At 46.5% G+C, this 60,948-nt stretch overlaps 1 protein-coding gene across 1 annotated transcript; it reads right to left on the reverse strand.

Annotated features, from left to right (window-relative positions):
* Positions 1-3,383: 3,383 nt before the first annotated feature.
* Positions 3,384-60,521, reverse strand: LOC139225905 (putative protein MSS51 homolog, mitochondrial). Its single transcript, XM_070856768.1, has 7 exons — positions 60,219-60,521; positions 34,874-35,070; positions 30,808-30,963; positions 29,282-29,406; positions 27,343-27,906; positions 6,630-6,723; positions 3,384-5,257 (listed from the first exon to the last, which is right to left on the reverse strand). The coding sequence occupies exons 2-7, from the start codon at positions 35,044-35,046 to the stop codon at positions 5,020-5,022; spliced, it is 1,350 nt and encodes a 449-aa protein (XP_070712869.1). The 5' UTR covers positions 35,047-35,070; positions 60,219-60,521; the 3' UTR covers positions 3,384-5,019.
* Between the last annotated feature and the right edge of the window lie 427 nt (positions 60,522-60,948).

Raw genomic sequence — 60,948 nt, forward strand, 5'->3', positions numbered from 1 at the left:
AATTGTTGACACCACCCAAAATAGTACACCAAATTTGTAATTCATGACTAAGATGAAAGAAAATCAGCTTTGTAAAAATTCTATTCAATAATATAAGATAAAAAGATAAAATAAGACAAAATACTGCAGATGCTAGCAGTATTTTGATTTTGTATTCGTGTTTCATTCACGGCCACTTCTCTTCCAGGAATGTCCACTTTGAAGAAGTTCTGCTCTTCTCTCTGATGGGATTTCTGTTTGTCTCTTCCAGTTCCGATGAAGGGTCATTGAGTTGAAACGATAACTCTGTTTCTCGCTCCACAGATGCTGCCTGACCTGCTGAGTGTTTTCAGCATTTTCTGTTTTTATTTTATAGAATATAATAACATTTGTGCTGGTTATTGGGTAAAATTGTGGCAGGAAGTAATGAGTATAACGGGGGAGATTTTCTGCAGGGTGAGTTGTGCCCATTGCTGGTCCGGAGAGGTATTTACATGAGAATTTCCTATGTTTAGCTCATTTGCATATCCATTGGAGTAGTGATTGGTGTAAATCCAGTGTAAAATGAGTGTAATCTGCTGGGCTACATGGAAATTAGAGTGCAGCCTTTAAAAAGGGACAGCTGAAGATTGCAGCAGCTGAAGGGTGCTTAGTTGACTCACTGGATTGGCAACGAGCTTAACCGTATGTCTCATCAATGTTTTTGTGCTACTTTTCGAGAACATCTATTTTAGGAGCAGCTGGCACAGGTAGCCACACAAGGTAGCAGGGCACAGCCCACAGGCACCGAAGAAGATGCCCACAACTTCACAGAGTCTGACCTCTGCGGTGTCCGCGGCAGGAAACCAGTCCACACTCTTCAGGCTCACAGAATCCTCAATTACTGGCTTCAGCTGTGCCTTGTAAATCTCGGTCTCAATCACCTCGAGTGTTTCGCTAGTGTAAAGCAGGAAACTGAGCGCGGAGATGCCACTGGCCCTCATTATCATAAACACAGTGATTAGTTGCACAGAATTTTTGGCTCTCTGCGTAGGTGTGCCCGTTTGGTGGGGTCATGCGCACTCGATCCAGTCGCACATGTGCAGTATCCAACGGTGTGGCAGCTGCGGCCTGCACTGGCCAAGCTTTCCTCAGCTCCGTGCAGAGAAGGTCAGGGGACTCATTGGTGGCCATGGGTGGGGGAAGAGAGAGAGGGTCGGGGGGTTGGGAAAAGAGAGAGGATCGGGGGGGTGTGGGTGTGGAGAGAGGATCGGCGGAGGAAGAGAGAGGGAGGATCGGGGGGGGGGTGGGGGAAGAGAGAGGATCGGGGGTGGGGAGAGGAGTGGGGGGGGAGAGAATATGGGTGGGGGAGTGGGAGGATCAATGGAAGAGAGAGGAGAGAGGATTGGGGAGGTGAGGAGAGGATCGTGGGGTTGGGGTGTGGGGAAAGAGAGGATGGGGGTTGCGACAGAGGATCGGGGGGGATGGAGAGAGGATCAAGGTGGGAGAGGAGGTCAGGAACTCGGGAGGAGCACAGTGGGGGATGCACATGATCCAGGTCGAAAGCGAGTAGATTGAGAGTGAGAATGTGATCCAGGTGGTAAGACGGATCACGTTCTTCCAACCCCACCCCCTTTACACCCACACCATGTTCTCCCTCTCCTCCCCCACACCTGGTTGATTTCTCAGAAAGCCCGACATGTGTGTGGCAAGTGACTTCATTGGACTGGATAAAATCTGGAAGTCATAACACTGTCACTATTCACTTCATACCTAATAAACCTGTTAACAATCTGTGACCCACACACAATGCCCCATCTATGGGGGCTTGGAGTGAAGTGGAGGTCAGGAACTTGTTTGGGGGGTGGGTGGGGCGGCGCTGAAGATCAGAAACTCAACGGGAGGATGGGGGGGAGAGAAGGTCAGAAACCCGGATGGAGGGGGGAGAAGGTCAAGAACTTGTTGGGGACAGAAGGTCAGGAACTCAGCGGTGGGGTGAGGGAGAAGGTCGTCAGGAACTTGTTGGGGGGGGGGGTGCGGGGAGAAGGTCAGGAGCTTGGGGGGAGTTTAGGAACTATGGGGTCGGGGGGGGGTGGTCAGGAACTTTTTGGGGAGGGAAAAGGTCAAGAATTTGTTGGGGGCAGGAGGGGGTGGAAATGTCAGGAAGTCAGCACTGGGGCAAGGTCAGGAACGTGTTAGGGGGTTGGTCAGGAATGTTGGGGAGGGGGAGAAGCTCCTAACCTGTGAGGGTAAGCCTTGCCTGCTCTCTGAAAGCAGCACTGTGAGCTCTGGAGCCTGGCAGTCAGGATGAATGGTTCAAATTACACATTGCAAAGTACAGGTACGTGATTGCGCAGGATCTAATTATACATTGCACACAAACTGCGGGGTGTGCCTTATCCACCAAGGGGACCAATCAGGAATCTGGTCTCGTCATCCAAGGGGACCAATCAGAACTTTGTTGCTGCAAATACACACTGTCACTCAGGACTTGGTGGATTGTGGAAAGGCCGAATTGTGATGGAATCCGGAGTTCGGTTTTAGGAAGGCAAAAAAACAGCACGTTGTTTCTGCGCCATTTTTCTATCAAATCGTCCCCTGCAAAGTGGGAAGCTTAGAATCAGTGGCCTAGAAATTGGACTCAAGCAGGCTCGGTGCTGCACGACGAGCCCATGTCCTATCCGAGAGGCCCAAAGAGCAATGGATCGATGGTCCCTTGTACCTCAACAACACACTTGGCGTGACAGGCCCACATTGGTCACCCCTCCAATGGCAGCGGCCCTCAGGTAAATCCTAGGAGAGGGGTGATTGGCGGTTCAGGGGCAGGGGGAGGTTGATTGATTGCGATTCCTGTGGACAGGAGGGCGTCACTCCTGCTCCTCCTGGCTCCACAGGATGGTGAAGATCTTGACTTTGCACAATTGTGTAATTGCCGGCCCGTTTTACATCTCTCCTGATCGCAATTTCCATAGAAACTGGAGGATGACCCCAGCCTGCACCTGAAGCACAGCCCACAAGGTAAATGATTGCAGTTTGGAGATTGGCGATTGGAGATGGATGAAACGGGAACTACCATCCTGAGACATGTTTAAAGCACTCACTTGCACATGAACCATTTATTACTTTGCACCATCTCATTTTGCTCTACACAACATAAAGCTGTTCTTACATTTGTTTTTTTTCCACTGCATAGATATTTTTATACACTTAATGATTTCTTCAATTAGTTATTAGCATTTAATTTACCCTGAACGGTCCTGTACACTGCAGGGACAGACCATAAAGGCAGTCCAGGCCGGTCTGGGATCGCATTTCTGGCTTGTCCCTGTTGGGGTCATTCAGGGTATATTAAACTCTGCTAATTCATGTGTGAAAGGGTGGCTCTCCATTTTAATGTGACTGGAAAAAATAATTAACTCCCAGTAAACAAGTAACACTTTATTGAAAACAATCAAAACCCATCCTATTTACCGTATCTTGTCCGAGTAACCAGTGGGATAACAGACAGTTTCAGTAAAACACATAATACAAGTCAAGGTCATTCCCCAGCTCATAACAGTTCAGCAAAATGAATGATTCGGTGTTTCCAACAATCCATATTTCAATCAGAAGTGTATTCTAATGTTTCTCCATGTGTTTACAATGTTACAAACAAGAACTCACACTGCAAAGTCAAACTGAAAATATATTTAGTTTTTGGTGACTTATAACATAAATAACATCGTCCCATAACACTATTAAACAGGTTATTAATCTAAATTGACACATAATCCAACAAATATGATATGGATGGAGAGTGAATTCTAGTCTATTTGTAGCATCACTGGTGGAACTTCATAATGTCACTCTAGGGGACAATCTACACAAGATGCCTGCTCCAGACTACCTCTGAGCCCTTTTAAAGTACCTATAATACAGGAGGACTGAATGACTACCAGTGTGTCGATAAATACATGGAAAATACAGCACAGAAACAGGCCATTCGGCCCAACTGGTCCACGCCGGTGTTTATGCTCCACACAAGCTCCTCCCACCCCTCTTCATCTAACCCTATCAACATATCCTTCTATTCCTTTCTTCCTCATGTACTTATCAAGCTTCCCCTTAAACGCATCTATGGTATTCGCCTCAGCTCCTTGTGGTAGCGAGTTCTAACCACTCTCTGGGCAAAGATTATAGGATTAGGGGGTCATTCAAATGGATGAAGATATCCTTTAAAGAAGATGCTGTCAACATGACCCCTTTGAGGACTGTTTTATCCTTTACAGCTTTCAGGATCATTTCCTTTTGCATGGTGTATGTCTGCGGTACATTAATACATTGTTTGGACATTCTTGTCCATTCCTGAAAGTAAACATTTGCCCAAACGATGTGTTTCTGATCTCAGCTTGGTTATTAGGCATAGAGATGGGAGATTACGTCACCCCAAAGTGTTTACATGCAGAAAGCAGTGTTTGCTTATTTTTGGGAGGGAGAGCTGGAAAAGAACTCATTCAACAGTGAATGTTATGCCTAACCACTACAATTTAACAAATAGAGTAATTTCCCCACACTAACAGTGAGCTGTAGGTCTGCAATGGGTTCACTCATTAGAGATGTTCAAAATCATGAGTAGTTTTGATAGAGTAAATGAGAAACTGTTTCCAGTGACAGATGACCATCCCGTGACCAGAGGACCCAGATTTAAAGTGATTAGCAAAAGAACCAGAGGAAAGACCTTTCTGCGCAGCAAGTTGTGATCTGGAGTGCACTGCCTGAGAAAGGGTGTGGAAGTAGATTCAATAGTAACATTCAATCGCAAATTGGATAAATACTTGAAGGAAATCATTTACAGGACTATGGAGAAAGAGCAGTGGAGTTGGACTAATTGGATAGCACTATCAAAGAGCTGGCACATGCACGATGGGCTGAATGGCCTCCTTCTGTGCTGTATCATTCTATGATTCCTGGAATAAAATGACAGTTGTTAGTTTCTCACACAATGGGGCTTAGTTTCAAACAAAACCAGATAATTTTCCATAGCAGCAAAAAGTCCTAATTTCTGTGCTACAAGTGCGGTTATCACCCAGATGGAGTTGAAAGGAAGTCCTCTTGCCCCAGGTCCTCCTCGCCCATTCCCTCCATGGACTCTGTGACTCCGTGGAACATAAGGTAGCTGGAGTTGCTGCTGACCAGCTGTTTGCTGGGATTGGACTGCACCTGTTCTAGTTTCAGGGAGGCAAAAGGATTTGTTCCGTAACTAATGATTCTGGTTTCTAGCTCCTGAAGGATCTGAAGGGAATACTTCAACTCCTGGTCACTGCAAACAGAAAAGGTTAACATTTTAATGTGCGAAGACAATTGAAACAAAGAGCATTCAGGGTTGTGGTGGTGAGCATGTGATTTTCTTCAGAGCGTGGCCACTCATCAAACTGAATATCTGACTTCCCATCCCCACAGCCAGCTCACTGGTCTCATTGGACCAGGGATCAAATGCAGACGTATCTCAGACGACATGATCAGGGAAACCAACATCTCGGCACCATTCAGGTTCAGTGTGTACTCAACAAAAAGTTCCTTTATTTAGTGCCTTTAATGTATTAAACTGTCCCAAGGCCCGTCACAAGAACGTTATCAAACAAAATTTGACACCGAGCCACATTGGGAGATACTAGGGCAGATGACCAAAAGCTTGGTCAAAAAAGAGCGTCTTAAAGGAGGAGAGGGGGTAGAGTGGCAGAAAGGTTTAGGGGAGAGAATTCCAGAGCTTAGGGCCTAGGAAGCTTAAGGCAATGCTGCCAAGCGTGGAATGATTAAAATTGGAGATGCGCAAAAGGCCATAATTGGAGGAATGCAGATATCTCGGAGGGTTGTAGGGCTGGAGGAGATTACAGAGATAACGTCCTGCATCTGCTCCGAGAGCCCAAAGCCGCCGGCACACTGTGAGGAGAAGGAACATATTTTGGATGGGTCTAAGGATGGGGAAGGGTGAAATCTGCAAACACTGCAGAGCCAGCACCCAAGATGATGAACACAGCTGAGAAAAAACTTAGGGAGGAAGACACTTTGATTCAAGGAAGCAAAGTCCTTTCACAAATCGCAAGACTCAACTGATGAAAAGGGGGGCCCTTGGGCATATGTGGGATATCTACTCCAAAAAAATAATGAAATGCATTACAGAATATCAGAAATAGGAACAGGAGTAAGCCATTTGGCCCCTTGAGCCTGCTCCGCCATTCAATAAGATCATGGCTGATCTGATCTTGGGTTCAACTCCACTTCCCCGCTCACTCCCCATAACAGTTGTCTCCATTATCGTTCAAAAATCTGTCTAGCTCCACCTTAAATATATTCAATGACCCAGAATGGCGGAGAATTGGGGTTGAATGCTAGCATTTTGATTTGGCCAAGGAAGGAAGCAGGGATTGGTTTTGGAGGCACTAAAATGTTGGCACTGAGAAAGCTGAAGCCAACTGACAAGTGACTAAATATATGTGCCCTGGTAGTACCTCCACAGTGTGCCATAAATGGCTATTTTCCCACACTGAAGGGGAAAGATGTAATAATCCAATTTGACAAGCACATATCCCCAACCCTTAGGATTGTCCTTCACAGTTCTGAAGTACTGCCACACCAAAAGGAGGTGCAATAATGTTAGAACTACAGTCATACTCAAAATCTGAAGTGCCTACCTATACATTGTAAATAGCGATGGGATCCTGTAGTCCCTCAGCAGCAGCAGTGTTGGTAGCCAGCCCTCAGCCAGGCCCTGTGAAGCATGGAATCCTGAGAATGGAGAGAGCAAGCTCACAATTACACACTGAGATCACCACCCAGTAACGCATTCAATCAGGCTCTTGAAAATGTTAAACCATGGGCATTACTCAATGCAAGGAATGGAATTCTTTATTGGTTCAGTTTATTGGCTCTGTTGGCATCTCCCAGGCAATACTATCTATAACATCTTGGCTTTCTTTCTTCATATAGACAGCCTTCTTCATCCCTCCCTCTCCGTATGGCTCACTATCACACAATCTCCCCCACCCAGTCTGCCATAGGGATTTCTTCAGTTCATCTACATTTACTAATTATCAGACATTCCCTCCCCCTCCTTTTACATTTCATGCTCTCAAAATATTTTTTCTTCAATCAAGGAATTAGAGTGAGAATTTCTGACCTACAGTGCAGTGTTCAGTTGAGAACCTCAGTGAATCTGATGAACCTCACTCAATCAGAACATGGAGAAGAAATTGCTTTCTCCTCTCGGAAAGTTATAAGAAGGTCATCACATATTTACTTACAATAGATTTTCTTTCCTTGCATTTTATCTCCACCTTTTCTAATGCATTTTCTTACCACCTCCATGGACACTCCCATCATTCCTTGGCCAGGTGACTCCTAGGGTTGCTTCTGAGGTGACCACCATGTGATGCAAAGATCCAATGCAAGTTGCCCTCCAGAGGTCTTGTCTCTACCCCCTGACATCCTCCTCCTTCAACAACGACAATTTGCATTTATATAGCGACTTTAACATGGTAAAACATCCCAAGGCACTTCACAGGAGCGATTATCAGACAAAACTTGACACCGACCCACATAAGAAAATATTACAACAGGTAAGCTTGGTCAACTTAAAGCAGGAGAGAGGGGTGGAGAGATGGAGAGGTTTAAGGAGAGAATCCCAGAGCTTAGGGCGTAGGTGGCTGAAGGCACAGCCACCAATGATGGAGCAAAGGAAATCAGAGATGCGTAAGAGGCAAGAATTGGAGGAGCGCAGATATCTCGGAGGGTTGTAGGGCTGGAAGCGATTAAAGAGTTAGAGAGGGGAAGGCAATGGAGGGATTTGAATGCAAGGATGAGAATTTTAAGTGGGTAACTGCTTGTTCTCTACATGGTGGTTGTCCCTAATGGCATGGGTGGGATTGGGAGCTCCCTATATCAAGATTATCTCAACAGGTCCATGCCAAAGTGTGCTGATATGCCAGCTGTTAAACTACCATCAAAGGGATGGCATGTTGGGAACCCCAGCTGAGTGTTAAGCAGTGGGTTCACCCCACATTCCACCACAATGTGCATTACCAATATCAGCTGAGCCATTCTGGCCAAGACATAAGAATTAGGAGCAGGAGTAGGCCATTAGACCCCTCGAACCTGCTCTGCCATTCAATAAGATCATGGCTGATCTTCTACCCCAACTCCACTTTCCTGCACTGTCCCCATATCTCTTGATTGTCTTAATATTCAAAAATCTATCGATTTCTGTCTTGAATATACAAAAGAGATAGGACTAGCAGGAAATCTGGCAGGTGATAACATCCCACCAGTCTGACCTTTTACTCCATTGAGCTGCAAGTGGGAAGATGCAACTACCATACATCCCACCTCTCCTGGAGTGGAGTTCCTGCACACCCCAACTGTGCCAGCAGCTTGTCCCGATTCTCAATGAGATTAAGGGTCGATATTTATTACTGGAAGTTTGCTCGATTTGAATTATGTGGGCCTGAAGGTTTGGAAAGTGCTGTTCTTAGCACTGTTGTTTCAAATCAATTTTAATGAGTACACGGAGACCGTGGGGTGGGTCATTGGAGAGGAGCAGCTCTTGTGTACCACCTAGCAGGATTTACAGGGGCCGAAATTCAGGCCTGCCAGAAACCTGGTACATCTACTGTCGTTTAGCGGTGGCCACTCGGTCCATTTCCGGTGATTTGTTTTTTAAATGGCTTCCGCCGATAATGACTGGCGGGAATCGGGAGTTTGTAGTGGTGTGGATGGGTTGATTGGAGCGGGATAATCAGGGGGAAATTCACTCTTCTGGTCACGTGCAGCCAACGAGCCAGCTGCTCCCTGGCCTTCTTAAAAGCCGGGGTTTGTAGCTCGGCCCCGAGGAGGGAAGGAGTTGTGTTGAAGGACGGCTGGTGCTGCTGGACCAAGAAAGGTAAGCCGACTTTCCCACCCCGAGCTGGAGACCCTGATGCAGGGTGTGGAGGGAAGGAGGTGAGTCCTTTACCCAGACACGGGGAGACCCACTCGCGAGGTCTTTACAAATGCCTGGAGGGAGATCGCTGGGAAGGTCTCCGGGACCTCCATTCATAACTCAGGGATACACTTTTGCACTCATTTCTGATGCGTCATCACAGTGGTACTCACCAACCATTCTATGTTTTGCAGGCCAAAATTGCACACAACAGGATGGAGCAAAGGAGGACTGGTGGTGGCGAGGCCGAGCTCCAAATCTTCACACCCTTGGAGGAGAGGGTCGAGGCGCCCATTAGCAGACATGGTGCCTTCCCTGTGGCCACCGGTATTGGCAATGCCAATGTGGGTAGGGGAAGGCCCTCCTTTAGTGCTCTCTCTCCCTGAATGTGCCAGCGCCTACTGTGCCTTTCGAAAAGTGTGCTAGTTGCAGCCTTCATGCATCAATACCCACCTCCCCTTCACGGCAGCCCTTCTCCCATTTATGCTTGCAGATGAGATCGCCCCTATGATCTGCAGTACTGGCAATGCTGATGTGGGCAGCATGGGTAAGTGAGGCCCTCCTTTAATGCTCTCCCCTGAATGCGCCAGCGCCTACTGTGCCTTTCGAAAAGTGTGCTCATTGTAGCCTTCATGTGTCAATACCCTGCCTCCCCCTCACAGCAGCTCTTCTCCCATTTATGCTTGCAGATGAGAGGCCGAATGTCAGACGAGGATAGCGAGAGGCACCACCTGTCAGCCCAGTGCCAGGCCTCGATGACACCCTTGAGGACATAAGTTCCGATATGCCGAATGACTGCATAGAGAACATTGAGGGCTCCAGCCTTGCTGACACCCTGGAGCACACTCCAGCTTTTGGGGACCTCAGTGAAGAAGAAGAGGGAGGACACTACTGACAGCAACGCGTCACTGCTTCCACCCACACGCACCAGCTCAGACACTGGGAGTGCGCGTTCTGATCTAGTTCAGATAGTACAGGGTCTGTGCTGGGTGTTGCACCGGGGCCTAGCGGGCTGCAGCATGGTAACGGGGCTAGGCAACCTAAGGTGCCACCTCTCCGGGGGACGAGTCCGCACCGGAGTTCCGCTGAGAAGGACTCAGACGATTCCATCGATGTAGCAGCTTATGAGAGAAGGGTGGAGGCCATACATTCGCAGCTGTTGGGAGTCATTGACGTGTGCCAGAGATGCTGTCGGAAGCGATCAGGAGTGTGGAGGAATCCGCCTCCCACATAGTCGACAGCTCTGCGCACACCATGGAGCTCATTATTGCCAGTGTGTAGGCGATGGTGGACTCTCAGAGTGACCAATGGGGATCCAGCTGTGATGCCGCAACCTGCAGGTGATGTGGCAGCTGCCATTGCAGCACAGGCGCGTGGGAATGAGCATATCGGTGCTGGATTAGAGAGGATGGTCGTGGCCCTGGAAGCTCAGAATGCTCTTATGCACTCTGGGCAACAGGCCACGGACAGTCTTACTGCTGCCATTTCAGCTGGCTATGAGACTCTGGCTGCTGTCATGCAGTCTCAGCTCGATGCCACCCGACACCTCAGTGTTGCGCTCGCAACTGGGTCCACCACAGGCCACGGGGGACCTTCCGGTGTGGTGCCACAGCACTGACCTGACCTCCCTCAACTTGGTCGCAGCATCCCTGGCCCCAGACCTGTCACTCCGCCAAGGCCTCCATTCATGGCCTCGCCCAAGCCAAGCCAGACAGAACCCTCCCAGGAGGGTGGTGACCAGTCTCCAGCCGGGCCTCCCAGGCCCAAAGCTGGACAAGGGTGTCCTAGAAGGACATCTGCAGCTTCCACGCAGGGAACATAGCAGCCTTCCCAGACCCATGAGGCAGCCACAGGGGAGACACTGAGGCATAGCAGTAGATTAGGCACACGTTAGAGGGGTTATAAGGAGATGCACATGGGTGAGAAATGATGGTTTTGTGTAACACTGATATCAATCTTTATTTTTGCACCTATATCTGGGCAGGTGTATCATTTGAGAGTGGGAAACTATGTATGAAGGGGCTCATTGGGATGGCCATGGACAGTAGAAGCTGAAGGGTCCTGTGGGGTTGAAATTATGTGAATGGAGCTGGGTTGTGCAGACCACCATGAATATGGAGACCTGTTCAGGAGAGTACTGCAAAGCACCACCAGGCAATGGAACCTCTGCTTGAGGATCCCAATACAGTGCTCGATGATGCACCTGGTGCCAGAATGAGTGCCGTTGTAGGCATGCTTGGCCGCTGTCCTGGGGTTCTGTAGTGGAGTCAGCAGCCAGATGGACAGGAGATATCCCTTCTCGCCATGCAGCCGTGGTTTGGCCCGGTGAAGACGGCAGGCACACTGGTCTGACGCAGGATGAACAAATCGTGGCTGCTGCTTGGATATCTGGCATTGATTGCCAGGATCCTATGCTGGTGGGTCACACACCAACTGAACATTCAGGGAGTGGAATCCCTTTCTGTTCATAAAGAGTTCAGGATGGTGTTATGGCGCCCTCAGGCCAACGTGTGTGCAGTCGATGGCACCCTGCATCCTGGGAAACTCTGCAATCTGGACAAATCCGGCTTGCTGCTCCACCTGCTTCTCCCTGGTCATCGGGAAGGATATATATTGCACTTTTCTCTTATGCAGAACATCAGTCACCTACCGGATGGAGCGGTGGGCGGAGAATTGGGAGATGTTGGAGATGTCTGCAGTTGCAGACTGGAAAAACCATGTAGCATAAAAGTCGAGAGCTATGGTGACCATAGTCTCAATGGTGAGAGTTGGCCTCGGCCTTGTATGAGGCTGCAGATCTGGCCGCAGGATATTGCACAGCTCCCTCAGGATGTCCTTTCTAAATCGCAGCCTTCGCATTGCTCATCACTGAGCTCCAGAAAGGAGAATAAATCGGTAGACCTTTTGACGGTAGCGCCTCCTTCCCCCAGATATGAGCTGGACCCCTCCAATGGCACCTGGCTGACTGCCTTCTCCCTGTTCCTCCTCATGTTCTGGAGCCTCTGCTGGCAAGGCTTCGGCCCAGTATATGCTGCGGGGGTCAGTGTACCTGACCCTCCTCCTCACGCCACCTCCCTCCTGGCCATCCTCCCTATCCGGAGGTCTGCGGCCAGCTGCAGATCATTCTCCCTGTTGGGCAGCGATGGCTGCTGCCTCTGTACCCGTTGCTGACAGCACTGCCTTCTCCTGCATGCTGCCCTGTGTCTGACAAGGTAGACAAGGCGTTGCCCTGCCAACACTGAGCCCATTCTGTCTGAGGGCTCGACGTTCATAAGCAGGCCTGTGTTTAGCAGGAAATGAGGCCCAGAGAGAGGGAAAAAGTGTTATAAACTCTCAAAAAGTTCTCAAGTGTGCTGCAGGTTTACTAATCCCCACAGATAAATCCGAAAAAGTTTGTCCAAAAAATACTTGATCACACCAAACCTCCGTTCTCCTCAGGTGGTCTCGAGCAGCCCAGCAAAGTGCACCGACCCAAAAAGCTGGCTGGGGCACCGTCACAAAAATAGCAGCCTGTTTTATAGTGAAAATAGGTGGCATGGCAGCGGTGCACACTTTAATGATGTCATTATGGCCGCAGGACCCATACCGCAGCGCAAGTCTGGGGTTTGGGGCGGAAGTGGGCACTGTCCCAAAAACCCTGCGCTTAATATGGGTCGCGGCGGCCAATCGAGTGGAAGGCTGCGGCCACTCTATTCCGCTGCATGGCTGCCGCGGTAACGGCCCATAAACGGACCATGAATTTCGGCCCCACAAATGTCTGGAGCAAGGAGATCCAAGAAAGTGCGAGAAGGAAAGCACAAGGAAAAACTCAGCAGAAGCTTCACACTCAACAACCGACACAAAAGTAACGACTGCAAAAGTGGATCGGGATGGGATTAACCACAATTGACAGGATGTGTGGCCCTTCAGTTTTCATTCTCTCACCGAATATATTCCCTTCTAAAAGTGTGGACATCACCTTCACTGAATCCTACAACCGACCAGATTCTGCGTAAATACAGAATTTATAACAGAAGATCACATAAACAAAGTCACCATCAGTGCAGAGGAGAGTCAGATGTCACTAAAACACTTCCAGTTTTAATTTTAGACCAAGCAAAACCCTTTAAGAATGCCACATGATAGCGACCCTCCTCCTCACTTATTTATAGCGGTTTACCTTCGGTATTAAATCTTGCTTTATTGGTGTCAGCCAGACATGGCTCGCTCTGCACAAGAATCCCTGAAATCTCCCTCCCTGATGCCACGTGCCCTTTTGAAACCTACGTTTTAGGGTCCTGCACATCTTGCAGCCCCAGCTGACCTCACTCAGTGTCATGTGGTGTTAATAGGCAGGAAGGTCCGACATACTGAGCTGAATAGAGGAGCCGGAGTGACCCTCTCGACACCACTAAAAGAACCCGGACTGCACCCTCCTCCCCCCCGCCCCCCCCAGCCCGCCCCTGCCCCCTCCATCCCCCGCTGGCTACTGATCACCCCGACCAAGTTACCGATCACCCCCGCAGGTTACCGCTCACTCCCGCCGCAGTTATTGATTCCCTGACTCAGTTACCAATCACACCGATCCAGCTACCACCTCCCCCATTGTGGTTACTCATCCCCCCAACATTGCCACCGCTACCTAACCCATGGCTAATAATTGACCGACCCCACCCCCCCCCCCCCCCAGTTCTCCTGAACACTGACAATCAATAATCATCTAATGAAGTAAAGGGAGTCTATTCACTTTTGGCTGCGCAGATGGGTACAGGGTACAATCCCTGTGCCTGAATGGTGAGGCCAGAGGCATCCCCGATGTTAGGCCTCAGGCCTCAATAAAAGTTGTTGATATTAAAGGTCCAATAGAGCAGGCAAGTTCTCTCCAGTATTCTGGCCAATATTTATCCCTCAACCAACATCACTAAAACTGGTCATTAACACATTGCTGTTTGTGGGACCTTGCTACATACAAATTGGCTGCCATGTTTTCTACATTACGACAGTGACTACACTTCAAAAGTATTTCATTAGCTGTAAAGTGCTTTAGGACATCCAGAGGTCATGAAAGGTGCTATAAAAATGTACGTTTTTTTTCCTTTCCACCCGAGAGGGAAGACAGAACCTTGGTTTAATGTCTGATCCAAAAGATAGCACCTCCGACAGTGCAGTGCTCCCGCAGTACTGCAGTGAAATGTCAGCCTAGATTATGTGCCACAAACAGCAATGAGATAATCTGTATTTTTAGTGATGTTGGTTGAAGGATAAATATCGGCCAGGATACGGGGGAGAACTCCCCTGATCTTCTTTGAAATATTTCCATGGGATCTTTTACGTCCACCTGAGAGGGCAGACAGTTTCACGAAAGATGGCACCTCTGACAGTACAGCACTCCCTCAGAACTGCAGTGATGTACAGCCTAGATTTTGTGCTCAAGTCTCTGGAGTGGGACTTGAAACCAAAACCTTCTGACTCAGAGGCAAGAGTGCAACCAGTGAGGCACAGCTGACACTAGTGCTGACTGTGGTACCATTTCCAATTGATGATTTATGTTTTGGGGAAGGATTGTCCACGGTGAGGCCTTCAGTGAGACTATTATTACTAGCTGCAAGAAGTGGCTTGTTTCTATCTTGTTGCTGGAGTGCGAGGTTGTGCCGTAGTCTCGATCTACATTCATAGGTCTCACACACTCAAAACACAGAATTCAAGGGTGTGGGCAAATGGAAATGCATCCAAGGGGCACATCTACCCTTTCAGGTGGATGTAAAAGATCCTGTGGCACTATTTCAACAAAGAGCAGGAGAGTTATCCCCAGTGTCCTGGCCAATATTTATCCCTCGATCAACATCACTAAAAACAGATTATCTGGTCATTATCACATTGCTCTTTCAATGTGCACATATTGGGCTGCCGCATTTCCTACATTACAACAGTGACTACACTTCAAAACAACTTCATTGGCTGTAAAGTGCTTTGGGACGTGCTGAGGTGATGAAAGACGCTATTTAAATCCAAGTCTTTCTTTCATCTATAATGTTCAACAAGAGGGGTGGTTTGTTTTTTTACACTATTAAATGCTACATTTGAGTTGAAAACCTGCGCAGTCAGACTATGATGATTTAGTGCTCTGTTTAGTATCCATCATCAAGGGTCACTGCAGTACTTACAGAAGAATGCATTACTTCATGTTACAATTTTTCTCAGCGCTATAAAGTGATGACTTGTTAATCGTGCCAGAAATACTGATCTCTCTTGTCCTTTTCGGCACATTTCTGAACAGTTAAGGTCAATGAGAATATTAGACAGTCAGTGAAAACAAAGACTAGACATGCCCAGTTGTCACTTTGATATAAGTATGGAGATAAAATAAATTGACCAAATGCTACTCAGTAAAACTATATGAAATATTTCCAAGGACACCAGTGCAGAATGAGAATGTGTCAGCATGCAGCAGACATTTTAGAAGTAGGTCAGATACTTATAGAACAATGTTGATATTTTGAAATGGAATGATCTATTGCTTAATAAATAATTGAGTTTTCAGAAGAGCAAAGATTAATGAGGCCCTACTACAGCTGCCACTCTCAACTGAGTCCAAAACTGGACAAGCATCAAAGAGGATGTTCCAGCACATTCTGTGACCGGATATTCTCACTGTCAACCACCATCCCACAGCCCAATGCTCTCTCCGAAAGTTCTATACCTTAAAAACATGAAAGTGTTACAAAAGTCCCACTCCTTCTACCTATTCTGATTAATGTTTACTTATTTGAGTCAGCCGTGAGTGGGTTGCACTCTCGCCTCTGAGTCAGAAGGTTGTGGATTCAAACCCCACTCCAGAGACTTGTGCACACAAATCTAGGCTAATTCTCCAGTGCAGTACTGAGGGAGTGCTGCACTGTCGGACATGTCATCTCTTCCCTGCTCTCTCGGATGGATGTAACAGATCCCATGGTACTATTTTGAACAAGAGCAGGGAAGTTCTCCCCCAGTGTCCTAGCCAATAGTTATTGGGATTTAGGGATAGTGCAGGAAAGTGGAGTTGAGGTAGAAGATCAGCCATGATCCTGTTGAATGGCGGAGCAGGCCAGAGGGGCCAAATGGTCTACTCCTGCTCCTACTTCTTATGTTCTTATTTGGATCTGGAAAAGTTAGTTTAACGCAACAAAATTGCAATCCAAAATGTAATCAGAAATGAGGCGAATAGTGGGGACCATTCAGTTGAACAGTTAGCGGGACACCTGCAGGATGGGAACGGGGTCCTTCTTTCAATACACAGACCCGAGCCGAGGCCTGAGGGGAGCAGTCACCACTTCCCAGTCAGGCCAGACCTGCATGGAGGTGGTGCGTGGGCCAGAAGAGGCCCAGGCTGGTAAGTTATACAATGCCATTTTTGGTTTTCTTGTGGGCCCGGAGGAGTAGAACCCCTTGCCCCAGGGCTAACCCACCCCGCTTCCTGCTCCCGAGCCCCCCCCCCCCACAACTGAAGGCCATGGACTGTTCCCTCCAGACCTCGGCTGAAGCCTCCTGCTGCTGATTTCCCATCCCATCCACTAGCCAGGTAGTGCATCTACCCACGTTTGGGCGGAGCTCTGATGAAAGTTATGGTAATGAGGTCGGGCTGTGATGATCGTTGTACTTGGAACTGGGGGGGGGCTACCTTTTGGGGTAGCATGGAATTTGAAGTAAGGGTTTGGATACCATCATATTTTTCATTAGGATTCAGAGGACCCAAACTTTAGCCCACAGGCAGGGAGATGACGTCCATATCCTCGGAAACCCCCCCCCCCCCCATCTCCGGGTTTGCAGCCCCACACCCCTGTCCCCACCTTTAAAATCAGGACCCATTATCTCAGTGGACATGCAGACATTTTCCCTGTCAATTCTAATGCATCTCATTCATTGGGAATCTAGGACCAGGTGAAGATAAACTTCTTGAGTCAGAAGGTTGTGGGTTCAAGTCCCACTCCAGGGACTTGAGCACAGAAAAATCTAGGCTGACATCCAGTGCAGTGCTGAGGGAGTTCTGTACTGTCGGAAGTGCCGTCTTTCAGATGAGACGTTAAACCACGTTCTCTCAGGTGGACGCAAAGGATACCATGGCACTATTTCGAAGAGGAGCAGGGGAGTTATCCCCGCTGTCCTGGCCAATATTTATCCCTCAATCAACATCACAAAAATAGATTACTTGGTCATTATCACACTGCTGTTTGTGGGAGCTTGCTTGTGCTCAAATTGGCTGCCACGTTTCATGCACCATCATAGGCAGTCCCTCAGAATCGAGGAAGACTTGCTTCCACTCCTGAAATGAGTTCTCAGGTGACTGTACAGTCCAATATGGGAATTACAGTCTCTGTCACAGGTGGAACAGACAGTGGTTGAAGGAAAGGGTGGGTGGGGAGTCTGGTTTGCCACACGCTCCTTCCGCTGTTTGCACTTGATTTCTGCATGCTCTCGGTGACGAGACTCGAGGTGCTCAAAGCCCTCCTGGATGCTCTTCCTCCACTTAGGGCCAGGGATTCCCAGATGCTGGTGGGGATGTTGCATTTTATCAAGGAGGTTTTGAGGCTGTCCTTGAAGCATTTCTTCTGCCCACCTGGGGCTCGCTTGCCGTGTAGGAGTTCAGAGTAGAGCGCTTGCTTTGGGTGTCTGGTGTCAGGCATGCGGATAATGTGGCCTGCCCAAAGGAGCTGGTTGAGTGTGGTCAGTGCTTCGATGCTGGGGATGTTGGCATGAGCAAGAACACTGACATTGGTGCGTCTATCCTCCCAGTGGATTTGCAGGAACTTGCCGAGGCAGTGTTGGTAGTACTTCTCCAGGGCTTTGAGGTGTCTACTCTATATGTCCACATCTTGGAGCGATATAGGAGGGCGGGTATCACTACTGTCCTGTAGACCATAAGCTTGGTGCCAGATTTGGTCTTCAAACACTCTCTTCCTCAGGCAACCGAAGGCTGCGCTGGCACACTGGAGGCGATGTCTGCCCTTGCTGATAGCAGACTCCCGAGATATGGAAAATGGTCCACGTTGTCCAAGGCCATGCCGTGGATTTTGATGACCGGGGGACAGTGCTGTGTGGTGGGGTCAGGTTGGTGGAGGACCTTTGTCTTACGGATGTTTAGTGCAAGGCCTATGCTTTCATACGCCTCTGTGAAGATGTTGATGATAGCTTGGAGTTCGGCTTCTGAATGTGCAGAGATGCAAGCGTCATCCACGTACTGTAGTTCGATGACAGAGGATTGACGACCTTGGATCTAGCCTGGAGGCGACGAAGGCTGATCAGGTTCCCATTGGTTCTACAGTTTAATTCCACTCCAGTGAGGAGCTTGTTGAGATTGAGATGGAGCATTGCAGCAAGGAAGATCGAGAAGAGCGTTGGCGCAATGATCCAGCTCTGCTTGACCGCGGTCGGGACATGGATTGGGTCTGTGGTGAATCCGTTGGTCAGGATCATGGCTTGCATGTCGTCATGGAGCAGGCGGAGGATGGTGACAAACTTTTGAGGGCACCCGAAATGGAGGAGGACGCTCCATAGTCCCTCATGGTTGACAGTGTCAAAGGCCTTTGTGAGGTCAAAGGCGGCCATGTACAAGAGTTAGTGCTGCTCCCTGCATTTCTCTTGTAGTCGTCACGCGGTGAAGATCATGTCCGTTGTGCCCCTTACTGGACGGAATCCGCATTGTGACTCTGGGAGGAGGTCTTCAGCCACAGGGAGAAGACGATTGAGGAGGATTCTTGTGATGACTTTCCCAGTGGCCGACAGCAGGGAGATTCCTCTGTAGTTGCCGCAGTCGTACTTGTCTCTTTTTTTGAAGATGGTCACGATTACGGCATCTCGGAGGTCTCCCGGCATGCTCTCCTCCTCCCAGATAAGAGAGATGAGGTCATGCATTCAGGCCAATAATGCTCTCCGCCATACTTTAGTGCCTCAGCGGGGATTCCATCTGCTCCTGATTCCTTGTTCTTAAGCTGATGGATGGCTTTTTCTACCTCGGACAGGGCTGGGGTTTTGCTGAGATGGTGGTGGGTAGCATCCTGCGGGATGGTGTCGAGGACATGTGTGTCGAAGGCAGAGTTTCGGTTAAGGAGATCTTTGAAGTGTTCCTTCTAGCGGGCCCTGACTGCCTCGGTGTCCTTAATGAGTGTCTCCCCGTTCTTGGCCAGCAGTGGGGTGGGACCTTGGGTGCTTGAGCCAGAGGTGGACTTAACTGCGGTGAAGAATCCTCGCACATCATGGCTGTCGGCCAACTGCTAGATCTCCTGTGCTGTCTCCTTCCACCATCTTTAGGTTGCAGGCTTTTTTGTTGGACCTCGGCCTTCAGCCGCTTGTAGAGCTGCTTTGCTGCTCCCGAATTGGGTTGTTGCTTTAAGTTCAGAAATAACTTGCGCTTGCGGCTTATTAGCTCCTGGATCTCTTTGTCGTTCTTGTCAAACCAGTCTTGGAAGTGACTACACTTCAAAAGTACTTCATTGGCTGTAAAGCGCTTTGTGACATCCTGTGGTTGTGAAAATCGCTATATAAATCAAAGCCTTTCTTTCTTTCTGGTAATCTCCCTGCCTGTGGGCTAAAGTTTGGGACCTCTGAATCCCAATGAAAAATCTGATGGTATCCAAATCCACACTTCTAATTCCACACTATCCCAATAGGTCCTTCCCCAGTTCTAAGTACAATGCCCTAGCCACTAACCAACTTCCTAACAGACGTTCCAGCTTTCTTCAGTGATGCAACCACGAGCCGACAATTCCGTGCCAAATTTCAACAGCCCGTCTGGTCTGCGGCACGGAGAGATAATCTTAGCTGCGATTGCTGTTGCTCAAGAAAACAGAGGCAGTTCCTGTGGCAATGCTGCTGTTTCAATGTTTCCAGCCGTACTGTGTACTTAATGGCTCGATGTCTCATTTGTTTCCTTAGAGTTGTTTCATCGTCTTTGCTAGATGCTCATTGATGGCACAGATCTAAATGTTGGCCTAGAGCGAACGTGCAAATTTAAGTCCTTTTTACCATTTGCAAAGCTCTTGTGTGCTGCATACATAAGACCTTCAGTAAATTATGGCCTGTCAACTGGATATCTTTATTGCTCTACGTGAGCTATGGACCTGAATGGCATCTCATGTATAACTATACACTTCTGCATCTGTTGCAGCCATTCACAGATCAGAAGCACAAATGTAAGCTCATTTACTTGTGAAAGGAACACTTTCAAACATAAAATCTGATTGGGGTTAAAGGTGGGAGGAGGTTGTCCAGGGTTAATGCATCATGTAATCCAGGATCACAGATCCAGGACCTTCCTCATCGGAACCATTCCAATGAGGAAGGTCCTGGATCTGTGATCCTGGATTGAGGTAAGCTGCATTTACATTGGTTTTGTTGTGTTCCTAACACAGATGAGACTCCACACAGGGAGGTTAAAGTAACAGTGACCTCAGTCTTCATTAAGACACTCCAGCGTGAGGAACAAGCCTTAGAGCCCGGCTTATATACAGTGCTCCCAAGGGTTGCTGGGATCCCTTGGGACTTCAGAGGATGCACGCCCTGGTGGCGGAACATGGGAGTGCATGCTTTACAGATACACAACATCACTCCCCCCTGCCAAAGTCAAAGAGAAAACTATTTACAAGGTGAGGCGGTCGGGAGCCTTTCTTTCCCTGGTGGACCGCCTCGGTACAAATGTCTGTTCTGGTGTGTTGGCTGTGCCCTCGCTGGACTGGCATGTTGTTGGCCCTGCAGGGCTGCTGGGTGAGCCTGGTCTTGCTGGGCTGTTGGGTGTGATGGGTTTGATTTCCTGGTCCGGCGTGGTATCGTTGATCTTTTGGGTGTATGTTATGTGCTCGAAAAAAGTGATGTCTGCTGTGGGTTGTTCAGGGCAGTCTGTGAACCGCAGCCTCGTTTGGTCCAGGTGCTTTCTGCAAATTTGTCCATTGTCTAATTTGACTACAAACACCCTACTCCCTTCTTTAGCTATCACTATGCCCGCGATCCACTTGGGACCATGTCCATAGTTTAGCACATACACAGGGTCATTCAGATCAATTTCCCGTGACACAGTGGCGCGACCATCGTTTACATTTTGTTGCTGCCGCCTGCTCTCTACCTCATCAGGCAGGTTGGGGTGAACCAGCGAGAGTCTGGTTTTAAGTGTTCTTTTCATGAGTAGCTCAGCCGGGAGTACCCCTGTGAGCGAGTGGGGTCTTGTGCGGTAGCTGAGCAGTACTCGGGACAGGCGGGTTTGGAGTGAGCCTTCTGTGACTCATTTAAGGCTCTGTTTGATTGTTTGTACTGCCCACTCTGCCTGCCTATTGGAGGCTGGTTTAAACGGGGCCGAGGTGACATGTTTGATCCCATTGCGGGTCATGAATTCTTTAAATTCGGCACTGGTGAAACATGGCCCATTGTCACTGACCAGTATGTCAGGCAGGCTGTTGGTGGCAAACATGGCCCTCAGGCTTTCAATGGTGGTGGTGGCGGTGCTTCCCGACATTATTTCACATTCAATCCAATTTGAAAAAGCATCCACCACCAGCAGGAACATTTTATCGAGAAACGGGCCCGCATAGTCGACATGGATCCTCGACCATGGTCTGGAGGGCCAGGACCACAAACTTAGTGGTGTATCTCTGGGCGCATTGCTCAACTGAGCACAGACGCTGCATTGCCATACACAGGACTCTAAGTCAGAGTCGATACCGGGCCACCACACGTGGGATCTGGCTATCGCTTTCATCATTACTATACCCGGGTGTGTGTTGTGGAGATCCGAGATGAACATCTCCCTGCCCTTTTTGGGTAGCACTACGCGGTTACCCCACAACAGGCAGTCTGCCTGAATGGACAGCTCGTCCTTTCGCTGCTAGAATGGCTTGATTAGCTCTTGCATTTCAACTGGGATGCTGGCCCAGCTCCCATGCAGTACACAGTTTTTTACTAGGGACAGCAGAGGATCTTGGCTGGTCCAAATCCTAATCTGGCGGGCCGTGACAGGTGATTTATCATTTTCAAACGCTTCCATGACCATCAACAAGTTTGCAGGCTGCGCCATTTCCACCCCCATGGTGGGCAATGGTAGCCGACTGAGAGCATCCGCACAGTTCTCGGTGCCTGGCCTGTGGCGGATGGTATAGTTATACGCTGATAGCGCGAGTGCCCACCTTTGTATGCGGGTTGAGGCATTAGTATTTATCCCCTTGTTTTCAGCGAACAGGGATATGAAGGGCTTGTGATCGGTTTCCAGCTCAAATTTGAGGCCAAACAGGTACTGATGCATTTTCTTTACCGCGAACACACATGCTAATGCCTCTTTCTCAATCATGCTGTCGGCCCTCTCGGCCTTGGACAAGCTCCTGGAAGCATAGGCGACAGGTAGCAACTTCCCTGCAACGTTAGTTTGTTGTAATACACACCCGACTCCATACGACGATGCGTCACATGCTAGCACGAGTCTTTTACACGGGTTATACAATACAAGCAGCTTGTTGGAGCATAAAATGTTTCTGGCTTTCTCAAAAGCAATTACTTGTTTTTTTCCCCATACCCAGTTCTCACCTTTACACATTAACACATGTAGGGCTCTAAAAGGGTGCTTAACCCTGGTAAGAAGTTACCAAAATAGTTGAGCAGTCCCAGGAACGACCGCAGCTCCATGATGTTCTGTGGCCTGGGCGCGTTCATGATAGCCTCTGTCTTTGCGTCTGTGGACCGAATGCCGTCCGCCGCGATCTTTCTCCCCAAAAACTCTACTTCTGTTGCCATGAAGATGCATTTTGACCTCTTCAGCCGCAGCCCTACGCAATCAGTCGCTGGAGGATCTCCTCCAGGTTTTGTCGATGCTCGACGGTGTCCCGACCCGTGACCAATATGTCGTCCTGAAAAACCACCATGCATGGTACCGACTTGAGTAGGCTCTCCATGTTTCTCTGGAAGATCGCTGCAGCCGACCGAATTCCAAACGGGCATCTGTTGTAGATGAACAGTCCCTTATGCGTGTTGATGCAGGTGAGGCCCTTCGAGGACTCCTCCAGCTCCTGCGTCATGTAGGCCAAAGTCAGCTCGAGCTTGGTGAACGTCTTGCCTCCTGCCAGCGTCGCAAATAGGTCATCTGCTTTAGGTAGCGGGTATTGATCCTGTAGCGAGAAACGATTAATAGTTACATTAGAATCGCTGCAAATCCTGACCGTGCCATCACTTTTGAGTACTGGAATAATTGGGCTGGCCCACTCGCTGAATTCGAGATGATGCCCTCATGTTGCAGCCTGTCCAGCTCGATTTCCACTCTCTCCCTCATCATGTGAGGTACCGCTCGCGCCTTGTGGTGAATGGGTCGTGCCTCTGGGACCAAGTGGATCTGCACCTTCACCCCGCAAAAGTTTCCAATGCCTGGCTCAAACATGGAAGGAAATTTGTTAAAAACCTGGGTACATGAGGCCTCATCGACATGTGACAGCGCTCGGATGTCATCCCAGTTTCAGCGGATTTTGCCCAGCCAGCTCCTTCCAAGCAGCGTGGGGCCATCGCCCGGGACAATCCAGAGTGGCAGTTCTTGCACCGTGCCCTTGTAGGTGACCTTGACCATGGCGCTGCCCAGGACAGTGATAAGCTCTTGGTGTTAGTTCTCAGTTTCGTGTGGATGGGGCTCAGGGCTTGTCTGAGTGCCTTGTTGCACCACAGTCTCTCAAACATCTTTTTACTCATGATGGATTGGCTAGCGCCAGTGTCCAGTTCCATGGCTACAGGTAGGCCATTCAATTTTAATTTTAGCATTATAGGTGGACATTTCGTTGAAAATGTGTGCACCCTGTGTACTTCAACATCTGCCTCCTCTCTCTGAGGCTCGAAATTGCTTTGATCCACCATGGACCGATCTTCCTCTGCCACGTGGTGGTTAGCAGGTTTTGCAGAGCTTGCAGTTCATCTGCAAGCTCGTTGGAGGTGCCCCATTGTTCCACAGCTCTTGCCAACATAATCTTTGAAGCGGCATGAATAGGCTGAATGGAAGCCTCTACAACGCCAACAAGGTGTGAATTACCTTGCATTCATCCTTTGTTGCGGACTCTGAGTCATCTGGGTCACCTGAGGCCTGTTGGCAGTTGCAGATTCGTGGTTTCTGCCCTGTACATTTCTGCTCGCAAACACAGTTCCAGTTAATTTGTGAACATTGCTAGTACTTGTGTGCTGAGAGATTTGTTTGGTGTTATCACTGGTGGACATAAACACCTGTGCTATCGCAATGGCCTTACTGAGGGTCGGTATCTCTACAGTCAAAAGTTTTCGTAGGATGGTCTCGTGGCCAATGCCCAGTACAAAAAAGTCTCTGAGCATTTGCTCCAGGTAGCCATGAAACTCATATTGTCCTGCAAGTCGCCTTAGCTCAGCGACGTTGCTCGCCACTTCCTGACCTTCAAATCGCTGGTATGTATAGAACCGATACCTCGCCATCAGCACGCTCTCCCTCGGGTTAAGATGCTCCCGAACCAGTGTACACAGCTCCTCATATGACTTATCTGTGGGTTTCACCGGAGCCAGATTCTTCATGAGGCTGTAGGTCGGTGCCCCGCAGACCATGAGGAGGACCACTCACCTTTTTGCAGCGCTTCCTTCTCCGTCCAGCTCATTGGCGACAAAGTACTGGTCTAATCATTCGACATAGGCTTCCCAGTCCTCACCCTCCGAGAACTTCTCCAGGATGCCCACAGTTTGCTGCATCTTTGAGTTGAATTCTCGTACTCGTCGCCAGTTGTTGTGTTCCTAACACAGATGAAACTACACACAGGGAGGTTAAAGTAACAGTGACCTCAGTCTTTATTAAGACACTCCAGAGTGAGGAACAGGCCTTAGGGGCGGCTTATATACAGTGCTCCCAAGGGATGCTGGGATCCCTTGGGACTTCAGGGGCTGCGCTCCCTGGTGGCAGAACATGGGGGTGCATGCTTTACAGATACACAACAGGTTTGTGCTATGATGCTGTAACCAATTGCTGACGCATGTGTCAGGCAGCCAGCAACAAAGCCGCAGTAAAATTGCTGGATTCACCAAGGCCACCCGGGAGGCCTAGATATGTTGCAGCAGCCTGCCAACGCTTACTTTCTGGGCTCTCACATGTGGAAGGACCACTTTGGCAGAATACCGGCCAGCTGGCAGCCCCCTTCTTTCATTTAGTCAGTCAGGAGTCTGAAGCACATGCAGAAAATCACCAGTATGCTCAAGAACCTTCCGAAACAAATAGAAAGAAAAGAACGACCTTGCATTTATATAGTGCCTTTCATGATCTCAGGATGTTCCAAAGCGCTTTACAGCCAATTAAGTTTTGAAGTGTAGTCACTGCTGTAATGTGGAAAAAGCGACAGCCAATTTGCGTACAGCAAGGTCCCTTAAACAACAACGTGATGCTGGTTGAGGGATAAATATTGGCCAGGACACCACGAAAACTGGAAAGAAATATGTTTTTTTTTTAAGAAGTGTTTGAAGAGGGCAATGGCCGGGAATTCCCTCAGAACTGCTTCCGCCCATAACTTCACCTGCAGTGCAAAGGAAAACCGTTTACACACATAAGCTTATGACATCAGGACAAGAGGAAATTCCTGGTCCATATCCCAGTGATATTCATTTAAAGATCTACATAGGAAATAGAAACTGGGCAAATTAATTTAGTCAAAACTGACAAATATTATGCCCTATGTTTCTATATTCCATATTGATTTATTTATTATTTGAACAATCACAAGAAATCAATGAAGAAAACATTCAGGTCTGTTACTGAAGATCAATTCTTTGAGGCATCAAACTGATACTTCATATTGATATGTAAAAATGGAAAGTTCTGGAAGGCAAGCCATTTCACAAAGATAGCAAGGATGATCTTTCATCAGAATGCGCACAGTTAGGCTGGTGAAATGCCTTTCATAAAATATCAATCTATTCTCTTTCAGATACTGACTGACATGCAACGCACCACCAGCATTTTCGTTTTTAATCGCAGATTTCCATCATTGGCGGTTTTCCTTTACATCTATGTTTTCAGATTTGTCTGTGTGTGACTCTTCTCAGAGACTGTGAGGCAGTTGCTGTCATCTTGGGTAAGGGAGTGCACTGAATGTCAAGCATGAATTTCTGCATTGCAAGCCACACAGATCTTAGTCCGCTGTAAGTTGATAGCTGCTGTGTCTCAGTTCTCAGGTCAGATCATCTTCCCTTGAAGGACACTTTCAGGACAACATTAGCAGCCCGATGAGGAATAGAGGGATTCACTGTTGCGTAACACAATATTCTCGCATTGCTAACCCTGTAGAACCTTCATTATCCATTTCAAATGCAACAAACTGGGGACAACTTGTACTGTGGACCCATCGGTGCTGGGAACTGGATAAAGATTTCCCAAAGTTCTTTCACAAGAGAACGACATTCAGCCCACCATGCAGGGCTGGGCTGAAATCAGGTCCCAGGGCTGAAAGGGCAGTGTCTACCCCACTGCACCGCCCAATTCCCTAATCATTCTCATCGTTTCCCCGTGCCATGCACCATCCTCATCTAAAGGACACCATGCTCTCATGGTTCTGACAATACCATTTTGTGCATTGGTGTCAGCCATGGTTCAGTGGGTAGCACTCTTGCCTCAGAGTCAGAAGGTTGTGGGTTCAAGCCACACTCCAGAGATTTAAGCATAAGGTCTAGGCTGACACTCCAATGGAGTGCTGCACTGTTGGAGGTGCCGTCTTTTAGATGAGACATTAACCCGAGGCCCTATCTGCTCCCTCAGGTGGACATAAAAGATTCCATGGCACTATTTTGAAGAAGAGTAGGGGGGTTCTCCCCGGTATCCTGGCCAACCTCTGTCCCTCTGTGCTGTGCACAAATTGGCTGCCGTATTTCCTACATTACAACAGTGACTACACTTCAAAAGCTATTCAGTGACTGTAAAGCACTTTGGGGTGTACTGAGGTTTGAAAGGCGCTATATAAATGCAAGTTCTTTCTTTCGCTTTCTTTGTAACTGGGAGGAGCATGAAGAGTGGCTACTGAACAGAATTTCTGAATTCCCATGCCCGTCAGCACTGCACCAAGCTATTAGGGTAAATTATTTTTAAGACAGATGGACTTTGAAATTCCTCAAAGGTTCTCCCAGGCTCCCATAACTTCAGCGGGAACCCTGTGTCGTTCTCTGGGATTTTCGCTCATCTCCCGCCAAAGTTACGACAGGAGACTGGCAGCAGCCATTGGAATTTCAGGGTCCGATTTCTTAAAGGGCCATGGTCTCTGGAAAAAATGATTGGCAAATCTTTTCTTGTTTGGGGAGGTTGGATTGCATCTCATCACTGTTACCAAAAGTATGTTACACATAGAGATGTGTTAATGCATGTTACAGGATCGGTATTTATAAACAAATGAAAACAAAAATGGTTATTTTTCAAGAAGACAGTGTTCTTTTAATGGAGTAACTTCTAGTTGGAAGATGTTTCAGCTCACCTGGATGAAATCCTATCACCAAACTAGGCCGAGCAGCTTGCTCCGACTCCACCATGGTCTCCCAATATATGTGGTACAGCCCCTTCCAGCCACTCAGGTACACCCGTCTTCTGCCAGCACAAAATTGCAAGGGAGGCCTAACAGTTGGCCCTGCTACCACCTCAGGCCCAATCATGACAACCTCAATTCCTTCGTTGCCTGGAAACATATGGGCAAGCTCATCATAATCTGTGAGTTTGGCATTAAGGGTCTCAGTATGAGAGGCACCAACGACATGAATGGTGATGGGCTTTTCTAATGGGTTAATGCCAAAACTGTGAAGAGCTAATCCAATAGTAACCGGCCTTGCCTGAAAGTCGATGGTCACCCGTTTGATGGATTCCAAAAGCTCGTCATTTTCAGGCTGTGGTTTTCCTGCATTTTCCCACAGTATGTTCATGTACTTACAGTTCAGAATAGTATTTAGTTTGGCATCAAGGTCCTCTTGTATCAAGAACCAATCATCCCAACCTTTCACCTCAGATACAGCTTTCGTCCAGTTTCCACTGGGAAAAGGGATGTCACCTGGAGAGTAAATGACATAGAACAACATTTAATCACATGGCTTAAAACAAACAAAAGGACCATTGGGTTTTGGCAAGTACTCATGAGGAGCTGGGCTTTTACGAATGAGCAAACAGTTCCGATTCATGAGCTCCATCCAGGTTACTGATCGGGCTCACTTTTTCCAAAAGGCTCTCCCAGTCCCACCCATCAATCTCCTCCCAACAGGACAGGTAAGCAACTTAACAATGGAGTTAAAATAAAAATCAGCCACAATCTAATTGAAAGGTGGAACAGGCTCGAGGGGCTGAACGGCCTACTCCTGTTCCTATGATGCCAGGCTTCTGCTAATCTAGCCACTCCAGGGACTTGAGCATATAAATCTAGGCTGACACTCCAGTGCAGTGCTGAGGGAGCACGGTCGGAGATGCCGTCTTTCAGATGTGACATTAAACCGAGATCCCGTCTGCCCTCTCAGGTGGATGTAAAAGTTCCCATGGCACTGTTTCGAAGAAGAGCAGGGAAGTTATCCCCGGTGTCCTGGCCAATATTTATCCCTCAATCAACATAACAAAAACAGATTATCTGGTCATTATAACATTGCTGCTTGTGGGAGTTTGTTGTGTGCAAATTGGCTGCTGCGTTTCCTACTTTACAACAGTGATTACATTCCAAAAGTATTTCATTGGGTGTAAAGCACTGAGAGACATCCAGTGGTCGTGAAAGGCGCTATATAAATGCAAGTCTTTCTTCTTTTCTCTTAAACTAGCTGTGCGGAGGTAGTACAGACTGACTCACCCTCTGATTTTCCCTTCCCCGGGGAATTATTTTCATTTTGCTTCATCCTCTACCCCGACGGCCTGAATTCCCTACACAGCAAGTACCTAAGCTCAGATTTCCCACTGGAGTTAAATTGGGGAACTGATGTCATTCCAATGGCAGATGGTAGAAAATGCTTTCGGAGCCGATTTATTGGCCTACCACTTCTGGGATTACACACCAGAAGAGACATGGACTCATTCCATTTGTTTCTGTTATTCATGGAAATATTTTTTTCCATGCGGGCTGGATGTTGCTATTTTCTTTTTGCTTTCCTTTCCAAATATTTATCCAATTCTCCTTTTGAAAGTTCCTATTGAATCTGCTTCCAACACTCTTTCAGGCAGTGCATTCCAGATCATAACAACTCGCTGCATAAAAAAAATCTCTTCATCTCCCCTCCTGCTCCTTTGCCAATGTTCTAGGAGATTCAGAGCCAAGCAATCAGAATGTGCTACCTACCTAACATTGAAATGCTGGCAGAAATTAAACGCACATTTCGAGCCTGATTTATGCATGGAAAGCGATTAGTGCTCGTGATAAAAATTCTAACAATGCTGAACAGACTTTTCAGTACCTGTGAACACCAGCCACTCAACCAGTCTGTCTATCGCGGCTGATTTTAGTTTCTTGCATAACTTCTTGTGCACTGGCCAGTTCACTCGTTGGCATTCCTTTCCGCAGTAATAGACATTTTGACATCTGCAATTCCAAATGGTCACATGGGTGTCATTTGCAATTTTCCATTAACTTTGCAGAAATACAATGTTTCCAGTTTTCACAACAAACTAACCCCCGTGCTAAATCGTACATTCTCTGTGCCAAATTAGGATTTTAAAATAATATCGATATACTGTGTATTAGAGCCATAACGGGGACTATATTGGCTGTAAAGTGCTTTGAGACGTCTGGTGGTCATGAAAGGCACTATATAAATGCAAGTCTTTCTTTCATAGCAGTTCACTGCACCAATTGGTTATTCTATGTACCTATGTACCCAGCTTTGTCCTAACCAGATTGACAAGCCAACTTGCTGGTTCCCAATTCGTACTGTAGAAGAAATTTAACGTATTAATTATTATCGGTCTCGAAGCACAGGAGCAAAGTTTAGAGCAGAAATTGGACCTTGTGCCTATGTTACTGGCGTAAAACAGGTGCAATGAGAGCCAATTTTGTAGACCAACCCAATGCCTGAAAGACATCTAACCCGATATTGGGTCGGTCTATTTTTCAGACATCTCTGGCGGCCACCTAAAGCAGGCCCCTTACATATGTAAATTAGTGTGTGAGCCGAGCGAGCAAGTGCAGACAGTTTACTGGACCATGGGGGGACATCACAATGGAGCTGATCCCGGTCCTCACCTAATGTAGATACACTTTCCAACAAGTAAATGGAAAGTATCCATTTTAAGAAGAGGTTTTATTGTGTAAGTGATGCAATTAAAAAACTCCAGCAGGAGGCCCAGCAGAATCCCAAGAGAAATGATGCAAACAGGTCACCATGGATATCGTTTCTCTGAGAATTCCGTTAGTTATGGTGGTGATTGGGAGAAATCCGCACAGAATTTCAGGGCCGAAATGGTAAAGGATTCTTCTGGTGAGTAAATGCAACGTCTTTAGAGTCAGTAATTTTCTTGTCAATATTTTGCTATGATTCACAGATTACCATTATGGAGACAGATAAGTAAACATGATTTCCTCTCCCCTTTTGGAAGTTTATTTTTTTTCTTGCTTCCACAGGTCTCTCCATAGTATCTTCCATTCTCAGATTGAGGGGGGAAAATACCTTTGCCTCAACTTCTACTGCTCTGAACTGGTCACAAGGAGCAGATGATCCACCTTCCAATTTCAAGGGCAGTGTCACACTTCCAATTATCAGAGTTATAGAATGGTTACAGCACAGAAAGAGGCCATTCGGCCCGTCGAGCCCATGCCGGCTCTCTGCAAGAGCATTTCAGCTAGTCCCACTTTGTGATTGGGAACTTGCTGATGGGGGAAAAGCTCGAGAGAGGGAGAGAGAGAACCTGCATGTTACCAGTCAGTCGATGTACTGACCTGAGCCACTCAATGGAATTCATTTTTCCTTAAATTGCTGTCACTTACCTTTTGCAGCGCCGAAGAGCTCTGGGATCTGGCAGAGCTTCCGGAAGCTTCTTGCACTCGGCGCAGAATTTGAATGTGTCCTCCATCTTCTGAAACATCTCCTGGTAAGTACGGATTCCAAAATCCGATGCACGTTTCCTTCCCTCCAAAGCTGCTCTGTACCAACAGAATTTCAAAAACCGTGGAGCTTTTTTGAATAGAAACCTCTCACCAGCCAGATGGCAGCAACAACCCAAACATCAACTCACTGCATCAAAGCCAATCGCAAGCACAAGGTTTTCCTCAGAACAATTTCCAGGATACAGTATATTTCAAATTGGATAGGGAGTGAATAATAACACTGCCATTTTCTACAGGGTTCAGTTGACAACAGTGGCCAGAACACCAAAGCTTGAATCGTCACATGATCACCAAGATCAAGTTACATTCGACTTCAGCATTTGTACGATAAGCATTGGCCAGGACGCCAGGGACTCTCCTCTGCTCTCCTACCTTCTAAGCATAGCACCATGGGATCTTTTATGCTAACTGGAGAGGGTAGACAGGGCCTCGGTTTAACATTTCATCTGAAAGACAGCATCTCCAACAGGGCAGCACTCCTTCAGTACTGCACTGAACTGTCAGTCTGGATTATGTGCTTAATGCTTTGGACTGCGACTTGGTACATTAAAGCAAGAGGATAACTAGAGAAAGAGTGTGGCCTAATTAGAGGCCATAAAGGAAATGTGTGTGTGGAGGCGGAAGACGCGAATAGGATTCTTAATGAATACTTTGCATCCGTTTTCACAAAAGAGAGGGGCGATGCAGACTTTGCGACGAGGGAGGAGGTGTGTGAAATATTAGATGAGTTAAACATAGTGAGAAAGGAAGTATTAAGGGACTGAACAGCTTTGAAAGTGGTTAAATCCCCAAGCCCGGATGAAATGTATCCCAGCCTGTTAAGAGAAGCAAAAGAGGAAATAGCAGAGGCTTTGACCATCACTTTCCAATCCTCTCTGGCTACAGGTGTGGTGCCAGTGGACTGGAGGACTGCTAATGTTGTACCTTTGTTTAAAAAGGGAGAAAGGGATAGACCGAGTAATTACAGGCCAGTCAGCTTAACCTCGGTGGTGGGAAAATTAAAATGGAAAAAATCCTGAGGGACAGGATAAACCTTAAGTTGGAAAGACATGGATTAATCAAGGACAGTCAGCATGGATTTGTTAAGGGAAGGTAGTGTCTGACTAACTTGATTGAATTTTTTGAGGAGGTAACCAGGAAGGTCAATGAGGGCAATGCGTATGATGTTGTGTATTTGAATTTTAGCAAAGCTTTTGATAAGGTCCCACATGGCAGACTGGTCAAGAAAGTAATAGCCCATGGAATCCAGGGCAAAGTGGCAAAATTGGCTCAGAGGCAGGAAGCAAAAGGTAATGGGTGTTTTTGTGATTGGAAGGCTGTATCCAGTGGGATTCCACAGGGCTCAGTGCTGGTTCCCTTGCTTTTGGTGGTATATATCAATGACTTGGACTTAAATGTTGGGGGTATGATTAAGAAGTTTGCAGAGGATATTAAATCGGCTGTGTGGTTGATAATGAAGAAGAAAGCTGCGGACTGCAGGAAGATATCAATGTACTGGTCAGCTGGGCAGAACGGTGGCAAATGGAATTTAATCCAGAGAAGTGTGAGAATGCATTTGGGAGGTCAAACAAGGCAAGGGAATACACATTAAATGGTACGACACTGAAAAGTGTAGAGGAACAAAGTGACCTTGGAGTGCAGGTCCACAGATCCCTGAAGGTAGCAGGCCAGGTAGATAAGGTGGTTAAGAAGGCATATGGAATACTTGTCTTTATTAGTCGAGGCATGGAATACAAGAGCAGGGAGGTTATGCTTGAACTGTATAAAACACTGGTTAGGCCACAGCTGGAGTACTATGTACAGTTCTGGTTACCATATTACAGGAAAGATGAGATTACACTGGAAAGGGTGCAGAAGAGATTTACAAGAATGTTGCTTAGACTGGAGAATTTTGGCTATGAGGAAAGATTGGAAATGCTGGGTCTGTTTTCTTTGGAACAGAGGAGGCTGAGGGGAGACCTGATTGAGGTGTATAAAATTATGAGGGGCCTGGATAGAGTGGATAGGAAGGACCTGTTTCCCTTGGCAGAGGGGTTAACAACCAGAGGGCATAGATTTAAAGTAATTGGGGGGAGGTTTAGAGGAGATATGAGGGGAAATTTGTTCACCCAGAGGGTTGTGGGGGTCTGGAACTCACTGCCTGAAAGGGTGGTAGAGGTAGGAACCCTCTTCACATTTAAAAGATACTTGGATGTGCACTTAAAGTGCCGTAACCTACAGGGCTATGGACCAGGAGCTTGAAAGTGGGGTAAGGCTGGATAGCTCTTGGTCGGCCGGCGCAGACACGATGGGCCGAAATGGCCTCCTTCCGTGCTGTAAATTTCTATAATTCTATTGAACCCTGAACCTTCTGACTCAGAGGCTACTTCCTCCACCATGGCTGCAGCATGTAGTATCCACAGGATGTACTGCAGCAACTCGCCAAGGCTTCTTCGAGAGCATCTCGCAAACCTGCAACTTCCACCTTCCAGAAGGACAAGGACAGAAAGTGCATGGGAACACCACTACTGCCAAGTTACCCTCCAAGTCACACACCATCCTGACTTAATTGTCATTGGGTCAAAGTCCATGAACTTGCGAAGAAACAGCGCTTTGGGAGTACCTTCACCACACGGGCTGCAGTGGTTCAAGGCGGCAGCTCACCACCACTTTCTCAAGGACAACTAGGGATGGGCAATAAATGTCAGCCTTGTCAGCAATGCCCAAATATCGAGAATGAATTTAAAAAACATAGGCTGGCTAACTGTGTCACCACCGGTGACCTGCAATGTAAAATGAGAGAATTCCACAGGACTGCAGCCAAGACGGTTACAGAGACACTTCAAGAAGAAGCACCTCTCAAATGTAAGCACAGCATCAATCAACTGCGTACAACAAAAGCAAAACACTGCAGATGCTGGAATCTGAAATAAAAACAGAAAATGCTGGAAATACTCAGCAGGTCAGGCAGCATCTGTGGAGAGAGAGAGCTAACGTTTCAGGTCGATGACCCTTCATCAGAACTAGAAAAAGTTAGAAACTTAACAGTGTTCCTCCTACCACTGCTCTCACAGCTTCCTGAGATCCATGCTCAATGCCATGTGCTGCCATGTGCAACCACTGTGGCCTTTTTATTGAGACAACAGCTATTAGTAATGATTCTGTTGTGATCATTTACAGCTCCTCGAGACCCATCTTTTGTTCCTTTAGTTGTCCCATGACCACCCCCTTTCACCATCATCCCTTTTGTCATTTAATCTCTCCTGCCCTCCACCCATCACAGACCTTCCCTTTCGTTCTTTCCTCCCCCGCAACCACTGTCCCCCACCCCAGGCTCGGTCCCGGCTTCTGCACTTGCTTAAAACCTGTTCAATGCCTTCGAGTTCTGGCCATCGACCTGAAACGTTAACTCTGTTTCTCTCTCCGCAGATGCTGCCTGACCCGCTGAGTATTTCCAGCATTTTCTGCTTTTATCCCGGGAGATTAATTTTTAATTTCTAGAGATACCAGAGCGATCCTGGAGGGCTGGCGAGCAGACAGGATTGTCGTCTGTAAGTGCCAGATGGCTGAATCATCGATTCAAAGTAAAGACTCCATGACATGGGAGGAAGTGGGAGGCAGGATCAGCATTTCCCAGAAGGGAGGAGGCCTGGATGATGAGTCACCCCAGGGCACTGGTGCACCCCTCCTAGCAACCCAGTCCGTCGGTGAGACAGAACTCGAAGCCCCTGAGCATGATGCTTGTTATGGCTGAAGCTCCACAGGAAGGGATCACCGTTAAGGATATGAATCAGAATTATACAGAGAACATTTAAAACGTAATTGAAAAAATCCACTGTGAGAAGAAGCACAACCAATGCAGAAAAAGCTAAGGGAAGGTTCATCGAGATGAGAAAACAAAAGTCAAAAAAAAATCACCAAACTTTTATTTTAAATTACATGTGAAGCTAAAGAAAGGGCTGTTTACCTGTAATCATCGTAGTTTTGCATATTTAACTTCTGCAGGATAACCTTGGAGAGTCCTGGGACATTGCTGTCCATAGAAACAAACCCAAGTGTATCTGTATAGACACCGGTAGTACTAGGGGCATCGCCCTTCTCCTTCGTAGAAAGTTTGTCTATGTCTTTAGGTTGCGACATGGTGCTTGTCTCTCTCTGGTAAACCTGTGAAAAACATTGGTTAAAGATATTACTATTAAAGATATTTCTTTGACCAAGCTTTTGATCACCTGTCCTAATATCTCCTTATGTGGGTCGATGTCAAAATTTGTCTGATAACCCTCCTGCAAAGCACCTCGGGGCCTTTTACTATGTTAAAGGTGCTATATAAATGCAAGTTGTTGTTGATGTAAAGAAAATGTCACATTATTTTGTGTCATCTCAATTCACTTCCGACTGGGCATAAGCAAAAATAAAATGCCCCCAATTTGACAAAATTGGCACTTTCACTCAAAGGCCACAGGATAACTGGGGTGGGAAATACAGGTGCGAAAGTGGGAGCCCTTCCAAGGGTGACACAGAGGTACGTTGTTGGTATGGTGTATGAAATGATACAATGAACTCCGTACTGTGAGCCAGTGACCAGGTCAGTCCTGGTCAGCCTTTAATGGCTTCCAGAAAAGACAATACAAACGTGAAGTCCAGCTTATATACCGGGCCCAGCACAAGTGTACCTATGACCCTAGAACCTCCAACGATAGTGCCCTCTGGTAGTGGGCAGAACTTATGTACATACATTACAGTTGGGGCATTTACTTAACCATGATGTACCTTGCTTAAGACTCTGATGCTTACATATAACATAGGAAGAAGAATAGGCCATTCAGCCCCTCGAGCCTGTTCTGCCACTCAATTAGATCTGTATCTTAACTCCATCTACCTGCCTTGGTTCAATATCCCTTACTTAACAAGTGTGTGCCTGTTTTACAGCACTCACCTCACCCGTGAATACTATGCGCTCTGCAGCAGCACAAAATTCTCCAAAACAGAAGTTTGAAAACACAGCTTTGAGTATCCTTGTTTCTCCTTTAGAAATTTCCAGGCACACCTCACAAAAAACAGTCTGAGGTAACTCAAATACTAAAGCGAAATATTGCGGATGCTGGAGAAACAGAACTGAGTTCTGACAAAAGGTTATTGACTTGAAATGTTAACTCTGTTTCTCTCTTCACAGATGATGTCTGACCTGCTGAGTATTTCCAGCATTTTCTGTTTTTATCTGAGGTTACTCTACCAATGCTCCCTGTAATTTTTTTTTTGGCCCACGCCGCCCCTTTAAGGGGCTTCGCAGGCCATTCAAAATTCTGAGCATGCGCGATTTTTCTATTTAAAAGCCGGCTTAGTGGCTGTGTGGGACCTTCAGAGTGCTGCACGCCTCATAGCTTAAAGGAAATGTTGAACTCCACCCATGAAAGGCGGGTTATATAACCTCTATGACTGTTCAATAGGAATAAGAGTAACTGAGAAAGCCTCTCCTTGGAATTTCCCTTTCTGAGCTGTGGGGGAAAGGGTGGCATAGTGTTAGACTCCCCTCAGCACGTCCCCATGACAGGAGACCAAGACTGGTAGCTAAATCGTAGGCACAAACTTCAATCCCACCACTCCGTGACTTAGTGCATTGGAACTCCTGAATGCCGTGTCATCTTCCCCCGCACCCCCCATCCTTGTAAAGAAAAAATCTTCCCTTGCAAGTTGATAACATAGCTGGAGTTGAGAGAATTACACATATACGTCACTAGGATGCTAATGTGAAATGGTGATTTAAAGTGCGCCTGTGAATACTTTGTGCAGTGTAGCTGTATAAACAAATATTGATCACCACGGACAGAAGCCTACTGAGGCGACCAGGCTCCCCGACCCTACCTCGACCTTATCGAGGAGGGACTGAAGGTCCTCATCCGCAATCTCAAAGGCCCTCTTGCCCCTCTCTCAATAACACTTACCTGCAGGAAATGGAGGTTACAAATACTTTCAGACTCTTTACAGAGCAATTTAAATCCATTACCGTGTAAAGTTTGAGAGAGTTTACAGGACAGGGAGAAGTGATGCTTACCTTGTGGTCTTCAGCCTTGCTCTGAAGGGGATTTTTTCCCCTCACCTTTTATATCACCCTCACCCCAAGCACCTTGAGGTTGCATTGTTCCCGTCACAAATTGATTCCATTCTATTACGCTGTTTGATTGCCCCGATTCCTGGGATATTTTACGTTCAGGCTTATGTCAATGAGTTTGCGCAGAACCTTAGCATAATTTTACCTCGGCCAGATAGGCAGAGTGTCGGGCACATTTTGGGCACAATTTTCCGACTGCGCCCTCGAGGAAACTCCGGGCCTCTTCGTGCACACCCCTGATATCTTACAGTTCAACCCGGACAATAATGATTTACAAAAGCAAAATACTGCGGATGCTGGAATCTGGAATAAAAACAGAAAATGCTGGAAATCTCAGCAGGTCAGACCGTATCTGTGGAGAGGAAGCAGAGTTAACGTTTCGGGTCGATGACCCTTCGTCAGAACTGGAGTGTCGGAAAGAACAGATTCTTAACAAACACTGAAAGGGGGAAGGGAAAGAAGAAAGAACAAAAGGGAAGGGCTGTGATAGTTTGGAAGACAGGAGAGATTAGAGAGACAAAAGGGATAATGGCCCAAATTCAAATGGTAATGCCGAGAGTTAGAAAACATTAGTCAAGATAGGGTGTGAATGACGGGATAATGACCAACTGCCATTAGAGACAAGGAGGAAAAGAAACAATAATCATTTGCACCTTTCAAGCATTTCCCCAGCTATACTGGTGCCTGTGGTTGCTTAGTTTTAAATTGCCCCAGGTATCAGTTCAACAAACTATAAGCTGTTCGGATTCCAGCCAGTAAAGGTAATTTCCACCAGTGTTAAACATACCAAATAAAACAAAGAAAGTATCAGTTTATTTTCAGAAATACAGTTTGCACCATCACTTATTGACTGAGGGTAGACTAGAATGAAGTCAGCGCAGGAAGAATCACTGACATGGAAAGAACTTGCATTTATATAGCGCTTTCACGACCTCAGGACGTCCCAAAGCACTTTACAGCCAATGAAGTACTTTTGGAATGTAGTCACTGTTGTATTGTAGAAAACGCATTAGCCAATTTGTGCACAGCAAGCTCCCACAGGCAGCAATGAGATAATGACCAGATAATCTGTTTTAGTGATGTTGATTGAGGGATAATTATTAGCCAGGACACCGGGGAGAACTCCCCTGCTCTTCTTCAAAATAGTGCCATGGCATTTTTTATGTTCACCTGAGGAAAGACGGCACCTCCGACAGTGCAGCACTCCCTCAGAAAGGCACTGGAGTGTCAGCCGAGGTTTTGTGCTCAAATCTCCGGAGTGGGACTTGAAGCCACAACTTTTTGACTCAGAGACGAGAGTGCTACCCACTGAGATACAACTAGCAGTGTGTCAAGCACAAAGCATCATGAGTTTGGACACTTTAGTACTAATCTTGAATAAGAACTCATGGAAAATATTTGCATGGCTATAAGATAATGCTCTTGTAAACACATTGAGATGCTGGATTGTGTTTGATGCTACTAAGTATTTCCATGACTCAGTAATATTTGGCTGGTGCTCCACACACGTGTTGATATAACGGAGTCAGGTTGGTGCGGAGTCCTGGAGACTGTTCAAAGCTCGAAGTGAACAGCTAATACCAGGTTCATCAGAAAGTAGCAACTTTCTCTATTCCTTTGTTCCACTATTCACACTATTCACATATCCCCCATACTGAGGCCTCATGTTGCACCCTACATTGCGTACATTCACTCAGCATTAAGGTTGGATGGTTTACTTGTGCCATCATTATTTAAAAAGATAGGCCTATAAATTTGGCCATGCTGCATCTGTTTTTCAGGCACTAACTGGCCTACTAAGCCCCCAATATGGTGGGTGGGAAATTTGCGCACATTTCCAGTTAGAAGTGCGAGACCCACCATATTGGGATTATTTTTATGTTTAAAAAGGTGGCCTTCACCCACACCTGAAGAATTCAGGCAACGGTGAGATTGAGGGCACTGAGGTACTCAGGGCACAGGGGAACTGGGCTTTTAGGGCACAGGGGGATTCAGTACAAGGTCTTGCCACACATACGTCTGTAAAAGTTACAAGCCTTCCCTTGAAATATTTGTTGAGTGTTTGTGGCCTCTTCTATTTCCTTATGATTACTTCTACAGAACTGATCTAAACAAGTTGAAAAAAATCTATAAAACTACACAAATGCATTTTCAGTTTCTAAATTCTTAACTGTTGATCCCAAATATTCTCCCGAATCGGTGACTTTTCACATCCATCCATCTTTGGACCGTTTAAAATGTGATAAATTAAACAAAAATAGCAGAGAAACGGAGATACTTCTTGCCTCCCCAGAGAGGTGGGTTAATGAATGGGAGCAACTGCTCAATATATTAAAACCATATACAACCATATATCCCTTACTAAAGGGTTACTACACAAGATAACAGCTCATGGTGTTGGGGTAATACATCAGCATGGATAGAGGAATGGCTAACTAACACAAAACAGAGAGTTGGGATAAATAGGTAATTTTCAACAACAACAACAACTTATATTTATATAACGCTTTTAATGTAATGAAACATCCCAAGGCGCTTCACGGGAGTATTATAAGAATAAAAATTGACACCAAGCCACATAAGTAGAAATTAGCGCAGGTGACCAAAAGCTTGGTCAAAGAGGTATGTTTTATGTAACATCTTGAAGGAGGAAAGAGAGGTAGAGGTGCAGAGGTGTTTAGGCAGGGAATTCCAGCGCTTAGTAGATCAGCGGGCAAAGATGGCACGGCCACCAATGGTCCAGCTCTTATAATCAGGGATGCTCAGGAGGGCAGAGTTAGAGGAATGCGGACATCTCGGGGGCTTGTGGGACTGGAGGAGATTACAGAAATAGAGAGGGGTGAGGTCATGGAGGGATTTGAAAATAAGGATGAGAATTTTGAAATCGAGGCGTTGCGTACATAAGAACATAAGAATTAGGAACAAGAGTAGGCCATCTAGCCCCTTGAGCCTGCTCCGCCATTCAACAAGATCATGGCAAGATCTCCACTTACCTGCCCGGTCCCCATAACCCTTAATTCCCTTATTGGTTAAAAATCTATCTATCTGTGATTTGAATACATTCAATGAGCTAGCCTCAACTGCTTCCCTGAGCAGAGAATTCCACAGATTCACAACCCTCTGGGAGAAGAAATTCCTTCTCAACTCGGTTTTAAATAGGCTCCCCCGTATTTTGAGGCTGTGCCCCTTAGTTCTAGTCTCCCCGACCAGTGGAAACAACCTCTCTGCCTTTATCTTGTCTATCCCTTTCATTATTTTAAATGTTTCTATAAGATCACCCCTCATCCTTCTGAACTCCAACGAGTAAAGACCCAGTCTACACAATCTATCATCATAAGATAATCCCCTCATCTCTGGAATCAGCCTCGTGAATCATCTCTGTACCCCCTCCAAAGCTAGTATATTCTTCCTTAAGTTAGGTGACCAAAACTGCACGCAGTACTCCAGGTGCGGCCTCACCAATACCCTGTACAGTTGCAGCAGGACCTCCCTGCTTTTGTACTCCATCCCTCTCGCAATGAAGGCCAACATTCCATTCGTCTTCCTGATTACCTGCTGCACCTGCAAACTAACTTTTTAGGATTCATGCACAAGGACCCCCAGGTCCTCTGCACCGCAGCATGTTGTAATTTCTCCCCATTCAAATAATATTCCCTTTTACTGTTTTTTTTCCAAGGTGGATGACCTCACATTTTCCGACATTATATTCCATCTGCCAAACCTTAGCCCATTCGCTTAACCTATCTAAATCTCTTTGCAGCCTCTCTGTGTCCTCTACACAACCCACTTTCCCACTAATCTTTGTGCCATCTGCAAATTTTGTTACACTACACTCTGTCCCCTCTTCCAGGTCATCTATGTATATTGGAAACAGTTGTGGTCCCAGCACCGATCCCTGTGGCACACCACTAACCACCGATTTCCAACCCGAAAAGGACTCATTTATCCCGACTCTCTGCTTTCTGTTCGCCAGCCAATTCTCTATCCATGCTAATACATTTCCTATGACTCCACGTACCTTTATCTTCTTCAGTAACCTTTTGTGTGGCACCTTATCGAATGCGTTTTGGAAATCTAAATACAACACATCCATCGGTACACCTCTATCCACCATGCTTGTTATATCCTCAAAGAATTCCAGTAAATTAGTTAACCATGATTTCCCCTTCATGAATCCATGTTGCATCTGCTTGATTGCACTATTCCTATCTAGATGTCCCGCTATTTCTTCCTTAATGACAGCTTCAAGCATTTTCCCCACTACAGATGTTAAACTAACCAGCCTATAGTTACCTGCCGTTGGTCTGCCCCCTTTTTTAAACAGAGGCGTTACATTAGCTGCTTTCCAATCCAATGGTACCTCCCCAGAGTCCAGAGAATTTTGGTAGAATATAACGAATGCATCTGCTATAACTTCCACCATCTCTTTTAATACCCTGGGATGCATTTCATCAGGACCAGGGGACTTGTCTACCTTGAGTCCCATTAGCCTGTCCAGCACTACCCCCCCTAGTGATAGTGATTGTCTCAAGGTCCTCCATTCCCACATTCCCGTGACCAGCAATTTTTGGCATGGTTTTTGTGTCTTCCACTGTGAAGACCGAAGCAAAATAATTGTTTAAGGTCTCAGCCATTTCCACATTTCCCATTATTATATCCCCCTTCTCATCTTCTAAGGGACCAACATTTACTTTAGTCACTCTTTTCCGTTTTATATATCGTTAAAAGCTTTTACTATCTGTTTTTATGTTTTGCGCAAGTTTACTTTCATAATCTATCTTTCCTTTCTTTATTGCTATCTTAGTCATTCTTTGCTGTCGTTTAAAATTTTCCCAATTTTCTAGTTTCCCACTAACCTTGGCCACCTTATACGCATTGGTTTTTAATTTGATACTCTCCTTTATTTCCTTGGTTATCCACGGCTGGTTATCCCTTCTCTTACCGCCCTTCGATTTCACTGGAATATATTTTTGTTGAGCACTATGAAAGAGCTCCTTAAAAGTCCTCCACTGTTCCTCAATTGTGCCACCGTTTAGTCAGTGTTCCCAGTCTACTTTAGCCAACTCTGCCCTCATCCCACTGTAGTCCCCTTTGTTTAAGCATAGTACGCTCGTTTGAGACACTACTTCCTCACCCTCAATCTGTATTACAAATTCAACCATACTGTGATCACTCATTCCGAGAGGATCTTTTACTAGGAGATCATTTATTATCCCTGTCTCATTACACAGGACCAGATCTAAGATAGCTTTCTCCCTTGTAGGTTCTGTAACATACTGTTCTAAGAAACAATCCCGTATGCATTCTATGAATTCCTCCTCAGGGCTACCCCGTGCGATTTGATTTGACCAATCGATATGTAGGTTAAAATCCCCCAAGATTACTGCCATTCCTTTTTCACATGCCTCAATTATTCCCTTGATTATTGTCCGCCCGACCATGAAGTTATTATTTGGGGGCCTATAAACTATACCCACCAGTGACTTTTTCCCCTTAGTATCTCTAATCTCCACCCACAATGATTCAACATTTTGTTCATTCGAGCCAATATCGTCTCTCACAACTGCCCTGATATCATCCTTTATTAACAGAGCTACCCCACCTCCTTTCCCTTCTTGTCTATCTTTCCGAATTGTCAGATACCCCTGTATGTTTAATTCCCAGTCTTGACCACCCTGCAACCACGTTTCTGTAATAGCCACCAAATCATACCCATTTGTAATGATTTGTGCCGTCAACTCATTTACTTTGTTTCGAATGCTGCGTGCGTTTAGGTAAAGTGTTTTAATACTAGTTTTTAAACCATGATTTTTAGTTTTGACCCCTCCTGCAGCCTCTTTATACTCAAACATATTGTCCCTTCCTATCACCTTGTGGTTTACACTTACCCCAGTGCTACTCTGCTCTGTTGCCTCCTGCCTTTTGCATCCTTTCTTGGGGTTCTGTTCATCTGAGCTCTCACCCACTCTAACTAGCTCAGAGCCCTCTCCTGGGTTCCCAACCCCGCCAAGCTAGCTTAAAGCCCTCCCAACCGCACTATCAAAACCACCCGCGAGAACATTGGTCCCGTCTCTGTTGAGGTGTAACCTGTCCGACTTGTACAGGTCCCACCTACCCCAGAAGCAGTCCCAATTGTTCAGGAAACTAAAGCCCTCCCTCCTACACCAATGCCCCAGCCACGTATTTATCTGACTAGCCTTCCTATTTCTACCCTCACTAGTACGTGGCACTGGATGAGCAGTAACCGGAAGCCAATGTAGGTCAGCGAGCACAGGGGTGATGGGCGAGCGGGACTTGATGCGAGTTAGGACATGAGCAGCTGAGTTTTGGATCACCTCTGGTTTATGTAGGGTAGAATGTGGGAGGCCAGCCAGGAGTGCGTTGGAGTAGTCAAGTCTAGAGGTAACAAAGGCATGGATGAGGGCTTCGGTAGCGGATGAGCTGAGGTAAAGGCGGAAACGGGCGATGTTACGGAGATGAAATTAGGGGGTCTTAGTTATGCTGCGCATGTGACCCCGAAAGCTCATTTCAGGGTCAAATATGACACCAAGGTTGCGAACAGCCTGGTTCAGCCACAGACAGAAGTTGGGGAGAGGGAGGGAGTCAGTGGCTAGGGAACGGAGTTTGTGGCGAGGACCAAAAACAATGACTTCGGTCTTCCCAATATTCAATTGGAGAAAATTTCTGCTCATCCAGAACTAGATGTCGAACAAGCAATCTGACAATTTAGAGATCGTGGAGAGGTCAAGAGAAGTGGTAGTGAGGTAGTGCTGGGTGTCATTAGCGTACATGTGGAAACTGACCCTGTGTTTTCGGATGATGTCGCCAAGGGGCAACATGTAGATGAGAAATAAGAGGGGCCAAGGATAGATCCTTGGGGGACACCAGAGATAACAATGCAGGGGCGGGAAGAGAAGTCAATGCAGGTGATTCTCTGGCTATAATTAAATAAATAAGAATGGAACCAGCTGGATGACGGTGGAGAGGTATTGGAAAAGGATAGAGTGGTCAACCGTGTCAAAGGCTGCAGACAAGTCAACAAGGATGAGGAGGAATAGTTTGCCTTTGTCACAATCACAAATGACATCATTTGTGACTTTGATGAGAGCTGTTTTGGTACCGTGGCAAGCCCGGATTGGAGGGATTCAAACATGGAATTGCGGAAAAGATAGGCATGGGTTTGGGAGGCAACAACACGTTCAAGGACTTTGGAGAGGAAAGGGAGGTTGAAGATGGGGCAGTAGTTTGCAAGGATGGAGGGATCGAGTGTTGGTTTTTTGGGGAGAGAGGTGATGATGGCAGATTTGAGGGAGAGGAGGACAGTACCTGAGGAGAGAGAACTGTTAACAATGTCAGCAAACATGGGAGCCAGAAAAGGAAGTTGGGTGGTCAGCAATTTGGTGGGAATAGGGCCAAGGGAGCAGGAAGTGGGTCTCATGGACAGGATCATGAGGGGAGATCGGAGAGAAACTAGAGAAAGATGTGAGGTCAGGGCTAGAGCAGGGGGCTTCCTTAGAGGAAGGTGAGCTAGGGGCAGGAAGAGAAGAATCAGAGGCGGCCGAACAGATGGTCTCAATCTTAGAGACAAAGAAGTCAATGAGCTCCTTGTAATGTCCTTACACACTACTATAAATTCACACGAGGCACATTCTGCAGACAAGGTCACTCTGTGACCTGAACCCTTATTCACAGTACCAAGAAGTGATGACCCTGCGTGGGACCTCCCTTTATATACCTGGATGACCAGGTGAGGAGTGTCTCCCACAAGTTCACCTCCTATGATCAAGGTGTGCATTTCTTAGGTGTACACAGTATGCAGTGTTATTATGAAGGTTACAGTTACATGAAGGTTACATACATGACATCACCTCCCCCCCACCCCCCCAACATCTTTTGGGGTCAAAGATTAAGTCTTTCAGGTGGTCGATGCTCTCTCGTGGAACGCCACAGTTGGGGCTCTGGTTGTTGAGCCTTGGCATGCGTCTCTGTCACCTGTGGTGATTCCAGCTTGTCCGGGCTGGCTGCAGGGATTGTGCATGCTGCATGCTGCTGCATGTTCTTGTTGCTCATTCACTGGCAATGGTGTGGGCAACATCTCATGATCTTCCTCAGGTTCCTCAGTGTCCATGCTGAACCTTTTTTTTACTTGGTCTAGATGCTTGTGGCACATCTGTCCATTGTTAAGTCTGACCACTATGACCCTATTCCCCTCTTTGCCAATGACAGTACCCTCAAGCCACTTGGGCCCCAAAGCGTGATTAAGAACAAATACAGGGTCATCGATTTCTATACATCTCCCATTTGAGTTATGGTCATGGCACTCATTTTGGGACTGGCGCTTGCCCTCAACAATGTCTGACAGGACAGGATGACTACCCGGCTGCCCCATAGTAGGCAGTCGGCTTGGATGGAGAGCTCATCCATCCGTCTGTGAAACGGTCTGACCTCCTCGAGGCATGCTCCGTGTGCGGGCGCCCAATCCCCAGTCAGGACACATTTCTTAATCAAGTATAGGAGGGGATCTCTGTTGGACCAGATTTTGATCTCGCGGGCTGTGATGGGGGAGCCTGCGCTGTCAAAGGCATCGACAGCCATGACCATCTCAGCGCCTTGCTCCGCTGCCCCCTCAGTGGTGGCCAGTGGAAGCCTGCTGAGCGCGTCAGCACAATTTTCAGTGCCGGGCCGGTGCCGGATGGAGTAATCATAAGCAGCCAGCGTGAGAGCCCATTGCTGTATGCGAGCTGATGTGTTGGCATTGACAGCCTTGCTGTCTGACAACAGGGATGTTAATGGCTTGTGGTCCGTCTCTAATTCAAACTTCCTACCAAAGAGGTACTGATGCATTTTTTTTTACACCATAGACACATGCAAGCACTTCCTTCTCGACCGTCCCATATCCATGTTCTGCTTGAGAGCGCGACCTGGAGGCATAAGCCACAGGTTGTAGTTGACCCTCGGCATTGCCCTGCTGCAAAACGCACCCAACCCCATAGGACGATGCATCACATGTCAGAACCAATTTTTTTACAGGGGTCGTACAGGGTCAACAACTTGTTTGAACAAAGTAGGTTTCGCACCCGATCAAAAGCCCGTTCCTGACAGTCCCCCCAAAACCAATTGCAACCCTTACGCAGGAGCACGTGTAGCGGCTCCAACAACGTGCTCATGTTCGGCAGAAAGTTCCTGAAATAGTTTAACAGTCCCAGGAATGAACGCAACTCCGATGTGTTGCAGGGTCTAGGTGTTCGTTGAATCGCCTCTGTTTTGGATTCGGTGGGCCGAATCCCATCTGCAGCAACCCTCCTGCCCAGAAACAACCTCAGGAGCGAAGAACACACATTTAGACTTCTTGAGTCGCAGGCCTACCCGGTCCAGTCAGCATAGCACCTCCTCCAGGTTGTGGAGGTGTTCCTCGCTGTCTTGACCCATGATGAGGATGTCGTCCTGGAATACGATCGTTCCAGGAATGGATTTAAGCAAGCTTTCCATGTTTCGTTGAAAAATCGCGGCGACTGATCGAATGCCAAACGGGCACCTGTTATAAATGAATAGTCCCTTGTGCGTGGTGATCAGTAGTTTAGATTCGTCAGCCAGTTCTTGGGTCATGTAGGCTGAAGTGAGGTCCAACTTGGTGAACAGCTTGCCGCCTGCCAGAGTGGCGAAGAGGTCCTCCGCTCTCGGGAGCGGGTATTGATCTTGTATTGACTCTGGATCAGTTCCTATGGAGTGGAGGGTAGCCAATGTAACCCCACTTTTTAAAAAAGGAGGGAGAGAGAAAACAGGGAATTATAGACCGGTCAGCCTGACATCGGTAGTGGGTAAAATGATGGAATCAATTATTAAGGATGTCATAGCAGTGCATTTGGAAAGAGGTAATATGATAGGTCCAAGTCAGCATGGATTTGTGAAAGGGAAATCATGCTTGACAAATCTTCTGGAATTTTTTGAGGATGTTTCCAGTAGAGTGGACAAGGGAGAACCAGTTGATGTGGTATATTTGGACTTTCAGAAGGCTTTCGACAAGGTCCCACACAAGAGATTAATGTGCAAAGTTAAAGCACATGGGATTGGGGGTAGTGTGCTGACGTGGATTGAGAACTGGTTGTCAGACAGGAAGCAAAGAGTAGGAGTAAATGGGGACTTTTCAGAATGGCAGGCAGTGACTAGTGGGGTACCGCAAGGTTCTGTGCTGGGGCCCCAGCTGTTTACACTGTACATTAATGATTTAGACGAGGGGATTAAATGTAGTATCTCCAAATTTGCGGATGACACTAAGTTGGGTGGCAGTGTGAGCTGCAAGGAGGATTCTATGAGGCTGCAGAGCGACTTGGATAGGTTAGGTGAGTGGGCAAATGCATGGCAGATGAAGTATAATGTGGATAAATGTGAGGTTATCCACTTTGGTGGTAAAAACAGAGAGACAGACTATTATCTGAATGGTGACAGATTAGGAAAAGGGGAGGTGCAAAGAGACCTGGGTGTCATGGTACATCAGTCATTGAAGGTTGGCATGCAGGTACAGCAGGCGGTTAAGAAAGCAAATGGCATGTTGGCCTTCATAGCGAGGGGATTTGAGTACAGGGGCAGGGAGGTGTTGCTACAATTGTACAGGGCCTTGGTGAGGCCACACCTGGAGTGTTGTGTACAGTTTTGGTCTCCTAACCTGAGGAAGGACATTCTTGCTATTGAGGGAGTGCAGCGAAGGTTCACCAGACTGATTCCCGGGATGGCGGGACTGACCTATCAAGAAAGACTGGATCAACTGGGCTTGTATTCACTGGAGTTCAGAAGAATGAGAGGGGACCTCATAGAAACGTTTAAAATTCTGACGGGGTTAGACAGGTTAGATGCAGGAAGAATGTTCCCAATGTTGGGGAAGTCCAGAACCAGGGGTCACAGTCTAAGGATAAGGGGGAAGCCATTTAGGACCGAGATGAGGAGGAATTTCTTCACCCAGAGAGTGGTGAACCTGTGAATTCTCTCCCACAGAAAGTTGTTGAGGCCAATTCACTAAATATATTCAAAAAGGAGTTCGATGTAGTCCTTACTACTAGGAGATCAAGGGGTATGGTGAGAAAGCAGGAATGGGGTACTGAAGTTGCATGTTCAGCCATGAACTCATTGAATGGCGGTGCAGGCTAGAAGGGCCGAATGGCCTACTCCTGCACCTATTTTCTATGTTTCTATGTTTCTACCCGATTGATGGTGGCCTTGTAGTCGCCTCAGATCCTGGCAGAGCCATCCGCTTTTAGGACGGGAACGCTGGGGCTCGCTCAGTCGCTGAATTTAACAGGCAAGATGATGCCCTCTCTCAACAGCCGATCCAATTCGCTCTCGACCTTTTCCCGTATCACATACGGCACCGCTCTGGCTTTGTGGTGCACTGGCCTGGCATCCGGGGTGATATGTATCACTTCTTTAGTGCCTTTGAAAGTCCCAACGCCAGGTTGGAATAGTGAATCGAATTGTTGTAGGACTTGTGAGCACGAACTTCGCTCCACAGATGACATTGCATGAACATCCCCCCATTTCCAGTTCATCTCGGCTAACCAGCTCCTCCCCAACAGTGCGAGACCATTACCCGGGACAATCCAGAGCGGCGGCCAATTCACTAACCCATTGTGTGTGACAGCCAACATTGCACTATCTAGCACCGGAATGATTTCTTTAGTGTAAGTCCGTAACTGTGTCTCAATACGTGCTAATTTGGGTCTACTGGCTTTAAGTGGCCATAGCTTCTCAAATTGCTGAACGCCCATGAGTGATTGGCTGGCCCCAGTGTCCAGCTCCATGCGTACTGGGATACTGTTTATTAAAACCCTCATCATCATTGGTGGTGTTTTGGTGTATGAATTGAATATTCGCCACATGGACCCGCTGAACCTCGGCGTCCATCGATTTGCCCCAAAAGTCATCCTGCTTCAAAGACCCCTCTTCTGGTCCATCCACCTCATATATTAGTCTGGTTGCAGACTTCCTGCACATTTGAGCTAAGTGGCCACTGAGATTTCAATTCCTGCAGACAAACTGTTGAAGTCTGCAAGATCTAGCTGAGTGTTTTCCCCCACACCTCCAGCATGAGTTCAAGTTTCCATTGTTGGGAACAAAGGGACTATGGACAGGCATTCTGCGCTGACTGACCCTTTGACTGCTTTTAAGTACCCTATTAGTGGGTGTCAATAGCCCCATCCCGGGCCGCATTGTCCACTGTGATGGCGTGAATGTCCGTTCAGCCTGCCATTGTCTCTGTTGAAGTCCTACTCTGGGGTCTATTGCTGCCTGGGGAATGTCGGACTGCCTCTGCCTGCCTGCGGGGCTCTGAGTCACATTGATGATGTTGACTCCCTGATCCATCGCCACGTGAGAGGCAGCATTGCACGCTTATATTATTTTCGTCTCTTCCTCCCGCGTCATGAAAGTTTGAGCTATCAACACCGCCGCTTCCAAGGTCAAATCCTTGGTCTCAATTAATTTGCGGAAAATTCCCGCATGACCGATGCCCTCGATAAAGAAGTCCCTTAGCATCTCCCCCCCTGCAGATGTCTGTGAACTTAGAGGCTGGCCAAACGCTGGTGGTCCGCTACAAAGTCCAGTATGCTCTGTCCTTCACGACGTCGGTGGGTGTAGAATCTGTGTCGGCCCATATATATGCTACTCGCTGGTTTGAGGTGCTCGCTGATCAATTTGCTTAGTTCTTCAAAGGTTTTGTCCGCCGGCTTTTCAGGTGTTAGTAAGTTCTTCATGAGTGCGTAAGTCTTTGGTCCGCAGCTGGTCAAAAGATGAGCCCTTCGCTTGTCGGCCGCTGCATCCCCCAGCCATTCTTTCGTAACGAAGCTTTGCTGAAGCCTCTCGACAAAATCGTCCCAGTCTTCCCCAACACAGTACCATTCCTCTGTGCTACCGGTGGCTATTCTCGTGGGCCGTGAATTCCCGTTTCTCGTCACCAATGTAAGGTTCTTACTCTACAGTATGAAACCACATGAGGCACGTTCTGGGGACAAGGTCACTCTGTGACCCTAACTCTTTATTCACAGGACTCCAAAGACGATGCCCCTGCGTGGGACTTCCCTTTTTATACCTGTGTGATCAGGTAAGAGTGTCTTCCACAAGTTCACCCCTTGTGGTCAAGGTGTGCATCTAGGTTGAGTGTATGCAGTAATACAGTGGTGTTACATTGCGGTTTCATACATGACAATCACTATACCAGGATGTGTACTGTGTAACTCACGCACAAATTTCTCTCTTCCTTTCTTAGGCATTACAACTCGATTGCCCCACAATATGCAATCTGCTTGAATAAACAGTTCGTCCTTGCGACAAATGTATGGTTTGGCCTCCTCACACATTTGCTTAGGTATGGCAGACCAATCCCTTTGAGGATGCAACCCTTTACCACCGATAATACCGGGTCCTGGCTGGTCCACATCTTAACTTGTTGAGCCGTGACAGGGGTACCTTCACTCTCATTAAATCTGCTGGTTGTAGCGTTTCCACCTCCGGTGTGGGCAACGGCAACCGGCTCAAAGCATCGGCACAATTCTCTGAGCCAGGTCTTTGGCGAATGACATAATCATAGGCAGATAATGTCAGCGCCCACCTTTGGATGCGGGATGAAGCGTTGGTATTGATATCTTTGCTCTCGGAAAACAATGAAATGAGCGGCTTGTGATCGGTCTCTAGTTCAAACCTCAGACCGAACAGATATTGATGCATCTTTTTAACACCGTACACACATGCTAATGCTTCTTTTTCTACCATGCTGTAGACAAACTTTTGGATGCATACACGACAGGTTGAAGTTTCCCTGACTCATTGGCTTGTTGGAGTACGCAACCAATTCCATATGATGATGTGTCACAGGACAAAACTAAACATTTACATGGGTCATAATGTACCAGAAGCTTGTTTGAGCAAAGCAGATTGGGGTCTTTCTCGAAAGCTCTGTCTTGCAATGCACCCCACACCCAGTTGTCGCCTTTTCCCAATAGCATGTGCAGTGGTTCTAGTAAGATGCTCAATTTAGGTAGGAAGTTACCAAAGTAGTTGAGTAGACCCAGGAATGAACGCAGCTCCGTCACATTCTGCGGCTTGGGTGCATTCTTGATGGCCTTGGTTTTCATGTCAGTAGGTCTGAAGCCATTAGCGGCGATTTTCCTCCCGAGCAATTCGACCTCTGGTGCCATGAAGCCGCACTTCGAGCATTTCTATCGGAGTCCCACTCTATCCAAATGCAGAAGAACATCTTCCAGGTTGTTAAGATGTTCCTTGGAGTCACGACCGGTGATCAGGATGTCATCTTGGAACACGATGGTTCTGGGAATGGACTTCAGTAGACTTCCATATTCCTCTGGAACATTGCTGCAACTGAGCGAATTCCGAAAGGGCACCTGTGGTAAATAAACAGTCCTTTGTGCGTGTTAATGCACGCACTTTTCGGGTTAGAGATCGGTGGTTAGTGATGTGCCACAGGGATCGGTGCTGGGACCACAACTGTTTACAATATACATAGATGACCTGAAAGAGGGGACAGGGTGTAGTGTAACAAAATTTGCAGATGACACAAAGATTAGTGGGAAATCGGGTTGTGTAGAGGACACAGAGAGGCTGCAAAGAGATTTAGATAGGTTAAGCGAATGGGCTATGGTTTGGCAGATGGAATACAATGTCGGAAAAAAAACAGTAAAAGGCAATATTATTTGAATGGGGAGAAATTACAACATGCTGCGGTGCAGAGGGACCTGGGGTCCTTGTGCATGAATCCCAAAAAGTTAGTTTGCAGGTGCAGCAGGTAATCAGGAAGGCGAATGGAATGTTGGCCTTCATTGCGAGAGGGATGGAGTACAAAAGCAGGGAGGTCCTGCTGCAACTGTACAGGGTATTGGTGAGGCCGCACCTGGAGTACTGCGTGCAGTTTTGGTCATCTAACTTAAGGAAGGATATACTAGCTTTGGAGGGGGTACAGAGACGATTCACGAGGCTGATTCCGGAGATGAGGGGATTACATTATGATGATAGATTGTGTAGTCTGGGTCTTTACTCGTTGGAGTTCAGAAGGATGAGGGGTGATCTTATAGAAACATTTAAAATAATGAAAGGGATAGACAAGATAGAGGCAGAGAGGTTATTTCCACTGGTCGGGGAGACTGGAACTAGGGGGCACAGCCTCAAAATACGGGGGAGCCAATTTAAAACCGAGTTGAGAAGGAATTTCTTCTCCCAGAGGGTTGTGAATCTGTGGAATTCTCTGCCCAAGAAAGCAGTTGAGGCTAGCTCATTGAATGTATTCAAATCACAGATAAATAGATTTTTAACCAATAAGGGAATTAAGGGTTATGGGGAGCGGGCAGGTAAGTGGAGCTGAGTCCACGGCCAGATCAGCCATGATCTTGTTGAATGTCGGAGCAATCTCGAGGGGCTAGATGGCCTACTCCTGTTCCTAATTCTTATGTTCTTATGTTCTTATGTAAGTCTCTTCGACGTCTCGACCAACTCCTGTGTCATATAGGCTGACGTCAAGTCCAGTTTTGTGAATGACTTCCCTCCGGCTCGCATCACAAACAAGTCATCAGCCTTCAGTAATGGGTACTGATCTTGTTTCGAAACCCTATTGATCATAGCCTTGCAGTCTCCACAGATTTTGACTGTGCCATCACTTTTCAGCACAGAAACAATGGGCCCATTCATTAAATTTGACTGGTGATATGATCCCTTCATGCTGGAGTCTGTCCAGTTCAATTTTGACCTTCTCCCTCATCATATATGGCACTGCCTGAGCTTTATGATGGACGGGTCTTGCATCTGAGTCTACGTGAATCTACACCTTGGCTTCCGTGAAGTTGTTGATATCCGGTTCGATCAGCGAGGGGAACTTGCTCAATACTTGGGCACATGTATCTTCCTCCGACGACAACGCCTTTATGTTGTTCCAGTCGCATCTGATTTTCTCCAATCAGCTCCTGCCGAGCAGTGTTGAGCCATTGTCTGGAACAATCCACAGCGGTAACTCGTGAACCGTACCGTTATACAACACATTAATTTGTGCACTGCCGATCACCTTTATCAGTTCTTTGGTGTACGTGCGCAGCTTGGTGTTAACAGGGCTCAGCCTGGGCCTCACAGTCTTCGTATCCCACAGCTTATTAAATGCCCTCTTGTTCATAATCGATTGACTCGCCCCTGTGTCCAGTTCCATCGATACCGGTATCCCGTTAAACTTCACGTTAATCAAAATTGGTTTACTCTTGGTTATGAAGGAGTACAGTCCATACATTTCCTCCTCTGGCATCTCGGATTGCGTATCCAGATATGCGCTAGTCTGACTCTCATCCTCCACGTGGTGTGTCGCAGCTCACTTGCTCATCTGCGGACACTTGTGCTGGAGATGCCCCACTCTCAGATAACCTTTGCAACTATATTGCTTAAATCGGCACCGCTGATGCCGATGATTTCCCCCACAATGCCAACACGGAGAAGTCGGATACATTCCCGCTGGCGGACTTTGGGCAGCCACAGGTTTCGCAAACGCAGCCGGATAGGCTCTGCCGAACGCCGAATCAATCACATTTACAGTACTTGCCGAGGTTCGGTTCATCACCGCTATTTGCTTTAAATTCCTGTCCGTCGTCATACATGATTGAGCGATCTGGATGGCCCTTTTTAAATCCAACTCCTCCACCACCAGAAGTTTACACAGGATCACCTCGTGGTTGATACCGGTAACAAAGAAGTCCCGCAGCATGTCTGCCAACACCGTTCTGAATCTGCACGGTCCCACTTGACGTCTCAGGTCGGCAACGAATTCCGCCGCACTCTGGCCCTCCGATCGAACGTGTGTATAAAACCTGTATCTCGAAATGATGATGCCGTTGTCTGGCTTGAGGTGCTCCCGTACCAATGTACACAACTCCTCGTACGTTTTCTCTGTTGGATCACTAGGCATGAGTAGATTCTTTATCAGACCGTAGACCTTTGAACCGCACACAGTGAGGAACACGGCCCGGCGCCGATCTGCATCGCTGACCCCCTTCATTTTGTTGGCCACAAAGTACTGGTTCAAACAGCTCACAAAGTCTACCCAATCTTCTCCCTCCACGAATTGCTCTAAAAATCCAATCATGCTCATTTTGCAAACAAAGGTTCTTGTATTCTCGTCGCCAAATGTCATGTATGCAATAAAGGTACAAAGTGAGTACTGTTTAACTGAACAAGGTACAATCTTGTTCATGCTTTATTACGGCCCAAAGTGCCTGACTCACAAAATGGCTGGCCTTTGATACCAGAGCAGCACCATGTGTGTGCTGCTCAGTGGCCTCCAACAATGACACCATCTGGTGGCTACAAACAGCATGTACACACATGGCAACTGCAAAAATACACTGGGACTCGATTCTGATTAGGTTTCCCCAAGATGAAGTGTGGTGAAGACATACGGTTTCTCTATGGAGTTAGCATGACCAATAGCCACTCGTTCCTAGGTCTGGTGTGCCAAAGTGTCCTTTCTCATCACTGTCACCTGGTGAGTGAGTGACACACTCTCACATTTTAGTTCAAACCATGCCGTGAAGTTCGAGCGGTCAAACTATAATCGAGTGCTGCACAGAACAGGTTCCAGAACCATGCTCAGTATATTGCAAAACTTACTGCAGCTTAAAAAAAAGGCTTAAAAATGTCAGAGGAAATGTATATCAGACATAAATTTCTCCACATTACAACAGTGACTACACTACAAATGTACTTCATTGGCTGTAAAGTGCTTTGAGATGACCGGTGGTCGTGAAAGGCGCTATATAAATCCAAGTCTTTCTTTTTTTCATAAATGAATTAAACTTTTGTTTTCAAGCCTACAACAATAATTTGTATTTATATAGTGCCCTTAACGCAGTAAAACATCCCAAGGCGCCTCACAGAAGTGTTAACAAAATTTGACACATAGACACATAAGGAGATATTAGGGCAGATGACCAAAAGCTTGGTCGAAGAGGGAGGTTTTAAGGAGTGTCTTAAAAGGAGGATAGAGAGGCGAAGAGGTTTAGGGAGGGAATTCCAGAATTTAGCACCTAGGCAACTGAAAGCCCGGCCGCCAATGGTGGAGGGATTAAAATCGGGGATGTGCAAGAAGCTAGAATTAGAGGAGTGCCTAGTGGTGCTTAGTGTTAATAGTTTTCCAGGAATTCAGTTTCATATATGTGCCGTGATAAGTGTGATGGTAGGATTACATCCTATATCTGGACCTACAGTTTATTTTGTATTAGTTTCACTTTTTTTTAAAGTGAGGATTTGCACACAATTTGCGGTGTGAGTCCAGTCTACGGTTATGTTATAAGCAGTCTCAGATCTGTAAGATCTGGTGCTGTGGAGCTCAGCTCAAGTTATATGCCAGCCATACCAGCACTGAGTTCAATGGTGGAGGAGCTCTACATGTGTACTCAATGGTCGACTGAGGTTTCTAAATGTCAGACAGTATCTGGGTGGGTCTGCTTTCTCTGGACACAAACGTTGAAATACAATGTTTATACCAAAGTAGGGGATCCCCATTCATACTTATGGCAATTTTGTATGTATGGAGCTGCCATAAGTATGAATGGGAATACCACCAAAAACACAGAAACATGAAAAATAAATTTAAAAAAACACATTACATATTTAAAACTAATTAAAATGCAACTGAATTTAATATTTTAAACAAAAAATAACTTTTTTGATTTTTTTTAAATGTGTTTTAACAGGGCTAAGAATAAACTTACCTTAATGGACAGGGTTTTTTTTAATACCTGTATATAAATACATGATAACATTTTATTTTTCTAATTTTTAAAACTCTTACACTGCTTTTACCAGAGTAAGAATTTCAAGGACATTCACTGGGCAGGGCCCAACTCTCCGCCCGCCCAAACCTGAAACTTGTGCAGCACCTACGGGCACATGCGCACCTCGTACGTGCCCGTAGGGGCCGCAAATTCAGGCCCTATGTTTATATAAAATGTGCAGCAGTTTGTAGTTATACATAAGAACATAAGAACATAAGAAATAAGAGCAGGAGTAGGCCATACGGCCCCTCGAGCCTGCTCCGTCAGTCAATACGATCATGGCTGATCCGATCATGGACTCAGGTTCACTTCCCTGCCCGCTCTCCATAACTCCTTATTCCCTTATCGTTTAAGAAACTGTCTATTTCTGTCTTAAATTTATTCAATGTCCCAGCTTCCACAGCTCTCTGAGGCAGCGAATTCCACAGATTTACAACCCTCTGAGAAGAAATTTCTCCTCATCTCAGTTTTAAATGGGTGGCCCCTTATTCTAAGATTATGCTCTCTAGTTCTAATCTCCCCCATCAGTGGAAACATCCTCTCTGCATCCACCTTGTCAAGCCCCCTCATAATCTTATACGTTTCGATAAGATTACCTCTCATTCTTCTGAATTCCAACGAGTAGAGGCCCAACCTACTCAACCTTTCCTCATAAGTCAACCCCCTCATCTCCGGAATCAACCTAGTGAACCTTCTCTGAACTGCCTCCAAAATAAGTATACCCTTATGTAAATATGGAAACCAAAACTGCACGCAGTATTCCAGGTGTGGCCTCACCAATACCCTGTACAACTGTAGCAAGCCTTCCTGATCACTTGCTGTGCCTGCATACTAACCTTTTGTGTTTCATGCACAAGCACCCCCAGATCCCGCTGTACTGCAGCACTTTGCAATCTTTCTCCATTTAAATAATAACTTGCTCTTTGATTTTTTCTGCCAAAGTGCATGACCTCACACTTTCCAACATTATACTCCATCTGCCAAATTTTTGCACACTTACTTAGCCTGTCTATATCCTTTTGCAGATTTTTTGTGTTCTCCTCACACATTGCTTTTCCTCCCATCTTTGTCTCATCGGCAAACTTGGCTACGTTACACTCGGTCCCTTCCTCCAAGTCATTAACATACTGAACCCATCTGTAAATTGAAGCAACATAGCTACACAACCTCAGTCTCATGGTTCAGGAAAAACTTCTTTACTCAGAGAGGTTAGAATGTAGAACTTGCTACGATATTCTACCAGTTTATTTTTACTCGTTCATGGGATGTGGACATTGTTAGTAAGACCAGCATTTATTGCCCATCCCTAGTTGAAGCAAATAGCATAGATGCATTTAAGGGTAAGCCACACAAGTACATAAGAGAGAAAGGAATAGAAGGATATGTCAGTGATGGTAAGGAGATGCATGTGTCAGTAATCTCTTTCTTTTTGCAGACCTTGCTGACCATTCTGGTCAGAGTTGCTTATTTAATGGATTAATCCTTCCATCAGTCAATAGGGAGACGGTTTCCTGCTGGAGAGGATCTAATTGGACGCTGCGCCTACCATACAAGCCCCTTTAAGAACATAAGAATTAGGAGCAGGAGTAGGCCTTTTGGCCCCTCGAGCCTGCTTCGCCATTCAACAAGATCATGGCTGATCTTCTACCTCAACTCCACTTTCCTGCACTATCCCCATAATTTCAAAAATGTATCGATCTCGGTCTTGAATATACTCAACGACTGAGCATCCAGAGCCCTCTGGGGTAGAGAATTCCAAAGATTCACCACCCTCTGAGTGAAGAAATTTCTCCTAATCTAAGTCCTAAATGAACGATCCCTTATTCTGAGACTGGGACACCTGGTTCTAGACTCCCCAGCCAGGGGAAACATCCTCCCTGCATTTACCCTGTCAAGCCCTGTAAGAATTTTGTATGTTTGAATGAGATCACCTCTCATTCTTCTAAACTCTAGAGAATATAGGCCTAGTCTACTCAATGTCTCCTCATAGGACAATTCCCCATCCCAGGTATCAGTCTGGTGAACCTTCGCTGCGCCATCTCTATGGCAAGAACATCTTTCCTTAGGTAAGGAGACCAAAACTGTACACAATGCTCCAGGTGTGGTCTCACCAGGACCCTATATAATTGCAGTAAGACATAGTTATACTCAAATCCTCTTGTAATAAAGGCCAACATACTATTTGCTTTCTTAATTGCTTGCTGTACCTGCATGTTAACGTTCAGTGATTGGTGTACAAGGACACCCAGGTCCCTCTGAACACCAACATTTCCCAATCTCTCACCATTTTAAAAATACTCTGTTTTTCTATTTTTCGTACCAAAGTGGATAACTTCACATTTTTCCACATTATATTCTATTTGCCATATTCTTGCCCACTCACATAGTCTGTCTAAATCCCCTGGAAGTCTCTTTACATCATCCTCACAACTTACATTTCCACCTAGCTTTGTATAATCAGCAAACTTGGATATATTACATTTGGTCCCCTCATCCAAATCATTGATATAGATTGTGAATAGCTGGGGCCCGAGCACTGATCTTTGCAGTACCCCACTAGTTACAGTCTGCCAACCCGAAAATGGCCTGTTTATTCCTATTCTCTGTTTTCTGTCTGTTAACCAATCCTCAATCCCTGATGGTATATCACCGCCAATCCCATGAGTCCCAATTTTGTTTAATAACTTCACGTGTGGCACCTTCTGAAAATCCAAATGCACCACATCCACTGGTTCCCCCCTTATCTATTCTGCTAGTTACAATGTCAAAAAACTCTTTAGGGATTTAGGCATTGAGGGACTGAGAGATTGTGGGTTGGAGGGACAAAGGGATTGAGGTCAGAGGGATTGTGGGAATGATGGACTGAGTGCACTGAGGGATTGAGGATCTAGGGAATTGAGGGACTGAGGGATTGAGTTATTAGGGACTGAGGGAATTGAGGTTGTAGGGCACAAGGGGATTCAGTACAAAATCTTCCCACACATAGGTCTATAAAAGTTACAAGCCTTCGCTTGAAATATTTGTTGAGCATTTGTGGCCTCTTCCATTTCATTGTGATTACTTCTACAGAACTGATCAAATCAAGTTAAAAAAAAATCTATAAAACTGCATAAATGCAATTTAAGTTTCCAAATTCTTAACTGTTGATCCCAAATATTCTCCCGAATCATTGATGGCTTTTCACATCCATCCATCTTTGGGCTGTTTAAAATGTGATAACTCCAACAAAAATAGCAGAGAAACAGAGATACTGCTTGTCCCCCAGAGGTGGGTTAAAGAATGGGAGTAACCACTCAATATATACAACCATATATCCCTTAATATAAAACCATACATTTTAAAGGTCACATTCACTAAACTGTTATTTACATTCAAGTTGCTCAGAGAAGTCTGTTCCTTTAGATATAAAAACAGATAGTGCTGGAAATACTTAGCAGGTTAGGTAGCATCTGTGGAGAGAGAACCAGAGTTAAGGTTTCAGGTCGATGTCCCTCAGTCAGAAATGGAAAAAGTTAGAGATGTAACAGGTTTTTAAGCAAGTGCCGTGTTCAGGAAAAGAGGTGGAGGGGGAAGAGCTAGAGAGAGAGTGGAGGAAAGATCAAACGAGAAGGTCTGTGAAAGGGTGCAAGGCAGAAGAGATTAAGAGACAAGAGTCTCTTTTCAAGTTCGTTACCAGGTCGCTGCCTATAAAGACCAGAGCAATGCTTCCCCTGCTGTTAGGAAGCTCATGCTTTGCATTGGAGATTGTCAACAGCCCCTTACAGGGATCAGCACTCTGACAGTGTTAAATCAGGGACCGAATTAGACCCCGGAACCTGCACTCGCCGCTGCATTTACCCATACGCGAGTTAGTCATTTAAAAAGTGACACAGTGAAAAGTTTTATTATTTATTCAATGTGGAAATACTCTACAGCAAACATTGAAATACATCTTTGTGACAAAGGGTCTCATTTTTTGGGGGGCGTCAACGTATAATTCCAGACAGATTTCTTTGCCTGAAATAAATAGAAACTGATCAAATAACATTGGCTGATCAAAAGCAAAATGCTGCCGGACGCTGGAAAACCGAAATATAAACACAAAAAGATGGAAATACTCAGATCCTACTCCAGATGCTGACTATTTCCAGCATTTTCTGTTTATAAATACAATTGGCTTATGGTGACATTTTTATCATGTTATTTGCCGATTGCAGATTTGTTCGTTACAAGTGAAAGATTTAAACTCGGACGAAGATTAGGCAATTAAATCCGAAGACATTAAAACTCCTAATTTAGGTGATATTGCTATTATTTACTGAAAGCTCTTAGTCACCACGAGTATATAAGCAAATTACTGCAAATCGAAATGTGGAATGCATTTTAGCAATAGTTTGCATCAAAATATAACAACTTACTTTTCTTAGTGTCTAGTCTCTTGACACGGTGCTGTTGGTTCCCAGTGCTGAATGGCAGCTCCAGACATGGGGCTGGTTCGTTTGGAAGTGCAACTTCAAAAATACACTGGAACTTGACTCCGATTGAGTTTCCCCAAGATGAAGTGTGGGGAAGACATACGGTTTCTTTATGGAGTTAGCATGACCTCATCTCGTGGCCACTCGTTCCAAAGTCTGATGTGCCAAAGTGTCGTATCTCATCGCTGTCACTTGGCGAGTGAACGACACACTGAGCTCGATGGTGGAGGAGCTCTGTCCATGAGCACACAATGACCGACTGAGGGTTCTAAATGTCAGACAGTATCTGGGTGGGTCTGCTCTCTCTGGATACTAAAACGTTGAAATACAATATTTATAAAAAATATGCAGCAGACTGTAGTTATACTGCAAATTGAAGCAACACAACCTCAGTCTCACAGTTCAGAGAGGTTAGAATGTAGAACTTGTCACTACAGGGAGTTTATTTTTATTCGCTCATGGGATGTGGGCGCCAGTAATGCCAGCATTTATTGTCCATCCCTAGTTGAGGCAAATCGCATAGATGCACTTAAGGGTAAGCTACAGAAGTACATGAGAAAGGAAAAGGATCTGCCAGTGATGGGAAGGAGATGCAGGTAGCAAGAGCGTCAGTAATCTTTTTTTGGGGGGAGGGGGGGACCTTGCGGACTATTCTGGTCAGGGTTGCTTATTT

Source organism: Pristiophorus japonicus, chromosome 15 (assembly GCF_044704955.1).
Source record: "Pristiophorus japonicus isolate sPriJap1 chromosome 15, sPriJap1.hap1, whole genome shotgun sequence".
Classification (NCBI taxonomy): Eukaryota; Metazoa; Chordata; class Chondrichthyes; family Pristiophoridae; genus Pristiophorus; species Pristiophorus japonicus.

Excerpts from the sequence above, each read along its gene's own strand:
- LOC139225905 (XM_070856768.1), bottom strand. The coding sequence starts at position 35,046 with ATGTCGCAACCTAAAGACATAGACAAACTTTCTACGAAGGAGAAGGGC. Across the intron at positions 29,407-30,807 it reads GCTCTTCGGCGCTGCAAAAG|ATGTCAAAATGTCTATTACT; the intron begins GTAAGTGACAGC and ends TTGGAATTGCAG. Across the intron at positions 27,907-29,281 it reads TGAGTGGCTGGTGTTCACAG|GTGACATCCCTTTTCCCAGT; the intron begins GTACTGAAAAGT and ends TTTACTCTCCAG.